The sequence below is a fragment of the Cajanus cajan genome, chromosome 4, assembly GCF_000230855.2.
Source record: "Cajanus cajan strain Asha chromosome 4, NIPB_CcT2T_4, whole genome shotgun sequence".
NCBI classification, from domain to species: Eukaryota; Viridiplantae; Streptophyta; class Magnoliopsida; order Fabales; family Fabaceae; genus Cajanus; species Cajanus cajan.
Genome location: NC_138520.1, coordinates 58,307,534 through 58,378,431, shown reverse-complemented (window position 1 = coordinate 58,378,431; position 70,898 = coordinate 58,307,534). Strand labels below are relative to the sequence as shown.

The window sequence follows — 70,898 nt, the reverse complement described above, 5'->3', positions numbered from 1 at the left end:
CCATGAAATTTGAAATGAAATAATCATTCATCACATTAACTGTCTCCTATTCCAAAATATAAATAAATTTAAATACAAGAGTTAGTATGTCGAAGATAAGAAGTTTGCGCTATTTAAAAGGCATAATAACATTAATGCTTAAATAACTAATTTCTTTTTAGTAATCATGCATTTTTTATCTCTTTATAATATTGAATATACAATTTTAGTTTTTCTATTTTTAAATTCGTAAATTTAATCCTTTTAAGTTTATTAAATCCACAATTTTGCTTCACTAGTTGAATGATTGTTAAAATTGTTAATCTAACATTAAGTAAATGATATGAGAAATAATATTTAGACTAAATTTGAGTATTAATTCTTTTTTTATCTCATAGAAGTTATAAAATGAGTTGAAAAAGTGATAAAAATGAAAATTATAAATTTAAATTAATGCAAATATTATGAAATATTATTGTCATCTATCCAATGTTGGATTATGACCAACGTTTTAATTTTAATAATCAATATATGAACATTTAACAAAAGGACCAAAATTACGAATTTTATAAAATTTGGAGACTAAAATTATGAAATTTGAAATAAAAGGATTAAAATTGTGGATTTGATATTGATGGAGAAGGTGAGGAGGAGTGATAGGTGTTCTTCTCCTAATCTTCTCTCTAGCTCGGATCTTCTTCAAGGAGATGCAAACCGAAGTGGATGAACACTTGCAGGATGATGTTCTCGCATATAGAAGAAGGCTTAAGCCTTGGATGGAAGCATCCAAGCTTAAGGTTCAAGGGAAAACTCACTTCAAAGAGGAGGAAAACCTAGTAGGGTTCCTAAGGTGAAGCTTTCTCTCATGGTGACTCTCAAGAGAAAATTGGGCTGAATAAGCTCTCCAATTTTATGAATCTCAAAAGTGAGTACAAAGAGTAGAAGAAGCACCTAAATAAGCATCCGGTTATGCACACTTTTGGGCGCCTAAGTCAAAGCTTGCATGTGGCGCCCAAAATTTGAATTCAAATTTGAAATTTGAATTCAAATTTTGGCTCCCATGTGTTTGGCCGAAACTTTAGGTACCAAAGGTGCATCTAGGTTTGATTTGAGAGTCATTTAGGGTTAATTTGAGTAGCACATGTTCAGCCACCCATGGTGCAAAACATGTGACTCAAATGTAACTTAAATGACTTCCAAATTAAACCTAAGTTAGTCTATTTTGCCTATTTAAGTAATCCTTGTATAATCCTATTCTAATGACCTAATTACAATGGTCAATCAAATACAATGAAAAGGAAAAATTACAAGAATGAAAATGAGCCCAATATTGGGTACCAAAAGCCCAAAGGCCCATGAAGCCCAAAACTAGGCCCAACAAGCCTAAAACTCAAAAATGTTACTCTAAGTGGTCCAAAATACAAGACCAAAATAATATATGTAAACTATACTTAACAAAACATGAGAAGAATGTTCATAACAAGATAGGCCCATGTGAAACTTGTCTTGGGCCTTCCAAGCCCATAGGGCCCATTGGGCCTTGACTGGCCCAATCCTCCATGTCTAGCCCACTCCTCTTGGATCTTTGAGTGTGTCACCTCTTGCATTCCAAAGTATGATTCCATCAGATATTATAGGAGCAAATAGAAATTTTGACCTATAATTTTTTTGTCTTCTTAATTGCATCTTTATTGTTAGATTCACCATTAAATTTAATGGAGAAAAGTAATATATATATATATATATATATATATATATATATATATATATATATATTGAGAGAGAGAGAGAAGAGGGTTATAATAATACCGGTGAAATTCTTACTAAGTATTACATCGCTCAATAACTCTATATTAAATGTGAATTTTGTAAATCTAACCGTTAGATTGAAATTTCTTTACTCTTAGATCATATATACAAAATTTTATATTAATCCAAGATTATTTGATACTTCATTCTTATAAAATAAAATTGACGTAATATATTCATTTCAAAATATACTAAAATATGAACACTTTGATTACCTTCAAGTTGTTGTTCAATTTTAACAAAATTTGATATACACATATAAAATGACATATAGGATTTTATCTTAATTGTAGTATTTTATAATAATTAATAAAAATTATCTGACTTAGAAAAGGTAAAATTTCAAGTTAATCAAAATATTTCATGTAAGTGATTTCTAAATAATTAAATTAAAATTAATCAAAATAATTAGGAAATGATTAAGGGGTCTATTCTTATGTTCTTGAGGGTGAGGAACTTAATGATGAATTTATTTTCTCCTAACACTAATTAGCTTGTGAGAAATTGAAAAGATTTCTAGAAAATTCTAGAAAACCGCATAAAATACTACAATAATGGTGCATTCTTGGACAAGTAATGTTGGCACACATTTGAAGGCCATTTGGCAGAATTCTCAATAACAAAATAAGTCAAAAATTTTGACTAAACATTTGATGGAAGGAGCAAGTCGGTGAAAGGGTTAAATAAATTGGAAAAATGAACTAAAATCATAAGAAAATCCACACACTAAAACAAAACTCATCTCCACCCAAACCTCAACCCAAGCTCATGGCGAATAGAAGGAAAAGAAGAAAACCATCAAATTTTGAAGAGAAAAAGATAAAAAGAAGGAGAGGAGAAGGAGATAGGAAGAAGAAGAAGTGGGAAGAGAAAGTTAAGAGAAATTAAAGAAGAAAAGCTAGAAAATTTTGAAAGAAAATAGGTATGGGTTAGATGTTTAATTTTATTCATATTTTTATGTTTAAGATAGTTGTAGAGTAAGTTTTCATCATTATTTTCATGATTGGGTAATTGAAACCTTAGGTTAGAAGACTTAGGTTAAAGTTGGATTTATGATGAAATTGTTGCTTTTGAAGTAAATTTGATATGTTTCTTGTTTTTTTTTTATGATAATTGTGCTTGAATTTGATGGTTTGATGTTGAAAATTTGGAAAATGGATGTTGGTAATAATGGGGGAAAGTGCAACTCCAAGGTTGAAGAAAGGGATACAATTGGAGTTTTCTAAAAAGTTCAAGGACAAAATGATCATTTCACATTCTAGGGACATAGATGGAATTTTTTCAAAGGATTAAGGGTATAATGGTTATTTTAATATTTACTTAGGGACATAAATAAAATAATAGAAAATGTTCAAGGGTATAATTAGAATTTTAGAAATAAAATAAGGGTATAATTGAAATTTTTAAAACAAATAAGGATAAAAAATGAAAATTTAGTAAAATCTAAGGATAAAATTAGAATATTATAAAATAGTTAGAAACATAATTAGAATACAGAAAATTAATTAAGAGGAACCATAAAATGGTAGGATTAATAAATGGCATAAATAAAATATTAGAAATTAACCAAGAATAATATTGAAAATAGTAATTAAAATTAGGGGTAGAGTTGAAATATTAGAAAATAATCATAGGTTCAATTAAAATTTTGGAATAACATTAGAAATATATTAAAAATTAAATTTAAAATAACATAAGCTTTTAGTTTATCAATTAGTTGAGAATAAAAAGTTATTTAATTTAGTAAATATATGTAAAGTTGTATGAACTGATTTGACTTGATTTATTATTGAAATGATGAGTTTCTATTAATGCATATTGCGTACTACGTAAGCATAATGCATGAGGTGATCTTTTAGTAAAGAATTTTGGAGAAAAATAAGTTTGTGAAAATTTTGAAAATATTTTTATTTTACTATCAAGGATAGTTGATAGTAAAAGAAATGAGAAATAAAGTTTTGATGAAGAATTTTATTGAAATTCTTTTCTTTAAATTTACTATATATCAAGGGCATTTGGTAGTTTAATGTGACACTGATAGTGATGAAAAACAATGAAAAGAGAATGAGATAGTATGTGGAATACAAAATTGTGACTTAAACTACCAATCTCATTGATAGTAAATGGGGTTGAGTAAAATGGATAAGACAACATCTCAGGTCTAGGGGGATAGATCTTTGGTCTAGGGAGTGTTAGGGCATGGGTAATCCCACAAATGACTAATCTTTATTTGATTATGTGTCGTGGTAGCTTGTTAGGTGTACTAACACTCTAACTACTATCTACTTGTTCGTGTTTAATAGGGCATTGTTGAATCACTGGACAGAATGATGTTAAGCTTTGGCTTCACTAAACACTCAATAGAAAAAACTTTCATAGAGTACTGAGTCAAAAATGATTTTTAGAAAATATTTTGATCATGATTTAAAACTTGCATTTCATAAACATATTGCATATTTTAAACTGATAATTTTGAAGAATTAATAATTTTGTTGTGTGTTTATTAATAAATTGCATGAATTTCTTTGTGGTTGTATGATTTTTTGTTTGACATGAAATTTTTTTTTTAAATGTCTAACCCCATAAATATTTGAAGTACAGATGCTACAGATTTCTTGAAGCAGGAAAATAAGAATCAGAGTTAGATGTTAGATACAAATATCCAAACCTTAGAATGGGGAGCTATTTTGATAAGTTATGATGTGTATAAAAGAAATATTTTGTAATATTTAGAAACTATTTATTAAAACCTTTGTAATAATACTATTATATAATAGAACTTTATTTAGAATAATTATTTATGTATTTTAGTATCTTATCTATTATAGAAAAGTTTATTAACCTTATTAATTAAAGGGGATTAATATTTGTAATCTTGAAGGAGGGTTACACCATTTTCATCATCACATTCTTCTTTGCAGATGTAAAATTAGTTGACAACTTTGCTTCTCCTTCTAACACCAACGCGCATTCTTGTTATTTGAGGAGAGCGAACATTTTCACATGTCATTTATTAAAGTTATTTTTGCCAATAAATTTCTCAATATCAAACTTTGCAAGTACCATGTTTCTCATATCAATTTGTTATTGTGAACTTGTATTTAATGCATAAATATAACTATACAAAAGATAGCAAACACTAAGAAGAATCTTTATTATAAAGAAAAGAACAGAATTACAAGGAAGAAATTTCAGTGAATTCTCTGTTCTCTAAGATTTTTTTCACTCTTCTGCTTGAATGAATGTTATAGTCTTATACACCTATTTATGTTAATATACAAGTAATACAAGTATCTCATTATAAATGATTAACTGAATCATCATTTTGATCAATGACTTATAATTATTTACTATTTATTTATTATATATGTAAATGAATTTAAGTCATACATAACACATTTAGTTCTATCCTTGGTGGAGGAGTTAGAAAGAATGTTGAACTCATTCTAGTGGTGTTTAAAGTCAAGTTACATGTGGAGGAGTATATGGAGCACCCAACATGTGATCCTCATATATCCATGTAGAGAACAGAACCAAAAGGTGGTCAACCAGAACATAAGGGACTGTGCCCAACGTGACCAAGTCCATACCCGACGAGAACACCGCTAAGAGTTCTCCGGAGTATCCATGGCTAGCGTGATTCAATTCACACTTGATGGAAGCATCATAGAGAACCCCTAGAGCTTCCACACCTAGCAAAGGTCAATCCACGTCCGACGTGAGAGACCCTGAGAGCAAAGTTTTCTCTCAACCTCAACGACACCCGACACGCCCCAAGTGGTGTCCAACAACATATCAGAAACATCTTACAAAATAGAAACACAAAATTTTAACTCACGAATCAATTCCCCAAAACATACCATTCAATCGATAAACATATTCTATAACAAGTAAATTAACTTCCAATATCATCCAATTTACACATACAACTAATATATTTACTCAACCAAATTCCCTTAGGGTTTCTTATAGGAATCCACAAAGGCCTCAAATCATACAATTATCATCCAAAACATAAAATTAATCATACATTTAAATAATTTATGTCATTAATTACGTACAAGAAGAATACGTAGTAAGTTGGGGGAAACCCGGCCCCTCACATATTGACACACAACATACACAGAATTGGGGTCAATCCCACTACCTAGCATACAAACCTATACCTAAAGGGAGGTTTCTCACTTTTTCCTTACCTAGATAAACTCTAGACGGTGGGTGCACAACTTTGAGATGATTTCTGTACTATCCATACCGCTATGTCGAGCTCGAGCTCGGCATCACAGCGCGGAGTGACCTAGGACACGCGCTAGGCGACATCGGCTCGCTATCCAATTAGGTCATAAACTGATCTCGGGCCCAAGGCCCAACAAAACCCTAATACACACAAAGGTACGTGCATTACTTATACGAGACTCATACTCATACAAACCCTAATTTTGGCATCGGAGTCTCTTTTGCAGGTACCACCCCCATCTTGGAGCATCAACGTACCCGTGAAGGAGGCTCACCGATCTTACCCAGCGGATCATCCCTACCTTGGATTCCCGGTAAGAACATTTGGCGCCCACCGTGGAGCCGATCAAGACAGCTCTTATCGGCCACTCTTATGGTTTCTACTAGAAGCCATAGCAGACGCACAACAAACGACCTAGATCACACCACTAACATGGATAACGAAGCAGCATTGAGACGACTGATCAAGCAGGTCGAGCAGATGCGGTAGCAGCACGCCGCAGATCTACAAAGTATGCGTGCCAAGCACGAAACTAACCTAGCCGTGATGCGTACCGCTAATGAGGCTGACCTAGCGGCGCTACGCCGAGAACGAGCGTATTCGTGCTCAACTCCCTCGGCGTCCCTCTAATCAAACCCCTCAACAAAGCAACCTGCATGAGGAGGAAGGGCACTCGGTTCCTCAACCGCCAACAGCGGCTATGGCACCAACCCCCAGGCCTGCCACACATCGGTCTCACATACCGACCAACAGGTCGGCACATGACGCTCCTGCCCACGTCACGAGAAATCAGGCGACCTTCCGCCGTCATCCTTTTGTGAACGGCATCATGGAAACACCTCTCCCTTTCGGGTGGAACACTACAAGAAAATGCCAAATTTCCGACGGATAATCCGTTGGAAAAAAAAAATTTCCGACGGACTAAAATCTGTCGGAAAATGTATATTTCCGACGGAATTTTATCCGTCGGAAATTTCCGACAGAAAAATCCATCAAAAATTTCCGATGGAACAAATCCGTCGAAAATTTCCGATGGAATATATTCGTCAGAAATTTCTGACAGAAAAATTCGTCAGAAATTTCTGACAGAACAAATCCGTCAGAAATTTCCGACGGAATATTCTGTCGGAAATTCTGTCGGAAACCTTGAATGCACTATTTAATATTTTCTTTATTATATGGGTGTTTTCAAAATATAAATATATATATTATTTGTAATGAATAACATAAATATAATGAGTGAGTGAGGTATCTCTAATTACCTATATCATTAATTTGTTTTTGAAAACTACTAACAATTTAATTAAGAATAACATATGTTTTCTTTAATTTTTAAAAATCACTCATCTTTCAAAATATCATTATTAATTAAAATAAGAGAGGAAAAAGTTAATTTATGTTAAGCAAATTAATCATATGCGTCTATCATTTGTTTCTAAATTACATCCAATATATACTATGTCATTTTTATGAAAAATTTATTCATCTTTGATTTTGAAAATAAGAATTTTTCAATTCTTTTTTCATAGTTGATATTCTCAAATAAGAATTTATTACTTAAAGTTGATATATATTTTAAATCATAGTGTGCATGATGTTTAATTTAATATATATATATATATATATATATATATATATATATTTTATTTTATTTTCAAAAGTTGAAATGAAATAAGAGATAAAATCTATTGATATTTGTATTAATAATTTATTTTCTCTTAATATATAGTATATAAATAGTATTGTCTTATATAAGTAGTAATTGTATGAATCACATCCTATGAACCCTGGTTTAGAGGATACAATTAGGTCTAAGTGTTGGTCTGATGCAGTTGGTGGCATAACCACTAAGGGGCGACTGTATGGAGCTTGAGACCTTGCTCGTCATTTAAAAGATACACAGAGCAGTCGCGTTGATGTCAATCTTAAAAGGAAAGCATCTTGTAGCAGTTCACATGACACAGAAGATATTGTTCAGTTGAAACAACGACTTGCAGAAAATGAACAACGACTTGCAGAAAATTCACAATGACTTGCAGAAAATGAACAACGACTTGCAGAAAATGATGCGATTATTCGTCAGTTGCAATAGTTTCAATCAATTGTCTTACAATTCTTACCCACAGAAGCACAAACTATCATTCAAAATATTTCTCAACAACAAAATATGAACCTAGATCAACAAAATGGGGAACAACATCAAAACCAACAAGAAGACGACCAAGACAAAAATCAAGAAGACTCTCCTAATTATGAAGATTATTAGTTAGTATCAGAAAAATATTAATTAATGTATTTGAATTAACTATATATGATGTTTGAACTATGAACTGTTTTATTATTATGAACATTACTATTATCTTTTAAATTTATTTTGATGAAGCTTCTGCAATCTATACATATATATTTGTTAAACAGGTAAAAATCATTGTCAGTTACTTATATTAAGAAATTTATTTAAAATTAACATATTAATTTCCGACGGAATTTCTGTCGGAAATTTTGAGTGAAGATTTCCACAGAATTTCCGTCAGAAAGTTTTTCCAGAAATTTTTGATGGAATTTCCGTCGAAAATGTCCCCCACAAATTTTTGACGAAAATTCCGTCAGAAATTTCTAGAGGACATTTTTGACCGAAATTCCGTCAGAAACTTCCGACAGATACTTCTGTCAGAAATTTCCGATGGATGTTTCCGACAGAATTTTCTGTCAAAAATTTCTGACAGAAATTAGTATTTTTGACAGATTTTTTTTTCCGACAACACTTTTTGCGACGGATTTAAATCCGTCAGAAATCCGTCGGAAATACCAAATTCTGTCAGAAATTTACTTGTTTCCGTCGAAAATTGGCATTTTTCTTGTAGTGGAAGCCTCTCCACATCGACCGTTACGACGGCACCATGGATCCGGACGAGCACATCGATCTGTATACCACACAGGTAAATCTTTACACTAATGAGGATGCCATCTTGTGTAGGGTTTTTCCGACCTCGCTCAAAGGGGTTGCGCTCAACTGGTACACCCAGCTATCTACCGAGTCAATTGACAGCTTCGGCACCCTGGTCAGACGGTTCACAGCACAGTATGCGACGAGCCGACCTCATCACATAACATCAACTGCCCTGGCCAGTCTCAGATAGAGTGACGACGAGCCGCTCCGGACGTTCATGGAACGATTCGCCGCCATCTCGGTAAAAATCCAAAATCTGAATCCCGAGGTCGCACTGCACTCCATGCTCATGGCGTTGAAGCCAGGACCTTTCGTCGATAGCCTTTGCCAACGACCTCCTCCCGACATGGACGAGCTCCGAGCTCGCGTTGCTGGGTACATCCAGATGGAGGAGCATGTCGAGTTCCGCAAGGCAATTCGCGACAAACCACAAGGAAAGCAAGACCAAGGTCAGGCCACGAACATTTAAAGTTGGCGACCTTGTTTGGCGATTACGGGGAGAAGTAAGAACAGACCCCTCCAAAGGAAAATTTGGAACTTGGAATTCCACCCACCTCAAATTTTATTTCTCTTAACTTGTAAATTCAAGTGATGTACTCTTTTTTCCTCCTCAGCCTTTTTTCCCACTAAAGAAAAGGGTTTTTGGCCAAGGAAGGTTTTAACGAGGCACACCTCAGAAATAAATCAACAAAGCAACTCCATTCCCATACATTTTCGGTATTGGCACATTAACCATGACGACTTTCCAAGGTTGAGTTCGAACCTTGATGTTAAAGTCGGGTTCGAACCTTGATGCCAAGGTCGGGTTTGAACCTTTCGGGTTGAGATGATTTTTGTACTATCCGTACCGCTATGCCGAGCTCGAGCTCGACATCACAGCGCGGAGTGACCTCAGACACGAGCTAGGTGACATCGGCTCGCTATCCAATTAGGTCATAAACTGATCTCGGGCCCAAGGCCCAACAAAACCCTAATACACACAAAGGTACGTGCATTACTTATACGAGACTCATACTCATACAAACCCTAATTTTGGCATCAGAGTCTCTTTTGCAGGTACCACCCCCATCTTGGAGCATCAACGTACTCGTGAAGGAGGCTCACCGATCTTACCCAGTGGATCATCCCTACCTCGGATTCCCGGTAAGAACAATTTCCTTCTTGATCCTATTCTTCGAGCTCTAAAGCATAAATGTGTGAAAAATAAGAGATGTAAAAACTTATAAAGGAAACACTTCTTTTAAAACCTTAACCTCCCTTTAATCTCGTAGTTAAAAGAATTACCTATAGTCACAAATTTTCGTTCCTCAATTAAAAAAATATTATAATAACCTTTAATAAAATATCATATATTATCATTTAAAATATATTAAATAATTAAATAAATATTTAACAATCCTTATTAATAAAATAAAAATACAAAAATTATTAATAAAATACTTATATTATATTTTATGAAAAACGGGATGTTACAACTTGTCTTCTAGTGCCTTTTTCTCTAACAATTATGACATCTATTATCGTTCTTATTTTTGTTGCGTGATTTTGACCGCCTCCTTTGCAAGTTCTTCTTCCTTTCCTTTGTTCTTCCTCTTACCGGCAAACCTTCACCTGAGTTGGTCCCACTTTATGAATCAATTATACGCCTTTTCAATGCTCAAGATTGCAAAGCTATTTTAACTTCCTCCATTGATAGTGAACTTCTACCAAAAATAATAGTGTCTACAAAATTTTCTTAAGTTCTTGGCAAAAAACTAAGGAAATGAACGACTTGATCATCATCATTAATCGCAACATCAATATTTTTTACACTAAGAACAACTTGATTGAAATTATCAATATGTATGTGAATGGACTCAGCATTCTACATTTGCATGGTATATAACTGTCTCTTCACGCAAAGACGATTATGAAGAGAATTTGTATATATTGGCTTTCAAGCTTTGACCAAAGTTTGTTGGCAGTGTTTTCTCTAGAGACTTCTCCCAAAACTTCATCACCTAGCAATAGCAATATTATACTATGGGCCTTTTTCATTATCACATTCTTTTGTGTAGATGTAAGATTAGCTGACAAATTGCTTCTCTTTCTAACACCAACTCACATTCTTATTATTTGAGGAGAGTGAACATCTTTATCTGCCACATATTGAAGTTATTTTTGCTAGTAAATATCTCAACACCAAACTTTGCAGATGCCATGGCTCTGATACCAATTTGTTATTGTAAAATCGTATTTAATATAGAAATATAACTATAAAAAAGATAACAGACACTAAGAAGAATCTCTATTATTAAAAAAAATTATAAAGAAAAATTCTCGATAAATTCTTTATCTCTCAAAGACCTCTCTAGGATTGTTTTCACTCTTCTACCTGATTGAATTGTAACAATCTTATACACCTATTTATATTAATATACAAGTAAAACAAACCTCTCATTATACACGGTTAACTAAATCATTATTTTGATCAAAGATTTATAACTATTTACTATCTATTTATTATATATCTAAATAAATTTAAGTCATGCATAACACATTCATGGGTCTATCCTTGGTGGATGAGTTAGTGTGTCACCCTCTACCCCAACATACATATACAATAATTATAAACAAATAAAAATTTTCATCAATAAAAATCAAATTTCCAGGGTAAAGAGTTCACATTCATAAACTTAATCCAAATAACATGCCAGTAAAATTACAAAGAAATAAAACTGAATTTTCCAAAATAATTTAATAAGAACATTTTAAACTAATCCTATCTATGTCCCAATGTCACATGTCCTATCAGAGCAAAACCCAACATAGAAGCCTAAGCTTCATCACTAACATCCTCAGCCTCACGCTGATGATCACCTGTATATCAAACAAGAGAAACAACACAAAAGAAGGGAGTGAGAAATATCTCACTCTGGCTCACGGTGTAGGAACGCACACCGGATAGCCAAACACAAACAATACAGTTACCTCACAGATCAATCAACAACAATAGTTTATTCAATTATCCAAGTCATACAAATAGTAATTTATCATCATTTAATAATAAGGATGCACATGAATGGACACGGACTTCACATTATCATGCATGTGGCGCCAGTAAAACATCACATGGCATATTGCCGCTAGCAATACACGAAGAGTAGTCTAGGAGTACATGCCGGGTCACACCCTCTGCGCACTCTCACTAGAAGGATATACTACCAGAGTCTCGTCAGGATAGCTAAGCCGCGCAAGATACATCCCATTCACACAATGGGTGAGACTGGGACTTCCAAACCGAGCTATCTCCAAGGACTAATCCCCAAAGCTTTTACACTAGGGGGCCTTCTCTGGCGGTGTATTCCATATCGTACCCTTAAAATATTTATGCAAATGATGCATGTCAAACAAGACTCTATGCATTAACACATATCACATTTTCATGTCTCATTCCCATATCACATTATCATGTCTCAACATATCTCATCATCACATCTCCTCATTATATTTCATAATCACATCTCATCATTACATTTCATCATCACATTCGCATTATCACATCATATTCACAATTTTCACAGAGCACTTTTATTCATATCAGAACTCATTTATTTGCAAAAGTAAACATATATTCATACATCTCATACAACAATGAATACAACAGAACAACCAGAAGCTAAAACAGAAACTATTAGAAATATGTCTGTTTCTCATAGGGTTCCCACAGGAACCCACAGAGCACTCTAATTCATATCAAAACTTGTTTATTTAATAAATTAAACACATATTTATTCATTATATTCAACAAGAAATACAATAGAGCAATCAGATAGCAAAACAGAAAACATTCATATTTTGCCTGCTGCTCATAGGGTTCTCTCAAGAACCCATAGAGCGTTCCAATTTATGCAATAAACATTTAAAATAAGACAATTCACGTATATAATTATTATCACAATTAATTTACTCATACAAGCATCAATGCACTCCCTTAGGGTTTCCCGTAGGAACCCATAGAAGTACCAAATTCCACAATCATAGTCTAAACAAAGTTTTTATTCATACACGCATATTAATTAAGTAATTGAAACATACAAGACAAATATGACATACAACAAACACAGGATTGAGGGCCAATCCCACTACCCAGCATACAATCCCACACCCAGAGCGAGGTTTCTCACTCCCCCCTTACCTCGATAAGCAGGAGCCGAATCTTGTTGGTCGCCCCTTCTAGGTTCCCCTTCGTCTTCAGAGAGAAAGGAGGAAGAAGATTAGAAAATGAAAAAATGAGTTTTAGAGAGTGCAAAACGCTTTATTTATAGGCATCAGGTCGCGGCCAGAACGGCCCGTTCCGAATCCGGAACGGCCCGTTCTGGGCACACGGAATAGGTACAAAAGCCTCTCCCAGAACGGCCCGTTCCAAAACCAGAACGGCCCGTTTTGGGGTTTCCGGAACGGCCCGTTTCAATGTGGAACGGCCCGTTCTGAGTCAAACTTTGTTCTTTTAAAATCACATCCGGAACGGCCCGTTCTGGGTTAAAATTTTACCCACGAATGCTTGATTTGGAACGGCCCGTTCCCAAAGTGGAACGGCCCGTTCCAGAACTATGAAAATCCAAATTACTGATTATTAAATAAATAAATAAATAACGTATATATATCAAAATAAAATATCAATACAATTTAAAACATGATTTTCTTCAAATAATAATTATAACAAAAATATCATAATTAATAATATTATACAAAATAATTTTCATAAATGATTATTATTAAAAACCTTTAAAAATTCAATCAAACTCATTTAATTAATCAAAATAATTATAAGGAAATAATCTTCATAAATACAAAAATAAATAATAATTATTCGTAGTATTAGTAGAAAAATTCGGGATGTTACAATTCTCCCCTCCTTTTAAAAATTTCGTCCCCGAAATTACTTGAAGCAAATAAAAATGGATATGTCTCCTGCATTTGACTTCTGGAATACTACACACGAGTCCACAACTTTCCCTGTTCCTCTCTTCACCTTAGACCACCACGCTTCCGCTACGTCACTCTCATACATCCTCCTAAGGTCCTAATCCATCTTAATAGCTCCTAAGTGAATACTAAGAGTACTCTTATTGCCTTTTTCAAAGATCATCTTCCTTAATTCGGGATTATTAGGCACATAGATTCTATCCTCAAACCACAAAACACCATCAACTTCCACTCGAAAAGGGTTATCTATAGCCTTACCAATCCTCTATCCACTTGTTTACTAAGAAAGGATCTAACTCTTAGGCTCCTCTAATCTCATCCATTAATTTACTAGTCACTTTCGACATACTCAATTCAATGCTTCTAAGGGTAAGCTCACAAATCAAGCTTAAATCTCTAAACTCTTCAATCAAATTTAACCTTTAAATCATCAAAATGATAGATGAAAGATCATCCTACTCAAGACATCTATCACCACATTGCCTTTACCTAGATAGCAACTGAGATTAAAATCCTAGTCCTTAAGAAATTCCAACTATATCCTTTGGTCAAAAGATATTTAAGGCTCTAACGATCACTAAATACCTCAAGTTTAGAATCATATAGGTAGTGTCTCCAAATCTTAGTGTAAATATCATAACTACTAACTCAAGGTCATGGGTAAGGTAATTCCTCTTATGAATTCTTAATTTCCTAGAAGCATAAGCTACTACCATTCCTTTTTGCATCAACATGCACTCTGCCCAAACTCATCCTAGAAGCACCACTATATACCACAAAAGACTTACTAAATCTAGTAGTATTAACATTAATCAATCTTTCCTTAAGAGTTTGGAAACTACTCTCACACTTACTATCCCACACAAAGACAACACTCTCCCTAGTTGACCTAGTCAAAAGTAATGTTATCTTAGAAATTTCCTCAATAACTCTCCTATAATAATAAGTTTATCTAAGAAAACTCTTAACCTCACTAATTGGCTTAGATATCTCCCCACTTAAACATAACTTCTACCTGAGACAGATCCATGTTTACCTCAACTGGAATTTACAGGAACTAGAAAACTTATCTCATACAATAAAAAAATAATAATAAAATAAAATAAAATAAGATAAAATAAAATAGTAATACTTAGATAACTTAACATACAACCGTCTTGAATATATCTCCACCCTCAACTACAATATGATCATACCGCACCCTAAGGTCAATCTCACTAACCACACGACATTCACCAATTGATCCCTAAGGTCATCTATCCACATATTAACATACATGCATATTAAATCATATTAGAATACCTACTTTAAACCTTCAAATATAGCATCCATAAGCATGTACATGAACAACCCTTACCACATAGCATCATACAATCTTAAACAACCTCTCAATCCACATGAAAACACCTCAAAACATCTTAACAAAATCAATTATTATCCTTGCATTGCCTACTAACCCAAAAACATTATTACAGCCTACTTCTCCTTTCAACAACTATCAAAGAAAATAACACACAGAGAGTTCTACTCATCCAAATGATCTCAAACCTATCTCAAACGAAAGCTAAGAGAATAAGCTACAACTCCTATGAAGACATAAGATTCTAAAAAGATCATCTTCTTAGCTAAACATCTCAAAAACCGAAGCAGATATACTCAGCGCTTACAGCTAGACCTTTGATCACTAAAGTAGCTATAACTAGAGTTCTAGACCTCCGTTTTACCTGATTCCAGTTCCATTGGAAAGATAACGTCCAAGGCTACAACTTTTGTGAAGACCATAAAATCTAAATCTGTCAATACGGTACTCATACTGGCACAACAAAACTGCAGCGAAAATATCCTCTACACCAAGCAACATTAGTGTATCAATATATCTAAGGCCACAAAAATACCTCAACCCTTCCAAACTCACACCTCAACTTCATATCAAAGCTTCCCACTACAAATCTAAACCAAACAACTCACATATTCAGTACAAAAGGCTTAGAAAATAAAATTCACATGCTACCTAAACCATAAAAGGTCAACATGCAACCATCAAACACTAGAAAACATCAACACTTCAATCTCTCCTTAAGAATACCAAAACTCCAATTCTCAACATACATCATCCTTGGATTCAATCACAACAACTATAGCTTTCAAAAATTCTACCAATCGTATACTCTTAATACACTAAAAAAATCATTGTCTTACCCAAATCTATGGCCTCAATAGTTCCTACAATATTAGCACAATATCTCGTCTACCACTACTCGCACATATGCTTGCAACACAAGCGATATCACTCAACCACTACTTCTTACGTAAGCAAGAAGTATCAAACAAATAAGCAATCATAAGAATGAAGAAGAGCGGTCATAATGGTATTAGCTAACACTATCATGACTATCATTCCTCTAATTACAAAATAACTTAACAAGAAGAACATCATCATCATCAAAGCAAAACATCATCAAAGTACACAACAAATAAGACACAATCAGAGTACACAACAGAATCACGATAAGTACATAACTCACGACCGATTGGATCGACCTGCTCTTATACCACTTAATGTGACACCCTCTACCCCAACATACATATACAATAATTATAAACAAATAAAAATTTTCATCAATAAAAATCAAATTTCCAGCCACGTAAGGGTAAAGAGTTCACATTCATAAACTTAATCCAAATAACATGCCAGTAAAATTACAAAGAAATAAAACTGAATTTTCCAAAATAATTTAATAAGAACATTTTAAACTAATCCTATCTATGTCCCGATGTCACATGTCCTATCAGAGCAAAACCCAACATACACTACAAAAAAATTAGGATTTAACGAGGGTTATTTAGCTGGGGTTATCATAACCTCTAGAAATGTATGAAATTATCAAGGGTTTTATTAACCTTAGTTAAGTTTCAGTGGTTTATACTAAAACCCCAAGTAAATAGATGGATTTATTATGAACCCCCGTAACATTTAGATATTTTTTATTTAATTTAATTTATTCATTAAAAATTATGATTCCCACCTTTTTGTTTTTAATTATTTTTCATTTCCCCCCCTTTTTTTTATCAATTCAATCATTTTTCCCAGCCCCTTCAAATCGCGCGTAACCCTATTTTTCCCTTTCTCCCTTTCGTTCTCTTCTCCACTTTCGTTCTCTTCTCCTTCCCTCTCCTCAGCTTCGGCACCGGCACCGCCGCCCGCCTCCTCCTCAATCTTCACCCCGTTGCCGTCCTCCACGTCTGGGAGCTCGACCTCGTCGTCCTCCAGGTCGCCCGCAAGTATTTCAATCGTCGCTGTCCATAAGGAGCGTCTCTTCATCTACGTCGAGAACGCGCTCGACGCCGCTGTTCGCCCAAGCCCATTGTTCAGGCTGCACGACACTCTACTGTTCAGGACAATTGCTTGCACAACCTTTTGCTATTCCAAGAACGTTCTACTATTTGTGTAAGATCCTCTCATTTTTTTATTCTTATAAGATTTTTATATATAGCAATTATCATCATGTATATTCCATCTTAGGGAAATTTTATTTGGTCGTGCAATTGAGAGATTTGTGCGGAAGGGAAAATAGGGGGTTTTGTGGGGTTAGGTAATGATTCCCCTGTTCTTTGTTTGAACACTGAATTCTTGCTTTGTTATGGGATGATTAATAGTGTTGGCATTATGATGAGCATGGAGATCTCTATCGCAAGGTATTAGTAACTATCATTATGATGAGCATAGAAACTTAAAAGAGCTTTTTAGAGTGTCTTTATTAAAAATAAAGAGGTTTTTCCATTATAGAAACTATTAAAAACTCTTTTAAATTAGTATCCGAATAGACTGTTAGTGTGTTTAGTTCGACATGTTGAAACATTTGATTTATGTCAAACCAAAAGCTATTCTGTTACTTCAGTGTTTTTATTTGATTTGACCAGAAAAATTGAGTGTGCATAGGTTAAAAACACTAGTCCAAACACCCTATAAGCAGATATGATAAACTCTTAATTATGCTATGCAAACATTCCACCCCAAGAGATTGTTTCAAATAATTGCTGCATAATTTTAACCAAGCAATCATTTTACATCAATCTCTTCAATTCACTACATTAGCATGATCGTGTTTAAATGAAAAGAACGATTAGGAAATTAAATTTGGCAATTTCATTAATCTTGCTTGCATTTCTGTCACTTCAAGAGGGCCAACAAAGAAACGAAGCTCTTTCTTTTGTATTATACTCGTTGATTTTGCACGTGGATTATTGCCCTTCTAAAATAGGATATTGCAGTGCTGTTGGATTTGTAGACTGCTAAGCCATCCCACACAACAATCTAAAAAGTAATAAAACTATTTTATATGATGAATGTTCTTGTCCACATTACAATTCCGTGTTTAAAATATGAAAGATTAGATTCTGCAATTTGTACTGCTTTGTTATGGGATGATTAATAGTGTTATGGGATCAAAGTTCAATTTCCTCCACATCTTATGCTTTGATTTCCCATCATATATTATAATAATCAAGATAAAAATAACCATCACAGTTAAGCAATTCAAATGTGCATGTTGAAAGTGTCAATTGCTGAAAAAAGTTGGCTGGGATTTTTATGTTTTTCTATTGCAATGACTAGCTAGGAATTAATTTAGAATATTGGTGGCCTCTTGTTTGATGAAATAGTAAAATAGTCATGTACCAATGTACCATGTTAAACAGTTTTGTGGGGGGGAATATCAACCACCACCCCATTTTGGATGGAGGGAAGAAAGACATGAAAAAAAAATTATGATAAATGATGAAATAAAAAAAATGAAAAAAGAATGTAGTAAAAGATGAATGAAAATATATACCCAATTGCTGTACTGGAATCTTACGAAAGGTAAGTGATGATATTTAAACAGCTTTTTGAATTAAATATTCTATTCATATTTATTATTTCCATTTATTAAGTACCGTTATCATTCTTTCAATTTAACTAATAGTTTAATTTTAAATCTTAGATATGTAATTATGTTTAATGTTCACTAGTGCAAAAAAGGGTATTTACGTCACCCAATTTACGTCGGAAACAGTAAACACCGACGTTGTAAAAACGCGGTGGCAGTTTCGTAATTAAGTGGAGACTAATTTACGTCGGACCCCCCCCTAGTCCGACGTAAATGTGGGAATTAACGTCGCAGTCTCATAGTGCGACGTAAATTTACGTCGGACTAGAGGTGGTCCGACGTAAATTTACGTCGGAACCCCTATAGTCCGACGTAAATTTACGTCGAAACAACGAAACCCGAGGTAAATTTACGTCGGAACAACGAAAACTGACGTAAAAAATGGCCCTATATTCCCCACCTTTGTATTTTCCATTCCCGCGCTCACAATTTACAAACAACCCCTCTCATTTTCTCTGAATTTCTGCGTCTCCCACTGCGTTTATTGCTACATTCAACGTATCCAAGTCTCTAAGTGTCTGCACGTTGGTCGTTTGAGGTTAGTTTGTTGTCCCCGTAATTATTTTGTTTTTTTTTTTGCTATTTATTCCTCTGGAACGGCCCGTTCTCCTTGCAGAACGGGCCGTTCTCCTTGTAGAACGGGTCGTTCTCCTTGTAGAACGGGTCGTTCTCCTTGCAGAACGGGCCGTTCTCCTTGCAGAACGGGTTGTTCTGCAAGCAGTACGGGCCGTTCTGCAAAGAGAACGGCCCGTTCTGCTGGAAATTTGTTGTTGTAATTTTTTGATCTGGAACGGCCCGTTCTAGTTTCAGTACGGGCCGTTCCAGATGCATTAAAGAAGAGACTTTTTTAGGCATTGACCTTTAGTTTACCATCGATTTTTTAGGGTTGTAGTTTAGGTTAGAAAATTTATGAATAACTGAGTCAATAGTTAATTTGTGTTAATATATAGATAATGAATCGAAGTTGGATGAATGCAAGTCGCATTAGTCAAGAGTACAGAAATGGAGTTGAAGAGTTCTTACAATTTGCAAGAGAAAATGGGAAACCCATCAAAGGGGCATATTATTGTCCATGAGTTCGATGTTTGAATTAGATACGTCAAGAAGTTGGAGAAATACGTGATCACCTGTTTATATATGGTATTATGAAGAGTTATACAGTATGGACATGGCACGGAGAAATATTAGACATTCCAACAGTGTCAACAACTGAAAATTTTGAAGGGATGGGCGATAACTTAGAAGAGATGATACGTGATGTTGGTGAAGAAAATTTTGAAAGAGCACATGTGTATTTTGAGCAACCATTGTACCCAGGATGCAGTATGTTTACAAGATTATCAGCAACTTTAAAATTGTTTAGTTTAAAAGCAAGAAATGGCTGGACTGATAAAAGTTTCACAGAATTGTTGGAGTTATTGAAGGAGATGCTTCCAAAAGATAACACGTTACCTAATCGCAACTATGAGGCAAAAAAGATACTATGTCCAATGGGTTTGGAGTATAAGAAGATACACGCGTGCCCTAATGATTGCATATTGTATACAAATGATTTTGCTACACTGAAAGTGTGTCCCACATGTGGATTGTCGCGATTCAAAAAGAAAACTGATGGAAGTAATGGTGAGGAAGAAATAGAGGGTCCCCCTGCTAAGGTCTTATGGTATTTGCCAATAATACCTAGGTTTAAAAGATTGTTTGCCATTAAAGAGGATGCAAAAAACCTCACATGGCATGAAAATGGTAGAAAATGTGACAACTTTCTTCGACATCCAGCTGATTCTCCGCAATGGAAGAGGATTGATGAAACATTTCCAGAATTTGGTGCAGAGTCAAGAAACATGAGAATTAGTTTAGCTACAGATGGCATGAATCCTTATGGGAACTTAAGTAGTAAACACAGTTCATGGCCAGTTTTGTTGGTCATTTATAATTTGCCTCCTTGGTTATGCATGAAGAGAAAATATATTATGTTGTCTATGATGATATCAGGTCCCCGACAACCAGGAAATGACATAGATGTGTATCTTAGTCCATTGATTGATGACTTGAAAATGTTATGGGACACAGGAGTGGAGGTGTTTGATGCATATCGTGAAGAAAAATTTACTATGCATGCAATGTTATTTTGCACAATAAATGATTTTCCAGCATATGGTAACTTGAGTGGGTATAGTGTGAAGGGTCATTATGCATGTCCTATATGTGAAGAAAACACAAGTTATACCCAATTGAAACATGGGCAAAAGACTGCGTACACTAGGCATCGTAAGTTTCTTGTTCGTAATCATCCATACCGTAGATTGAAGAAAGCATTCAATGGAAGTCAAGAGGATGAAATTGCCTCCACACCGCGCAATGGTGAAGAAGTATATCAACGGGTGAAGAACATTAACATTGTGTTCGGAAAGACGCAAAAGAAGTCAACTGAGAGAAATATCTGGAAGAAACGATCAATATTCTTTAATCTTCCTTACTGGTGCAAGTTAGATGTTAGACACTGCATAGATGTGATGCATGTGGAGAAAAATGTTTGTGATAGTGTAATTGGGACATTGCTAAACATCAAAGGAAAGACTAAAGATGGAGTGAAAGCACGACAAGATTTGGTGGACATGGGTATACGTTCTGAGTTGCATCCTCAGTCTATTGGAAGACGCACTTACTTGCCTCCAGCTTGTCATACTCTATCAAAGAAAGAAAAAAAAAGCTTTTGTGAGTGCTTAAGCAGTGTGAAAGTTCCACAAGGGTACTCCTCAAATGTGAAGAGTCTGGTGTCTATGCAAGATTTGAAGTTGATTGGTTTAAAGTCTCACGATTGTCATGTGTTAATGCAACAACTTTTGCCTGTGGCTATTCGTAACATTTTACCATCTTTTGTTAGAGTTGCTATTACTCGATTGTGTTTATTCTTCAATGCCATTTGCAACAAAGTAATTAACCCTGTAAAGTTAGATGAGTTAGAAAATGAAGCAATCACAATCTTGTGTCAATTGGAAATGTATTTTCCACCTTCATTTTTTGATATCATGGTGCATTTGATAGTTCATTTGGTTAGGGAGATTCGATTGTGTGGCCCGGTTTATCTTAGATGGATGTATCCTGTTGAAAGATACATGAAGATCTTAAAAGGATATGTCAAGAATCAATACCGCCCAGAAGCCTCTATTGTGGAGAGGTACATTGCAGAAGAAGCCATTGAGTTTTGTTCAGGGTATATGTCAAAATCAGAACCAATAGGAATTCCCAAGACTCGACATGATGGGAAACAATTTGGTAAGGGTACTCGAAGTTTAAAGATTAGAACTGTGAGTCGAACAGAAGTTGACCAAGCCCATTTGTACATATTGAACAACACTGATGAAGTAATTCCTTACATATCTGAACATATAGATGAAATCAAGATAGCACACCCCCGGATGAATGAGAAATGGGTATTGAATGAACATAACAAGAGTTTCTTAGCTTGGTTTAAGAAAAAGGTTTATGGTGAGGTTAATGCTTCTGATACACTTTTGAGACTCGCGCGTGGGCCTAACAACGATGTCATTACATTTGGTGGGTATGACATTAACAAATATTGTTTCTATACAAAGACAGAAGATGACAAAAGTAGAGTACAAAATAGTGGGGTTACAATTCAGGCTGAGGCTGTGCACTTTGCTAGTTCAAAAGATAAAAATCCCATTACAGCATCCATGAGTTATTTCGGAGTCATAGAAGACATATGGGAAATTGATTATGTTACGTTTAGAGTGCCTGTGTTCAAGTGTAAATGGGTTGATGGCAATACGGGTGTGCGGACAGATGATTTAGGATTTACTTTGGTTGATTTGAATAAAGTCGGCTATAAGGATGAACCTTTTATTATGGCATATCAAGCAAGACAGGTTTTTTATGTCAGGGATCCATGTAATGAGAAATGGTCAGTGGTCCTCGAAGGAAGAACCATGCATGGAACTCACGAAGATGAGTCTCTAGATATGCATGAGACACCGTCTTTTTCAAGCAGATCATTTGGTCCTATTGCGGACAATGAAGTGGACGAAATACATGCTATTCGAAGTGATCATGATGAAGGAATATGGGAAAACATTCCAACCTAATAGGTTTCTGTTTATGTATTATTTATTTTTTTATTAGTTATTTTGTTGCTATATTATTATTATCTTTTTTACTTTATTTGTCTATTCAGTTAATTTATTGTTTTAATAATGACAGTTTAATTTTTTCAGGATTCTGGGTCTGGCAGTGGAAGGAGGGAAGGTAGATCTGTCACCCGATTGTCTGGGTTGACAGCTGGGCGCATTGCCAAGGAGAGGACACCGGTTGAGGTGGATCCTCGTTCTGGAAAGGCATCAGGCCCAAATGCTGCCAAGTTTAAGAGCTATTTGGGAGTCCTAGCTCGACGACATGTTTCTATTATCATTCCATCATGGGATGACGTTCAGGAGGTTGACAAGAACCTCATGTGGCAGGATATTCAGGTATATACTTTCACATCCTTTCAATATTATATAACTAAAATACATTATTTATTATTTGTTGTTATTTTCATAGCAAAATTTTGACATTCCCAACACTGAGGGCATGAGGAGGAAGATGTTATCTGCCCTTGCCACCAGGTGGAGAGACTTCAAGACTTTCTTGACACGGGAGTATGTATTTGGAGAGCGCCAAAATGAGACTCCCTGTCTAAAGTACCAGATCACTGATGAGGAGTGGATGCAATTTTGTGCCACTCGATTGGACCCTTCGTGGCAGGTTAGTTATTGATAACTTTTACATTGACACAAATACTTAAGGTACATTTTAATTTATCTCATTTTCTTTTTTGTATTATTGCAGGCTAAAAGAATAGCTGCCCAAGAACGACAGGCCAAGAATGATGCACCCCATCTATTGTCAAGAGGGGGATATGAAAGAAAAAAAAAAGAAAATGAAGAAGGCTAAGGCACAGGCAGCAGGGGTTGAGGATGCTGACCGTGTAGAGTCACCTCCCCGCCATGAGATGTGGATAGCAGCCCGGACAAAACCGGATGGGCAAATGACTTCTGAGTCTGCAAGAGTCGTTGCTAGTAAAATAGTAAGTAAAAATATACAAACTAAGACTCTTCATTTCAACTCATTTAATTCATAAGAATTTTTAATCTTCCTTATTGTTGCAGGAGGGTTTAGTTGAGCAGAGCACCCAGGGCTCATTTGTTTCTGATGGTCGGAATGATATCCTCACAACGGCCATAGGAAAGCCAGAGCACGGAGGTCGTGTGCGTGGTGTTGGTGGTTCTTGGAGCCACCGAGATTTCTTTGGTGGCCGATCATTGAGGAGCACTATCAACTCTTGCAGTCAAGAGGTTATACAGGAATTGGAGCAGAGATTGAAGATGGAGTTTGAAGAGAAACTGAAGAATATTGGAAAACAGTTTGAACAGAAGTTTGAACTTTTGGCTCGTTCTCAGCAACAGACTGCAGTTGCTCATGATGGTGTTCGAGTCAGCATTAAAGGGAGTTGTGCTGCTCCAGATCCCTCACCGGATCAGACTCACACTGATGTACCAAACCAGTGTGAGTTATATGTTGAGGATGACCCCCCACAGTTAGTGGCTATTGGCCGAGTATTTGAGGGTGGCTCAACCATCCATGGTGTCCCTCTACAGCCAGACTGGACACGGGTTGTGGTTGACCAAGTTCAAGATGCTGCTGCTCCAGTGCCTTTGCCCAATACAAAGGTTCAACTAGTGGGGCAGGCAACCGGCACATTCTTAGCTTGGCCAAAACGTTTGGTCATGCCGCTTTTAGCACGGGCAAAGGTAATTATATTATTGCTCTTTTAGATTCTTATAATTCTATTATTGTTTAACTAATTTTGATTATTTCTTTAGGATTTTATCAATCGTGGTAAGGAGGTCATGAGAGAACCTCATGTTCATGATGCCAATATCGCAGAAGCTGAGGATGATCCCATATCTAAGCTTCTAATCAAATTACCACGAATAAAGAAGCATCCAATTCAATTGCAGTGGGACATTAGAGTTTTTGGAGTTGATAGCTCTGATGTTCCACTATACATATCTCTGCCTGATGCATTAGAGATTGTTGGGGGAAACTCCATGTTAAATATATCTGTCATACAGTTGTGGGCCATGTAAGTCATATTTTCTTTTATGAGTCTAAATTTACAATAATTATATTTAACTTATAATAATTATTTGTGTTAGGTACATGGACAAATTGAGTGTGGAGCAAGCACAAGCAGAAGTATATGGATTTATTGAGCCTCAATCCATCCAAAAATCAGGAAACACTCAGGTCCAGATCCAACAATATATGCAAACATGGATGAGTGACTCAAGAAGACATATATACATGGCTCCATACATTGACGGGTTAGTTTTTTAATTGGTTTTTTAATCATGGTAATTTTTTAACTGATTTGTTTGTGATACAATGTAGGTCCCATTGGCAGTTAATGGTAATCATTCCTAAGGAATATACCGTGGTGTGGTTTTGTTCACTTCATCGAAAACCAAGCCATGAAATTAAAAGCCAATTACATGGGTAACTAAAATTTTTTCATTATGTTTTAAAACTAATTATATATATTGGCTAACATTTGTTTTTATTTCAATTAATTAGAATCGTGTCTGGAGCTAATATATTAAGTGGAAGAGCCAGATCATCAAAGTCATTGCATTTCATATACCCTAAGGTTAGCAAATAAATTCATACAATCAATAATATTTAAATTTATTGACTTTGGAATTAATAGTTATTTGTTTCTCATTTTAGTGTAATAAGCAACAAGACTCGTTTGAATGTGGCTATTACATCATGTATTGGATGAAAGCCATAGTTTCTGCGGGTATTATTGATTCTTGGGCGCAGGTAATTCATATCAAAATTTATTTAACTATATTTACCTTTAGAATAATTAACATTGCATATTAATGACACTTAAATTACCCTTTCAGGTCTTTCAAGATCCATCTCCATTTCCCGAAGATGAGTTGCTCAAGATAAGAGAACAATGGGCAAATTTTTTTCTAAGTTTAGTTAGTTAGATATTATGTTTATAGTTTGATAGTTAGTTAGATATTATGTTTATAGTTTGATAGTTAGTTAGTTTAGTTAGTTAGATAGCATTGACAAACATGTTTTATAGCTTTTTTAGGATAATAGGATTTACATTGTCATAATTTATGTTTTTTAAGATTTATATATTATTTTCTTTTTGTCATTCAATTTTGAAATACAATTTGAATTTCTATTCTGGACTGCCTGGTTTAGAGTTGGTATTCTGGATTATATTTATATGCAGGTGTTGGGTATATCAATTTACAAACGTTTTTAAAAAAAAAACTCCCACAATTTACGTCGGACATGGCTTTGTCCGACGTAAATTTACGTCGGTCCATGCAATGACCGACGTAAATTTACGTCAGACGACAAAGCCATGTCCGACGTAAAATTGTGGCATGATTTTACCCCATTTTACGTCGGTTTGGAGAAATCCCCGACGTAAATTTACGTCGCCTCTAAAAGGCGACGTAAATTTACGACTCCTGTATTAACGTCGGACCCTTTTCCGACGTAAAAGGGTCAAAATACACGACGTAAAAGACCCTTTCTGTACTAGTGGTTATGAAAGCTAAAATTTTATATTAGATAATAATTTCAATTCAAATACATAATTATATTTAATTAATAAAAATTGCATGTGATTTTTTTTATAATATATATGTATGATATTTACTCTAAAAACCTCTGAAAGGCAGGGCACAACAGCCAAACCTTGATGCGTACTACTAAAAATGTTAGTTACCAATTGGGAAAAATGATAATGAAAGCACTTTTCTACCCCCAACTAAAAAAACTTGTGATATAAACTTTAAAGATGTGGTGGTGTCTTGTCATCCTTTATTTTCCACTACAAAAAAAAAGGATTTTAGCGACCACAAAAATCGGTCGCTAAATTACTTAAATCGGTCGCTATTTACTTTAGCGACCGAATTAGCGACCGATTTGAAGTAGTTGCAAAAACCCTAGTCGCAAAGTTGTTTAGCGACCGAAATACTAGTGGTCGCTAAGGATTTTAGCGACCACAAAAATCGGTCGCTAAATTACTTAAATCGGTCGCTATTTATTTTAGCGACCGAATTAGCGACCGATTTGAAGTAGTTGCAAAAACCCTAGTCGCAAAGTTGTTTAGCGACCGAAATACTAGTGGTCGCTAACTAGCGACCGAAATTTTCGGTCGCTAATTGGTCACTACGATTATGGTCGCCATAGTATATGGGGACCAAATTAGCGACCGAAAAAAAGGTCGCTAAATCGGTAGCTAAATGTGTTATTTATTTTTAAATTTTTAAATAATGATTTTCCTTTCCGTCGCTAAGTCGGTCGCTAACAATTTTTAAAATAAAAAATTATTTTTAATTTTAGTCGCTAAATCGGTCGCTAAATTTTATTATTTTAAAAAAATAATTTTTATTTCAGTCGCTAAATCGGTCACTAAGTGTATTTTTTTTAAAAAAATAATTTTTGATTCGGTCGCTAGATTTTATTAATTTTAAAAATAATTTTTCGGTCGCTAAATCAGTCGCTAAATTTTATTATAATAAAAAATTAATTTTCTTTTCGGTCGCTAAATTGGTCGCTAAATATAATTTTATTTTAAAAAAAAAACTGATTTTTTTTTGTCGCTAGGCTTACTTTATTTTTAGACATGATCGCTAATTTTATACCTTATACACTATATATTTTATTTTCATTTTTATTTTGAACCTGTTTAACAATGAAACAATAACACTCATACCAAAATAAAAAATAAAACAAGTTCCTTTGCTACAAAAAAAATTGATCCATATTTTACTCCAAACAAAGATAAACGTAAACTAAATTGCAAACCATTAAAAGAAATAATCATCTAGTATGCAAGATGCACTCTTGAATTTAAAAGAAAAATAAAAAGGACAAGTATACAAACCACAATATTTTAACATATAAAAAGATGGTGCTTTACTACATCGAAAACAATATTGATAAGTCTTGGTTTTTCAAGTTACAGATTCTTCCAATTTTAATGGGAAACCTACTCTTCTATATATATCCTCTCATAGATGACTAAATTAATAGCCTTAATTTTCATCTCCAGCATGATTGAATATCAGATTTCAAATATAGCCTCATATGAAAGCAAAGCATGAAACATAATCAATTTAACAATAACTAATTCTAAAATGCAAGTCAAAACCCAACACATTCATCCAGATTTATTTCAATATAAAAGATAACTGCCACCAATCATATACAAATACATGGACATATATGACCTTAAGCGTTACATGAGCACTCAACGCTTTAAACAACTTGGTAACAAAATGAGTAATTAAACATAGAAATAAATATTTAAAATTAATAAAATTGTAATTAAGATTTCTATGGCAATCAATACATTTTTGTTTCACTATGCAAAGCAATAAACCAAGAGCTGTCATTAATTAATAAAATAAATATTTAAATATAACCAAAGGGAAAATTATCAAATTAAGATTGAGTCACCCAAGACAAATAAGAAGGAAGTATAGCTTGGGCCATGAATATCACCATCATCCTCCAATGGCTGCCTACGAATATCACCATCATCCTCCCTGAGTTCAACCCGTATAAACAAATTCCTTTTCCTACGGATCCCTGAAACTTACGCCACGCTCTACGCGCCAATCATCAGTGTCAGGTTTTTCAGGCATTTTAACAACACTTTTTCCTGGAACAACGCAAAGATACAACAAAATTCAAAATCACAGATTCACAAGAGCATGATCAAATTCCAAAATTTATTTGAAACAAAAAAGAAACGATACTCAGGACCAAATGAATCTCAATTTGTTAACTCCATTACAAAGCTGGAAAAGGGTAATAAAGTTTTGACTAAATTACATGCAATAAAAATGAGTCTATAAGTAAAATGAAACGAATTTAAACACTTACCCTCCACTCAAATCCCAAAAAGACTTGAGCTTGATCAATCTCTGTGCTCTTGAGCAGGAAATTTGATTATTTATAGCTATTTTAAAATGTGCAAAAAAAAACAAACAAAGTGATGACAAGTGACTAGCCTTTTTCATTATCAAAATTCAAAAATGTTTTTCTCAAGTATTCTTCCCAATGAAACACACATGCTGAAAAGAAAATTCTTATTTCTCACAAACAATAACCTTAAAGGAAGACGAAGACAAACAAACAAACACAGAAACACACTTTAAAAAGTTAAAGTCAAATTTGAATAGAAACTAGAGATGCTGTGGTGTGAGAAAATAAAGCCATGAACTTCAGAAGAACTTACTTAGTAGTATGGGATGTTCCATGGAGTACTTAAGTGGCTTGGTCTCTCCCACCTTGAAAGGTAGCTATCAAGAGAAAGTTCCCCAAATGCTTGGGTGCTTATTACAACTTATTACAAATACAAAAATTAATATGATTTCTTTTTGTACATGACATAAATCAAGAGGTGAAAATATCAGCTATAGTATGCGTCTAATTGCAGCAACATCGGCTCAAAATTAACAGGTAATGGAGAAAAATACTAGCTAGAAGTAATGCAATGATTGAAGTGCACAACTGAACCATGTTTGCATAGTTAATTTATTCTTAAATATTTACAATTTTGAAATTCTACAGACATGTTTCAAGAGCAAAAGGTCTTCTTCAATATATTCTAAGTGAAACATCTTTGTACAGGACTATAATTGGTTTAAAGCTACATGCATTTCTGTCCTCTTTTCTTAATCATTCAGTTAAAAAATCAAGTACAAGAAAATAAACAAATTGGCTTATGATTGTACCAAGTATATTAAATTGCAAAGAAAAAAGTCAATGATAAAAAAGAATAAGCAAAGACAAAAATAAAATAAACTTTTTTTAATTTTTTCAAAAAGCAAAACGTGCATGCCAGTGGGAGACTTACCAATGAGTGCAAGGAGTTCAAGTGTTCACATTAACATTTGTTCGAAGACTTGTGTGAGTCATACGAGTATGAGTCCAAAACTTAATTCAATATTTTGACCATGACTTTAGATTCACAAATAAGAATAAATAATCAAATTTGATTTGATTATTGAGTAGTCATTTTCAATTGTAGACTTAACTCTGTTCTATTGTTTTGAATAAATATAAATACTTGTTAACAAAGCATTTATTCAATTTAATTTTGATATAATTGAATTACAAGTCAAATTGACAACAGTAATTGACAAAAATTGGTAAGATAAACTGTTTGCTGTAATCGAAAGTGAAACTTAAAAATGCAATTGAAATTAAATGATAAAATGAAAATAAATCATATACTCGTAAATGTAAATGAACTTTGAAAAGTAAATGTAAAAATCTAAAGAAAAGCAATCAAATTTCAGGCAATTACAATGATAAAACCGTAATCAAGTTTGTCAAACTCAAGGTTGAAGTAAACTTTTGGAGGCTAAACTTATCTAAAAAACTTACTGACCTTACCTAATACCCAATTCAATAAATCAATGATAAAAATCATAAAAATCATATCTCTTTAATTTTCACTATTAAATATAATAAATTATTCACTATTAATAATAAAGACATACTCTATTCTCTTTAATTTATTTTTATTTAAAAATACCCATGCAATGCACAGAAAACTTGCTTCTGTAAGTAGAAAGATTTCTTCTCGGTATTGGAAATTTATTCTTTCTCCTAGAACACAGTTTAATAATTAGAACACAGCCAGAGATAGCAGAATGAAGCTTTCATAAAAAATAAATCAAGACTAATATAATCTTTCTAAAGTTAAAAGCTATATCCTCTCTGTAAATATAACAAAGCTTATGACAGATTATAATGCAAATAGAAGGTAGGAAACTAATAATCACCTGACTGCTCTGAATGATCATTAAAATCTGAGCAAAGTAGCATGTTCTACATTTTCACATGGTGCATTAAGTCAAAATAGAGATAAACAACAATTGTATCAGGATTTCAAAACATAAAACTAGAATATGGGCCTGTTTGGAAAAACTTCTCTATAAGCACTTCTAGGAGGAAGAAATAAGAAAAAAAATTGAAATAAGTTTCTCTATAAGCTAAAAGTAACTTACGTGTAAGTAAAAAATAAGATTTTGGAGAATCTAATTGGAGAGAACTTCTACAAATCAAATTATAATTGGGCATATTTTAGCTAATGGAGAAACTTGTTTCATTTTTCCTTCTCATTTTTCACTCCTAGAAGTTCCTTTAAAGAAGTTTACCCAAACAGACTATATATCATGTTGCAAGATTTACAGCACTAGACACAAACCTCTCTAACACCCTGAGACACACTTTGGACCACATCTGCAGGATATGAAAATAATTCAATGTTCAGCACTTTATACCATTAATAAAATGAAGAAAATGAGAGAAGTTTTCAACTGTGAAAGAAGGCCAAGGTGTTACAAAATTTACCTAGAGGAATAATAATTTGAAAGGCTTAAACATTTCAATGAACTATCAATCATTCAGAAAACAGAACATATATTCAACATATCAAACAACCCCCGTCTTTCTCATCATACTCTTAAGCAATTCAATTGCTCTCTAAAAGAAAGAAAACATTAACCTTTTCATTTTTTAACTAAGAAAATAATAACCTGAATAAATGAAATCTTTCCCACTGTAGTTGAATCCTTTACTGACAAGAGTTTCACTGCAAGAGCAAGAAAACTATGAGAATACGGATATAGATAAATCATGGAATGAGTGATATACAACAAGGGACAAACAAGATACCTTATGGTTTCAACCTTGTCAGCATGACCACTTCTTTCCCCAAAAGCACTGCCATAGTGAAACCTGCCACATGAAACCCCTGCTTTCCCTCCAAGAAGCTCTATCAACTGCTTTCCCTCCAGGAAGTGGAGCATGTCAAGGGTCTCCTTGTCGACCTCGATGTGGTCGGTGTTGATGGCAGAAACCTCGGGAACAAAGTCCATGCGGTGCTCGCGCTCCTCCTCCTGGAGCTTGAGGGAGATGCCGTGAACGGGACTTTGTTGCCGTTCATCTCCACCCCCATCCACACCACCGGCGGCGGCACTTTGTTGCCGAAAAACCAAGTCCTCGGGGGGTTTGGGTTCCTCGACCTTCCTGGAGCGCTTGTGGCCGAGGCGGGCTGGAGCGGCTGGTCGGGACGGTTCTTGGTGGCTCGCGTCCGGCCCAAGAAGGCGGCGCAGATCTCGGACTAGGCCTTCATGGCGAAGGAGAACTCATGCTTGAGGCCGCAGCGAACCCTAGAGAGCAAGACGAACTCGTTGGAATAGGTGCCTTTGGCCATTGATTTGACGAAATCACCGGAAGGTTGGAGAAGGGAAAGTCGAGGGTTAGGGTTTGCGGAGGGTGGAAGATTGGAGATTTGGGGAAAAGACGAGTTTGGTTGAAGACGAGAGAAAGGGAAAAGTGTTGAGAGGGCGCTAAAGGCACTGTGTTAGCGCGCGGAGATTATTCATCTCTTCTACATCGGTTAAAATTTTAAAAATTAAGAAAATTAATGAAGTGTATAAATTTTAGATTTTATATCAAATATTCTTAATCATATTTATTTCAAATAGAGTTTTTTTTATTAAAAGAATCAAATAAAGTTTATTTAATTAGATTTGCCTATATTTTAGTAACACAAAATTAAGTATTTTTCTTTTTACCTATTTGTATGTTTAAAGGGAATAAATAATTATGTATAGTAATCCAATATTAAATCAAAAGATAATAAAAATTATAACTAAAATCATAATAAATATTATGATATTAAATTTAGTATATATTAAAATTAATTAAATATTTGTATTTAAAAAATTGTTATAGATTTTAGATATATATTTTAAAGTTTTTATTTTATTAAATTAATTAAAAATTAATTATATTTTATAACTTTTTAATAAAGTAAGTGAATGATAATCAAATATTATAATTATTTTACAATAATTTAAAATGAAAAGATAATAAAATATGTTAACTTATGTTTCAAATAAAATGCTTTAAAATATTATAATCAAAAGAAATCTAATATTAAATCAAAAGATTATAAAAATTATAACTAAAATCATAATAAATATTTTGATATTAAATTTATTATATCTTAAAATTAATTAAATATTTGTATCAAATAAATTGATACAGATTTTAGATTTTATTTACTATGTTTTATAATCAAAAGAAATCCAATATTAAATCAAAAGATTATAAAAAATTATAACTAAAATTATAATAAATATTCTGATACTAGATTTTTAAAATATATTTTAATTAAAAATATATTTTTGGTGAATATGATGGTTAAAAATATTTTTTATAAATAATTATATTAAAAATAAATTTTAAAATCTTATAATGGTGTTTTTTAATGATGTTAACTTAAATATTCCCAAGATTTTAGAATAAATTAAAATGAAAAGATAATAAAATATGTTAATTTGTGTCGGGATTTTATTTCAACATGAAACTTTAAAATAAATGTGCGAATAAAAAAAACTCTGTCAAAACGGTCATATATTCTGTTTGATAGAGAAAAAAGTAAGGAAGCGCATTGTGATATATTAAAAACTAATCAAAAAGAACAAGTAGGTGGTTTGTCCAATTAGTTATGGGGAAGACTTAAGATTTCTCCACGTAAGTATGTGTGTGGAATTGAGTTCTACTGTTAGTAATTTTAACCTTTTTAAACAAAGGAGGTGTAATCGTAATAAAAAGGAGGTGTATATATCATAAGTTAAATACTATGAACGTCTTCGAGTAAATTAAAATCAAAAGATAATAATTTTTTTAAATTACTAAAAAATATTTCATTTTTTAATTGTTTCACAAATTCTTACTAATTTTTGTATAAATCAATTGCTTTTAAACAATGAAACTAACATGATTATATTAATTGAATTGAATGATTAAGTCTAACTTTTAAAATAATAATTGAAATAAAATAAGATTCAAGAAAATAATTTCAAAATATATTAAGTAAATAATTTTTATATATAATAAAATTAAAGACAAGGATTAAAATAATCAATGGAATTAATATAATGTTTATTTATAAATATTTAAATAAATTATAAGTAGCAAGGTATTATTTAATTGATGTTTAAAATAAAATATTTTATAATATCTGAATGAATTGATTTTTAAGATAAACTATTATATACATATTTAATTAATATAATTTTAATATATATATATATATATGTATATTAGATATATTTTAAATATATATTTTTATATTAAAAATTATTTTATCATTAAATAAAATAAAAATATTTCAAAATATGGCTGTTGTTGAATCAGTTTCCTATGGTGGGATCATATTCATATATAATAATAGAATAAAAAAAATTTCGTTAAAACAGTCACGTATTCTATTTAATAGAGAAAAAAGCAAGGAAACACATTGTGATGTATTAAAAACTAATCAAAAAGAACCAGCGGGTGGTTTGCCCAATTAGTTAAGGGGAAAAACTTAAGATTTTCTCCACGTAAGTATGTGTGTGGATTCGAACTCTATTGTCAGCAATTTTAGACTTTTTAAACAAAGCAGATGTAATTGTAACAAAAAGGAAGTGTATATATCATAAGTTAAATACTATGAACATGTATGAGTAAATTAAAATCAAAGGATAATAATTTTTTTAAATTACTAAAAAATATTTCATTTTATAATTGTTTCACAAATTCTTACTAATTTTTGTATAAGTCAATTGCTTTTAAACAATGAAACTAGCACGATTATATCAATTGAATTGAATAATTAAGCCTAACTTTTAAAATAACAATTGAAATAAAATAAGATTCATGAAAATAATTTCAAAATATATTAGGTAAATAATTTTTATATATAATAAAATTAAAGACAAGGATTAAAATAATCAATGGAGTTAATGTAATATTCATTTATAAATATTTAAATAAATTATAAGTAGCAAGGTATTATTTAATTGATGTTTAAAATAAAATATTTTATAATATCTAAATGAATTGATTTTTAAGATAAACTATTATATACATATTTAATTAATATAATTTTAAAATATATATGTATAATTAGGTATATTTTAAATAAATATTTTTATATTAAAAATTAATTTAACATTAAACAAAATAAAAATATTTCAAAATATGGTTGTTGTTGAATCAGTTTCCCATGGTAGGATCATATTCATATATAATAATAAAATCATGTTTCCTCAATGAAGCGATATCTACCCAAAGTAGTACGAGCATAATCAAAGATAGATGGTATAACGTATTTTAAGTAATTGATCTCATGTGTTATTGGAGTATATATTTATATATATAATTTATTTTATAATTTTTATTTATTAAACTAATGGAATATTAATTATATTTTATCAATTTTAGATTTGTTTGATAAATTTTTATTAATCCTTATATAAGCCAATTATTTTTAATTTAATGGAACTAACGTGTTTATATCAGTTGAACTAGATGTTTAAGTTAATTTTGAAAATATTAATGAAAATAAAATAAGATTTATGAAAAGAAGTTTATTTATCTTAACAAAATTGGAAAGCACAATAAATTATGTATTTTCATATTATCTAATAATGTAATAAAATATTAAGCATGATAAAAGAGAAATAAATTTCTCAAGAGAAAAATAAATAAATTTTCTAGATAAATAATTATTTAAATTAGTCTATTTTTTTAAAAAAAGATTCAATTAAAAAGATTATTATTTAATTTTGATTTATAGCATTATGTTTCTCATTTTTTAATACATCATGATATATTAATTATCTATTTTAAATTATATAATTTGTATTATTTTACAAAAAAAATTAATTTTATTGGGAGGGTATTGATTTTTATTTCTTATCATTAATATTTTTATCATTATAAAAATAATATTATATATTTTTATATTTGCTTTCATTTAAAAAAATATATTCTAAATTTTTTAGAAAATTTACATTTAGCGACCGATTTTAATTTGGTAGCTAAAATTATTATAAATATTAATATTTTTTATTTTCTTAGCGACCGAATTAAACTCGGTCGCTAAAAAACATAAAAAAAAATCTAAGTTTTTAACAATTTTAGCGACCGAATTAAAATCGGTCGCTAAATTTATTAAAAAGTTAATTTTTTTTTTTTTAGCGACCGATTTATTTTGGTCGCTACAATTGTTAAAAATTAATTTTTTTTATTTTTTTAGCGACCGATTTTCATTCGGTCGCTAAATTTATTAAAAAAATTAATTTTCTTTTTATTTTTTAGCGACCGATTTTAATTCGGTCGCTAAATTTATTAAAAAAAATATTTTTTTTTATTTTTTTAGCGACCGATTTTAATTCAGTTGCTAAAAATATAAAAAAATTAATTTTTTTTATTTTTTAGCAACCGATTTTAATTCGGTCGCTACAATTATTAAAAAAATTAATTTTTTTTATTTTTTTAGCGACCGATTTTAATTCGGTCGCTACAATTATTTAAAATAGTAAATTTTTTTATTTTGTTAGCGACCGATTTTAATTCGGTCGCTAAAATTATTAAAAATATTAATTTGTTATTTTTTTAGCGACCGATTTTATTTTGGTCGCTAAAATTATTAAAAATATGAATTTTTTTTATTTTTTAGCGACCGAAGTAGTTTCGTCGCTATTTTAATCAACAATTGTTATTTTAGCGACCGATTTAGCGACCGATTATTTGCCACTAACAATTCCGTCGCTAAATTGGTCGCTAAATAAAATTTGCATCCAAAACAGAATCGGTTGCTAATTAAGTCGCTATTAGCGACGGAAAAAAATCGGTCGCTAATTTTGGTGGCTAAATTGACTTTTTTTTGTAGTGTTCATAGACTCTACTCTGTTTTGAATCCAACATTTTGTAAACAAGTTTCTATGATATCCAATATTTTATTATGCTTTTGCAGTAAAACAAAATCTATTTCAATTTGGGTTAATGCTTTTCATCTCGTAGCCACAAATTTAAAGATAACTGCCAATTGTAACTATGAAATAATTAGACCGTTAAAAGGATTTTAATCAAGTACTAAGAATTTAAATTATATAAATCCTTTGGCATATATCCTTCAAGTGAAAAAGATTTCGTAGGTAGTTATAACATTCTCAATTAAACCTCTGACATAGAATTTCATACCCTGTGCCTGTTCTTGAGATATTTATTGAAGCAAGTTAGGTAATACTATTGTCACGGTTTCCACAATAGCCTCAAATTCCACAATAGTTTCCTCTGAGAAAGTTGGAGTTAACATCACAACTAATAGGATTAAAAAAATTAAAAGAAAAAGAGCATTCCTAACTCATTATAAGCTTAAATAATGATCTTTTCAAAATTAAATAGAAAGCTGAGTCACATTGCAAATTATTGTCAACCCAAAGATTAAATACAAGATAATGTCAGGATTGAATCAAGTTTTATTATTTTCCATCATAAACATTGTTACTCATCCCTATATTAAAATGCCAATACTGCAAAATTGAAATTGAAATTCATATCAAATGGCAAACATTTTCTTTTTTCTTTGCTGCAATATTTTACTGGTCATTTTCTTTTTTCTTTACACGTCTCTGAATCCTAACTAGCTTTTTATTGTTTTCACTGTGCCTTCTATTTTGCAGCTGGTGAAAGGACCCAATAGAAGGCTTTTGTCAATTGTGGGTATGATTTCTATTTGGTTTTCTCACTCAGTTTTCACATTTTTTTTATTTCTAAAGTTTGGTTTGTGCTTCTACATATCAAAGTTATTGGGAAAATACATAAATTTTAAATGTCAAAATTGTATTTGTGTCAGGTTTTAACACATCTTTAAATCGCAAGGCAACAAGCTGTTTTTATAATTTATTTTGTTTTTATGTCCATTTTTTAAACTTTCAATAATATTACGATAATTAAATTAATTTATACATATAAGATAATTATAACTTTTTAAATAAAAATAAAAAACTATTAAATAAATATTATAAAAAGATTATAAAAGTTTTTTAATTTATAATAATTACACATTATTTATTGACAAGAGTAATTAAACAGAGATATAAAATATCTTTTCTCTTGTTAGTTGATAATAATATTTATGATAAAAATGTTACGGTAGTTTTAATTCTTACTAATAAAAAAAATTAGTAATGTTTATTACAGCAATTTTAATGAAACATAATTTTATTTTCTTTAAGCAATTTCTTTAATCTTGTGATCTCAATTAAAAAAAGTGTCACTTAAAAAAAAGCATCATTGAAAGTGCAATCACAATTATTTTATTATTGCTCTAGTGAATTGTTATAGTGAATTGTTATAGTGAATTGTCTATTTCTACTGGGAGATATACCATAAAGAAGAATTATTTTATACTATATTTGTAAATAAACATTTATTATATTTTTTGCGAGACTCGAAATTCCTTTTTTTCTCTTTTTCCTACTATTCACTATATTTGTTTAATTATTTTCTTTCCTTTCCGATCACACTCAGAATTAGTTTTAATTTTTTTTGTTATGATTAGATTTTGTTACATATATATTTATGTTGTTGTTGCTTGCAGGGGATTGTGTGCATACCTACTGCCAAGTCATATTGTTGTGTACCTACCTACTACCTAGTTAGGTTGTTGCGTGCTTACTAGGTACCCCAAGCAAAAATATATATTCTTATGCTTCTTAAATTGTTTAAATTATTTCTTTAGCCTTATGTTTTATTTAAATTAGTGTAAGTGTATTTTGGGTAAATATTATAATGCTCAAACAAGTATATGTCAACTTATATGGTTACTTATATTATAGGAAAAAATTAAAGCATATGAATCAGATGCACCATCATTTTCACAAGACATATCAACTCAAGATTCTCTAGCACATGCTCTAGGAAGTCAAGAACATTGTGGACGTGTTCGAGGGATGGGATTGGGACCTTGCCCATCTCGCTTGTTTGGATACACTAGGCATTCTCATAGTGGGATGGCTTCATCTTCTTCTTATAGACAATTGCAAAATGAGGTTAGTATGTGTTTCTTTTTCTTTCATTGCTATTAATTTTTTGGGACTGAATTAATTCCTTATGAATGGGACATAATTGGTGGTGTTATTCCTAATGCATTGTAATTTTTTTTTATTTGGTTTGACTAAGTCAATTAATTTTTTTAAAACAGGTCACTGCCTTGAAATCACAATTGGATGAACAAAATAAAAAATTTGAGACAATGTTTAACTTTTTTGCGCAAAATTATCAAGGTCAATTGCCCCCCAATATGGCAATGTTTCATCCTTCACCGGTAATTTTTAAAAGTGAAATAAATTTTTTAATATATTTCATATAATTTTCTAAGTTTTAAATTATGATTTACATTTATATTTCAGGTTTCTGATCAAGGAAGCGTACCAACTAATGAAACAAATTCTCAACATGGAGATGAACATATTTGATAGTTGATGATGAGCATACTAATTTGCATATGATTTTCTTTTATTTTTGGAAATTTGATAGAACATATTGTACTAGTTTGTTTTGAGGAACATATTGTAAGTTTTTATATTTACTATTTTGTAGGATTAATCACACAATACAAGTTTCATACATTGTGCTTGTTTTGTATGTACTTTGTGTTTTGTAGTGAACTAATATAAATTTGTGTTACTTTTATATTTTATATTTTGCATCTTTATTACTTGGTTTATTTTATATAATTATATAAAAAAAAGGTTATTATGTAATACTTATCTTGTATAATATTATATGTGCAAGTATAAGAAAATATTCTTTTAAAAATATGTATTATCGAAAAGTATAAGCTAGGAAAAATTTAAATTGTATTAATAGGGGTTGTATAACTCCCAACACATTCCTGGGGTTATAACCCCTGCTAACTTACAGGGGTTACACATGTTATTTAATGAGGGTTATAAACACACATTACTTAACAGAGGTTCGTAATCCTGGTTAATTACTAAGGGTTAAAAATCGCAATTATATAGTTGGAGTTACAAACCCTTGTTACTTCTTGGGGTTTCGAAACCGCAACTACATAGTCAGGGCTACAAACCTTTGTTAATTACTGGGGGTTAAGAACCTCAACTAATTAGTTGGGGTTTAAAACCGCCAGGAAATTTGCAATTTCCAGGGGTTTCTAAAAACCGCCGTTAAGATGTTCCTAGGGGTTAAAAACCTCAACTAATTAGTTGGGGTTAAAAACATCAACTAATTAGTTGGGGTTTAAAACCGCCAAGAAATTTGCAATTTCCAGGGGTTTCTAAAAACCGTCGTTAAGACGTTCCCTACGGATGATTTACCGGGGGTTTGTGCAACCCCTGGAAATGAGTTTAGCGGGGGTTATAACCCCGGTTAAATTCAAAATTAACCCCCATTAAATCCTATTTTTTTTGTAGTGATAGAAGCCTAAGCTTCATCACCAACATCCTCAGCCTCACGCTGATGATCACCTGTATATCAAACAAGAGAAACAACACAAAAGAAGGGAGTGAGAAACATCTCACTCTGGCTCACGGTGTAGGAACGCACACCGGATAGCCAAACAAAAACAATACAGTTACCTCATAGATCAATCAACAACAATAGTTTATTCAATCATCCAAGTCATACAAATAGTAATTTATCATCATCTAATAATAAAGATGCACATGCATGGACACGGACTTCACATTATCATGCATGTGGCGCCAGTAAAACATCACATGGCATATTGCCGCTAGCAATACACGAAGAGTAGTCTAGGAGTACATGCCGGGTCACACCCTCTGCGCACTCTCACTAGAAGGATATACTACCAGAGTCTCGTCGGGATAGCTAAGTCGCGCAAGATACATCCCATGCACACAATGGGCGAGACTGGGACTTCCAAACCGAGCTATCCCCAAGGACTAATCCCCAAAGCTTTTACACTAGGGGGCCTTCTCTGGCGGTGTATTCCATATCGTACCCTTAAAATATTTATGCAAATGATGCATGTCAAACAAGACTCTATGCATTAACACATATCACATTTTCATGTCTCATTCCCATATCACATTATCATGTCTCAACATATCTCATCATCACATCTCCTCATTATATTTCATCATCACATCTCATCATTACATTTCATCATCACATTCGCATTATCACATCATATTCACAATTTTCACAGAGCACTTTTATTCATATCAAAACTCATTTATTTGCAAAAGTAAACATATATTCATACATCTCATACAACAATGAATACAACAGAACAACCAGAAGCTAAAACAGAAACTATTAGAAATATGTTTGTTTCTCATAGGGTTCCCACAGGAACCCACAGAGCACTCTAATTCATATCAAAACTTGTTTATTTAATAAATTAAACACATATTTATACATTATATTCAACAAGAAATACAATAGAGTAATCAGATAGCAAAATAGAAAACATTCATATTTTGCCTGCTGCTCATAGGGTTCTCTCAAGAACCCATAGAGCGTTCCAATTTATGCAATAAACATTTAAAATAAGACAATTCACGTATATAATTATTATCACAATTAATTTACTCATACAAGCATCAATGCACTCCCTTAGGGTTTCCCTTAGGAACCCATAGAAGTACCAAATTCCACAATCATAGTCTAAACAAAGTTTTTATTCATACACGCATATTAATTAAGTAATTGAAACATACAAGACAAATATGACATACAACAAACACAGGATTGGGGGCCAATCCCACTACCCAGCATACAATCCCACACCCAGAGCGAGGTTTCTCACTCCCCCCCTTACCTCGATAAGCAGGAGCCGAATCTTGTTGGTCGCCCCCTCTAGGTTCTCCTTCGTCTTCAGAGAGAAAGGAGGAAGAAGATTAGAAAATGAAAAAATGAGTTTTAGAGAGTGCAAAACGCTTTATTTATAGGCATCAGGTCGCGGCCAGAACGGCCCGTTCCGAATCCGGAACGGCCCGTTCTGGGCACACGGAATAGGTACAAAAGCCTCTCCCAGAACGGCCTATTCCAAAACCAGAACGGCCCGTTCTGGGGTTTCCAGAACGGCCCGTTTCAATGTGGAACGGCTCGTTCTGAGTCAAACTTTGTTCTTTTAAAATCACATCCGGAACGGCCCGTTCCTAAAGTGGAACGGCCCGTTCTGGGTTAAAATTTTACCCACGAATGCTTGATTTGGAACAGCCTGTTGCCAAAGTGGAACGGCCCGTTCCAGAACTATGAAAATCCAAATTACTGATTATTAAATAAATAAATAAATAACGTATATATATATATCAAAATAAAATATCAATACAATTTAAAACATGATTTTCTTCAAATAATAATTATAACAAAAATATCATAATTAATAATATTATACAAAATAATTTTTATAAATGATTATTATTAAAAACCTTTAAAAATTCAATCAAACTCATTTAATTAATCAAAATAATTATAAAGAAATAATCTTCATAAATACAAAAATAAATAATAATTATTCGTAGTATTAGTAGAAAAATTCGGGATGTTACAGTTAGAAAGAATGTTGAACTCGTTCTAGTAGAGTTTAAAGTCGAGTTACACGTGGAGGAGAGTATATATTTGGAGCACCCAACAGATAATTAATCCTCATATCCATGCAGAGAACAAAACCAGAAGGTGGTCCCTGCCCAAGCCTGGTGCCCTTAAATGTAATATACACGTTTCATTATTCAAAAACCCAATGTCCTTTTCCTGCGTGATCCTACAGGAACATTCATAACATTCTATTATTACTCTTGAAATGGACTGCCAGAAGGTTGTTCGCAATAGTAGAGCTTCTACAAAAGATGCTACTGAGTTGGTGAGATCATTCAGCAATGTACAGTCAAATTACAGAATCTAATTATCTGTGATGTCAGTTATGTAGCAAGACAAGCAAATTCAGTGGCTTGATTAGCCAAGGCTGCTGAATTTCAAGCACAACATTAAACATTTCATCAGTGATATCAATTAGTTTGGTTTTGTCAAAAAAAAAACAATTGTATATACTATATATAAATTTATAGGTGATAATTATCTTAATTAATAGTAATTATTTTCATTTTTATGATTATAAATAAAAATAAAAAATAAATATTTTTTTGGTATCTATGGAATAAATGAGATGCTGTCATGTAACTATGAGTATCAGACACAACGTAACAAATTATTCTTTTGAAATATAAATAAACTAAGAAAATTTTAATTTAAATATATTTATGTGTTAGCATTATTAATTGATCAAATCTAAAGAGACACTAGAGTTATTAATTCGAATGTTCAAATTAAGAAAATCATGTTGCTTAGCGTCACTTTATTTTTATCAGTTGAAATTACAACCACAAGGTTCGAATTTAGAATATTGTGCATAACTATTTTAATTCTTAAAAATAATGACTTAAAAAATATATTTAAAGTCATTTGTATTTTTAGCAAGAACATATGAAGGATGTACTGTTGCATGACAATTTTATTTATATACATATATAACTGATAATTAATTTTTATATAAATATCATTGGTATAATTAATTACATCCCCAATCTATTTTTTGTAGGCTAATGTTTTAAAAAAATTGCAATATATTTCTAAATTAAATAAGTTATTTTCGTAACAAATTCATTTTATTTATTTAATAATTTTTTTTGTCATTTCATCGTGATCCATGTTGTAATACGTTCGATTGCAAAAAATTTCAATTTTTTGTCTAAAACTTTTGACATAAGCTTCATTATAATAAATTCTTATTTTTGTTAAATAAATAATTTATTCAAATATACATTTCCTAAAAATGGTGAAAAAGATTTGTGATTTTTTAATTAATTGACTCATTAATTACGTGATTCAAATCTAGTTTTCAAAATTATTCGAACGCCCAAGTCAGACTACTTTTTTTTTTTTAACTTTAAATAACATCAATTAAATTGAAATTGTGAACCTTTAACTTTTTTTAAATATGGCAAATATAAACAAATACACAATAAAAAAATTAAAAGAAAAATCATTAAAAAAATCAATAACTTAAATTTTCTTTGCATTTAATATACTTCAGTAAATAATTTACTCTTTATTATATGATATACCAATTTTATAATGCATAATTTTGTTTTGTTTTGAATGCAATGGTATAATGTATCATTATTTGTGTTAAACTTGCAATATCTATAGCTGTAAAACGGGCTGAGCCGCACGGGCCTAATTATGCTTTTGGGCTAACTTGGCCTGACTGGTATATTTTTTTGGCTCGTGATATATACAGTTCCTTCTTTTCGTAAGTATACCTCTTTTATTTTTTTTTTAAATTATAAAATATTTGTAATCTTTTTTATTTTTCTAATATTATATTTTCAACTTTTAATTTACTACTTTCTTTTTCTTTTTCACACATTTTTTTTCCTTTTTTAGTTTTCACATGCACTATTTTGTTTTCCTCTAATTTTTTATCTATTATCGAGAAAGTTACACACACCTATAATATTATTGAAGACTAGTTCTACGTTTTATATGAGTGTGAAAACTAAAACCGAGAAAAGAGAAAATAAGAGTAAGAAAACTGAAAGAGGAAGGGAGAGAGTAATGTAAAATCAAAAGAATTAAAATTACCTATCAAAATAGGTGAGGTGAAAGAAAGGTAAGGGAGTACATCTAAAAATTGAAAAAATGAGAAAAGATGAGTAAACAAAAAGTACTAAATTAAATGTTGTGAGTGTAAAATTAAAAAAAAAATTAAAATATTTTAAAAAAAATTAATTATTTAAAAAAAATGAAGGTTTACTTATAAAAAAAAAAGGAGGTATATATATTATCAACCTATGTTTTTGTTTTACACAACTTGTATTTCTTATGGAATGTTTTCTATTTTGTCGTTAAGGCTATCAAGCCAAATTGATTTAATTAAAATAAATAAATAAAATAAAATAAAATAATTTTATTTTATTCCAAAAATAAAAGCTAAATCTATTTTTTAATAAATAAAATATTGTGTTCAATACAATGTAATACAATCGATGTTAATTCAACTAGTATTGTAGTTAGTATTGAATTTAATAAGAAAAAATGACTTAAAAAAAGAGAGTTTGTTTATGTCAATACAATAATTAAAAAATAACGCAGTGCAACGACCACGTGTAACATAACATACATTAATTATGAAATCTTAAAAAACGTAATTTTCTATAGTAACAAACTAATAATTTTTTTATGGAGTGAAAAAGGGGGAGAGAGAGGTAATCTCTTTAAACAAGGTAGACACGCTTTTACTCTGAATAGTTTACTTTCGGCTTCAATTGCTTTAATTTTAGAGTGTGGTTGGATATGCAGAATTCAAATAGATAATTTATTTATTTAAAGAATTTTAAATTTTTTTAGGTGAAATATTTTGTTTAAATGCAAAATTTAAAATAAAAAAAAGAATAAATTAAGATTTAAATATTTATAAAAAATTTTAAAATAATAAAATTTTAAATTCTTCAAAAAAAAGTAAGAATTTGAATTTATCTTATTTCTTATCTCTTCATTCTTTTAAATTATTAAATATTTAAAAATATTTTTTTAATTATTAAATATCATCTAATATTAATTTTTAAAATTGATTAATATTTATTTTTATAAAATTTAATTAAAAATTTCAACGAATAAATATATTTTTAAAATTAATTTTATCATGGTGAAAGTAAATTATCATATCCAAACTAAAAATTTAAAATTTTAAAAACTTGAAATTTACTTATCCAAATAAAATATTTTTAGAATGATAGAAATTGAAATCAAAATAATTTAAATACAAATTTTTTTAAATTTCTTAAATTTGTGCAATTCCTCATCCAAACACACTCTAAGTAAAAGAAAAACTTATTAATTTTTGTTAGTAAAGAAAAAAAATATTAATGACTCACATCTTATGTAACTGTAAAATATCATTCCTAAAAAAAAATTCTTCTAAAACTGAAGTAATTGACTATTAGTAATAGTTATTAATTTCTTTTTAACTGTTTTTATCAAGCCAGCCTCTTCTAGTTGCATTTGGTCAATTGGGTTGTGTAAGTCGGATTCAAAGCGTTTCTTTTTCATTGTTAATTAACAGTAACAAAAATTAAATAAAATTACATCAATGAATACTACTATGACATGAATTTTTTTCACGCCTACATGAAATTGTTAATATACTACTGTATTTTTTAACTTTGAAATAGGATTCATTTATTAAGTAGTTAATGCATATTGAAATACTAAATATATTTAATGCCAAAATCGTGTATATAATTTAATGATTCTCTTCGATATTTTATATTTAAAATTTTATTAAATGAATAACATAAATAAATCATTATTGATGTAAAAAAAAATATATCAGTAATATAAATTTATTGAATGCATTGACTGGACAATAAAATTATGTAATATATAATATGAGAGTATGGGTTTAGACTTAATTTAATTATACAAAACTAATTTTTAAAATGATGATTGTTCTCCAGTTATTATGAAAATGGGTTAAAAAGTCTTATTCAACCTTACAAAACTAGTTTATAAGGTGGGGGTTATTTTCTACTTATAAACTCACTTGTTTTTTTTTATCTCTAATAGATGTAAGATTTGAATTTTTTTCAATATATTCCTTATGTCTAATACTATTAGATTTAATACATAAATAAAAGACGGACAATCCTTTTTAATGATCTAAAATATGCAATTGTCAATATACATACATACACACACACACACACACACACACACACACACATATATATATATATATATATATATATATATATGTGTGTGTGTGTGTGTGTGTGTGTGTGTGTGTATACATATATATATGATGGGGGATCCATTTACTATAGGGGTAAGTTTACCTAGACTTACTCATTCATTAATTCATGTTTTACATCAAATTTCAACGATTTAACCATTGAATTTAAAGTTCTTAATGTATAGATCAGATTTACAAATTTAAAAAAAAATAAAAAATCATTTTATACTTCGTTTCATTAATTCAAATCAATGTATAAAATGATTTTATGATTATCTGTCAATTTGAATTAATGAAATAAAGTATTAAATAATTTTCAATTTTTAAAAAAATTTACAAACTTAATCCATGCATTAAGAACTTTAAATTCAATGGTTGGATCGTTAAAGTTTGATGTAAAACATGAGTTATTGAATGAAATAAGTCTACCTAGACTTACTCTTAAAATAAACGGATCCCTTATCTCTATATATATATAGAGGGTTGGATGCAAGATATTCATCACACAAGAAAAAATAGATTTCAAAACTAAATTCCTCTTCAATGGCTTCTCGCTTCTATCAACTTTTTTTCTTGGGAGTTTTCTTTGCTGCTTTGGTTCTAACACCAGGTAATTGCAAGAAAGAAATTAGTTTCATTTCGCTTTTTTTTTTTTTTAAATATACTTGGCATGGGAAATTGATATTGTATTTTTATCTCTTAGTCTTGTAATTCAAAAAAGAAGGAAAAACAAAAATTATATAGTTTCATATCAATTTTATGTTGAAATTTCATATAACATGCAAGGAATTTAGTTTATAAAATTGTGAATTTGTTTTTATTATAGAACCAGCAACAGCACTGGGTCCAGGACTTAACTGCATAGGGGAATGCACAAATGTTTCAGATTGCAATACAAATTGCATCCAGAAGAAGTTTAAGAGTGGATTTTGTGCGAAACAAGGGTCTGTTAATGTTTGTTGTTGTTCGTGATTGAGTTATATTGTACTTATGATTATTTAATAAATAATAAAACATGTGCCTGAAATGAGATTTTATTATGATTTAAGTGTGAAATTTGTTAGAAATATATTAATGTTTTTATGTTGAATGTGGCTATGTTATACTTTACCTATGTTTATTTTATAAAACTACAATAAAGTCTATGCTTGAACTGAGATTTTGTTATGATTGAAGTTGGTAACAGAGTGAAATTCGTGTGAAACAAAAGTCAATTAATGTTAGTTGTTGTATGTGATTGAGTTATATTGTACCCATGGTTGTTTTATAAAACTACAATAAAACATGCTCTTGAACTAAAATTTTATTACGATTGAAATTGGTAGGAATTTGTGATATTAATTATAACATGATGAATTAAAAGTTGTTGGTACAAAATGGTTTCACACCGGTGTTTTCTATGAACCAATATTCGACAGTCATCATTAGTATGAAGTCGGGTATCACATTACAATAAGTATAACTCATTTCAAAGTTATTGGTATTTTCTTTTATCGGATATGTTTTTAAGTTTTATGAGTTCATTCTAAAAATGAGCTAAAGAATGAGAAACTGTAAATAATTAAGAAAGATGGCCTAATCAAGAGGGGATGAGTTGATTTTTTGTAGTTATCTTGGTTTTTAAATCTTTCCTATAATTTTTTAAGGAAGTGTGTTTACTTATCTTAATGCAATGAACATGCTTAACAACACATATTAATAAGTATGAAAACAAAAATACAAGAATATGAATTCAAGTGTAAGGAACACTACAACAAATGTGCTAAATAGCGGAGGTTATTTTTATGTTTAGTGGAGCTTTTTACCCTCTGCAAAATAAATTGCAGAGGTTTCCAAAAACCTCCACAATTACATTTACCGCAAGCAATTAGCAACGTTTTTTTAAAAACTTCTGGTATTGTGAATATTTAACGGCAATTTTGTTAAGGAAGTTTTAAACCTACACTAATAGTGGAGGTTTTTTAAAGGAGGTTTCAAAGCTATCCTAACTGTAGAGGTTTTTTAAAGGAGGTTTTAAAGCTACACTAATTGATTGTAGAGGTTTTTTGCTAGAGGCTTTGAAACATGCTAATAGTGGAGGTTATTTAGTGGAGGTTTTATAGTAAATTAACTATAGAAGTCATTAATCAATATATTTTTGTGGAGTTTCTAATCCTCCTTGTTTTCCTTTGTAAAATAGTTTTTATACTCATTTTAATCACATAATCTACATGTATTACAATTTCTCATTTTCACTTGTGATATTTATAAGAAACTTAATATAAAAAATACTCATAAAATGGATGAAGAAATTCCATTACTAATAACCAAAAACACAACATATAGTTCAAAGATTTATAATTCAAACTTCTATTATAAATCCAAGTACAACATAAAATCCATAACATTGTCAAATTAGTCTCATACTAAACTTTAAATCCAAAATACATTATATGCAAACTAAGGGTTGCTAGCACCAGATGATCCTCTAATTGCATCCAAAGGTGTATTAGGAACACTTAAAGCATTATTTGGCTGAAATAAGAAAAGAAAAAACACTCAGTCAAGAAAAATATATATCACAAATATTATATGATAATGACAATTCCAAACACCCATGACTATATTAGCCAAGGATCAAAACAAACCAACCAATTAATGTAACTAGCAACATAACCCATAGTTAAAACTAGAACTACAGACCAACAACTTCATGAAGCCAAAACCATAATAGCAACACTAAACTAGAGATGTGTAGCAGCCAACTAGTTCCCAACCCAATAACCAAGGACTGAGAGTAGTCCATTTAATGCACTATTTTCATCCTTTCCTCGTGTTCCATTAATGTTGACTTTTATCACTAATCACATTCTAGATTTGAGTTTTAGATCCAACCCATTCCCATATTTGGTCCTTCTAATTTAGTCAGTATGCAATTTTGGTCTCCCAAGTTCTTTTGAGTCAATTAAGTTCCTTTATTTATAAAACAAGCACATTAAATTTCCACAAAAATATCCTAAAATTCTCCCTCTTCAAACCCTAATCTCACATATCGTAGAAATCCATCAAATTTTATCAAGTTTCAACTAAATTTCTTACTTCTAAATTTTAAAATTATATCCCGATTCCATCATAAACCCCCAAATATTTGGATAGAAAAATAATAATGAGGGTATTAAGTGACAAAGGGACCAAATTTGTCAGACTTTAAAAAGAGACTTAATTAACTCAAAAAAGATCTTGGTAAACCAAAATCGCACTATGGCCAATGTAGAGGAACCAAAAGTGCATCTAAGCCAAAAACAAAAATTACAACATTAAACTAGTCATAAATTACTGTATATAATAGTAATAATACCCTAAAAAGGATAAACAGATGCCAGATGAGCACATGTACATTATTAACCAAAAAAGCAAGGAGAAATATCTAAAATGCATGAACTATACAATATGAGGTTTGTGCAAGGATAACTCCATGAGTTAATGATATTAATTCTGTATAATAACATCATATTAATTATCTTACATAACATAACATATAGTACAAATGATTGTTAATTGAAATATTGAATAAGAGGTAGGAATTCTTCATCATACACTAGTTGACCAATTGATTTTACATAATGGCATTATTACCTAACATCACTTCCTTTACGAAAGATTCGTATAGATGGATACCCTTGTATGTGATTCCTGGAAAATGATAATGAGATACATATGAATGGCAAAAAAACATAAATGGAGAATAACAAGTTCAATAAGCGTTTTTGTAATGGAGACTGATAGCAAAACCAAAAATTCAAAGGTTTGAACTTTACAAGAATCATTACAAAAATCACAAGGGCTAAGAGTGAAAACTAGAATATTTGCGAGAATGGAAAAGGTTTTTAAGCCCCCTTCTAACTAATTAACAAACAAACTACTCTAACTGGAGCTTACTTGTTTCCCTTCTCTATCCCCCAACTCTGAGTAAAAGAAAAGAACATAAACTAAGAAGAATGCAACATCACAATGATATTTCCACATCTTGGCTTTGATTCCCAAACAATCAATTTTTACTTTTTAACAGAGAGCCATTAACTATCAATTCAATTTATTTACAGAAGTACCTCGCCTTTTTCTTTAATATGTATCAAAAAGTTTAATTGACACAGAAACTAACCTCCAGTTTTGTCAACAAAAAAAAAATCCGTGTTTTGCAGATAGAAGCACAACGTGAATCTCAATTCTCAACTCTTGGTGATAAAAGAAAGAAGAAGGGAAGAAAACAAAACAAATGAAAAATAGAGAAAATATAATTGTTTCCTGATGATGTTTAAATATAACAAAACAGAGGAGAAAGAAAGTAAAGATACTGCAAAAATTTTGAATTTAAGAACCATAATTTAAAAAAGCATCCCAAAAAATTATTAAAAAAGTAGTATAATGTAATATATACATAGCAATTCATTGTCAACTTATTCTTCATATATGTTTGGGTTAATGAAAAGTATAATTTATTACAACATTTTAAAGAATTTGAATACTCTTATTTTCATTATTTTTATACAAAAGTACTCCTGCAATGTTACTAGCATTATATATACATTTAGAAAAATCTACCCAACAGCCTTAATTTCTTGCAAGTAATACCTATTAAGTGATGAACCAGACAAATTGACATAAGGTTCATGCTATTATAAGGGTCAAAACAACAAATCCACTTCTTAACAACCATCATGCATCCTTCTGTAGCACTTTCTGCCTATGATGAGAGAACCAAAATGAGGGGTTCATCCATGCACATTTCTTTATGAGTTTGCCTCCCATGTTCGTTTATACAAACCAAACAGGGTATATGGCAGTTAACCCCATTTTTATTTTCAAGAATGTTCTTTTCCTTATTTTCCTTCTTTTCTACCAAAATTAAAGAACATATCTTCACCACTTTTTCTTTCTCCACTCCAATTTCATCGTAGTATAGCTTTTATAGTTATTATAAGTACTTAATTTCCAGGTATAATTTGGCAACTTTATCTTTACATGATTCAAAAGCAAAAACATAAAAATGATACAAAACCAAATTTCATTTAATAATAGATATAAAAAAATTACTAACAAAAAAAGGAAAATAAGTTAACTGTAGGTAAGAAACAGATTGATTTGGGGGAAAAAGAGTAAAAGTAAATAAACTAGCAATAGTACCTCCTGCATAAATCTCCTTCTTGAGTGCAATCTACCGTTCTTTGAAGTGGGTCGACAACGCAACAAACTTGAACCCTTGAAAAAAAAAATCAATTTCCCCAAAACCCCATCAGAGCCAAAACTTAATAATCACCTCTAATGATGAAACTCCCATGAAACCATGACCTATAAATCACAAATCAAAACCACAATTAATAAAAAAATATAAGCTAAGGAAAAAAGGAGGAAATATGTGTGTACAGAGCGCTGCGACAATGGGAAGCACGTACGACAATTGGTAGAAGCTTGGGACCAAAATCAACGGGTTTAAGCGTTTCCAACGATACGGCGATTGGTAGAAGCGCTTAGGATTGGTGGGGTTTTCTAATTTCTCTATGCTTTGATTCAATTGATGGAGAAACTCGTATGACTTCGTCTTTCAAAGGGACCATGCCCATGAATGGAACGGAAATGCTAATGGCGGTATGGCCTGAGTTATCTACGCAAGAATCGTCTGAGAAAGAAACAAATGTTCTTCACTACAAGGATGGCACTCAAACGTCGAACTGTGTTTAGGGTTTTCTCATTTCTTTGACAAGAGGGAGGCGCGCAGGTAGAAGGGAATTCTAATTTTTTGATAAGAGGGAGGCGCGCGGGTAGTTTAAGTGAAAAAGTATTTTATTTTAGAAAAAAATGAGATTTCAGCATGAAAATATTATTTAATTAGAAGAGGTTATAAACTTCCGTAAATTAAATAAAAAAATTACAGTATTTTTGCCTAATTTAATAATTTCAGGAGGTTTTTAAAACTTCCGCAAAATAACCTCTATTATTTAATATTTTTTTTGTAGTGGAAGGAGAAGAATGCACATCCAACTTTATACTAATTCAACCATATACACTTATGACCTACATCTAGTCCATAATTAACCCAATTGAGACTTTTCACTAATCTTTAATGTCAGAAGTTTTACAATGACAATACTACATACAATACAGTTCTACATTATTAAAGAAACCACTTCTTGAACCCCAAGAAGCATCTACTTGTAGTACTCCTCTATAAGATCATCTCTTCTTAAGAAATCTATTTAAGGTAACTACAAAAATAGAGAATTAATGGAATGAATTCACCTAATTTATAGAACATATCAAAGAAGGTGAATCAACCATGTAGCTTAGCGTTTCACCCTATGAAGATGATGATCAACTCAATTCTTGAAATTTTCTTGAGGTTACCACAAAGGTCAGAGAACCTCTTTCTTGCAAAGAGAAATTATTGAGAATGTTTTTCGTAAAATGATATTTCAAAGATTCAAGTTCTAAGAGTTCTCTACCCAAGGTGTAAAAAATGATATATAAGTTTTTTGACTGAAATAATTGATTGTTTACATGGATAATCAATTATTTTATTCTTAGCAATTATGGAAAGCAACCAAGAATATTTTAATCGATTATTTTGAGCAATAATTTATTATTCCAAAGACATGTTTCAAATTTTGGCTTGCAATTGGCATCACTATTTGCAACCACGAAATTAGGTTGGATTTGGATGACATTTGGCGTAGATCAAGTGCAACCCAATTTAGGCTAGCACATGTGCACTAAATACATCACAAATTAAACCTAAATGTGACCTAATTTTAACTAACTAGCCTATTTGACCTTTTCTCCTCAAAACCTAATCTAATGGCCTAAATACAATGGCCTACATATTCTAAACATCAAGAAATAATAAAAGAAGAAAAATAAGCCCAATACTAGGTACCAAAAGAACTAAGGCCCCATTATGCCCAAAATAGGCTCAATAAGACCTATGGCCCAAAATCCTTATTCTCCTAGGCCAAAAATATGACACCTAATATATGATAAAAGACTATATACAAGCATATGTATGGGAATTATTAGGCTTTTAGTTAGTGACCAATAGCCCAAGATGAGCCAAGGCCCATTAACCCAAAAATGGGCCTAATCCTCTTAGGGTCTTCATGACTAGCTCATTCATCTTGGATCCTTCAATATATCACCTCTTGTCCTCCTTGGCATGATACCAAAAATGATGGTAAATCCTTGAAGAAAGGTTGGGGAATTTCTCCAAGAGCTTGCTCCTTGCATCTTGATCTTTCTTTGAGTTGATTCCACCGTTCAAATGGAATGAAAATAGAGGAATAGACTTTAGATCCTCTAGATTTGGAAGCACCCTTACCGAGGAAGCAAATGATTGCTCACAAAGTTGCCTAACCTAGAAGAATTCTAGGAATCCTTAGAAGCTAGACTAATATGACTTCAAGTAGGATAGAATTTGCATAAAAGGCTAAATGCTCTGTATGATATACTCAAAGTAATCACAAATGAGAGAGGAAAGCTTGATTTATAACCAAGAGAATGATGAATGTGGAGTCACAAAATGACTAGGTGTATTGATGCAAAATTTGAATTCAAATTTTGGTTTTCCAATGGCATCACCATGTGCAACCATGAAATTTGGTTGCATTTAGGTTGGATTTGGATGTCATTTGGTGTGGATCAAGTACAACCTACCTTAGGCTAGCACAAGTGCACTAAATACATCACAAATTAAACCTAAATGTGACCTAATTTTAACTAACTTGCCTATTTAACCTTTTCTCCTCAAAACCTAATCTAATGACCTAAATACAATGGCCTACATATTCTAAACATCAAAAAATAATAAAAGAAGCATAACGAGCCCAATATTAGGTACCAAAAGACGTAAAGCCCATTAAGTTCAAAATAGGTCCAATAAGACCTATGACCCGAAAATCCTATTCTATTAGGCCCAAAATATAAGGCCAAAAATATAAAACCTAATATATGATAAAAGACTATATACAAGCATATGTATGGGAGTTATTGGGCTTTTAGTTAGTGACCCATTGCCCAAAACGAGCCAAGGCCCACTAACCCAAAAACGGGCCCAATCCTCCTAGGTCTTGTAGACACCCAATTTCGTCCGGGGGGCATACAAATAACAAGATAGGACATCAGAGGGCCCAAAGGCCCAAACCAATTTTTTAGTGGCCCGGAACGGGCCGTTCCAAAATCGGAACGGGCCGTTCCCAAGTCCGGAACGGGCCGTTCTCAATCAGAACGGGCCGTTCTGGGCTTCTAAAAAGCCTAAAAAATATAGGTTGGAACGGGCCGTTCTGGACCAGAACGGGTCGTTCCGAACCAATCAAGGGGGCTTAAAATCTGTACCCCAGAACGGCCGTTCTGAAATCAGAACCGGCCGTTTTGGTTCCCTGGAACGGGCCGTTCTGGTTTCAGAACGGGCCGTTCTAGGGTGCAAATGTACTGCATAACGTTCAGATCCGGAACAGGCCGTTCCGAATCCAGAACGGGCCGTTCCGGCCCACATTTGATGCCTATAAATAGAGAATCTCGGCCAGCAGTTTGGGGGGACTCCAAAATTTCGTCCAGAGCTCGAAATTTCTCTCTTCTTCTCTCTCTTTCTCTCTCTTGTATTTCTTGAGAGTTTGTGAGGCATTGTTGTGTGAAAAGGTCGCCACAAAGCACCTAGAATCACCATTAACAAAGCTTGATACGAGGTATTTCAGTCAATCTTCTTCTCTCTCCTTTATTTTTATCTTTGTTTCTTATTTCTGATAAACATCATTATAATAAAAATAATCATGTAGATATTTTAGAGTCAATTGTTTAATTTAAATTTCAAGCATGTAAATAGTCATCAATAAAAGGGTATTTAATATTTATATTATTATTATTTATAATGTTAACTTCGTCATAGGGTACCGATTAAGGGCGTTGTAGGGGTGCTTAATACCTTCCCTACACGTAACCGACTCCCGAACCCAATTCTGGTTATCAAGGCCATTATTGGACTTTTAAAAACCTTTCTTTTTCCAATGTTTTGAGTAAAATATTGGTGGCGACTCCATGAACCTATTTTCAAAACCATTAATTAAGGATTAGTCTGGTGTCCGGGCATTCCTTAATTGATGAGATCTTTAAAAGGATGTCTAAATCATAGGTCGCAAGATCGAAAATTTTCGGGTTGCGACAGATGGCGACTCCACTGGGGAAGTTTAAAGAGGGTCAGACCCATTTAATTGATGAAGTTAATAAAATAAAAATAATAATTTAAATATTTTTTCCCCTTTACCTTGTCTATTTTCTTTGTTTGACTTTAATATTTGTTTGCCTGTTTAAATTCAGCATTTGTTTGAAATAAAAATTGTACACAAACCTTTGCACACAACAGTTCCCCCTACACCCGGGGGCATGATGGTAATAAACATAGGGAGTGGTTGACGTACGACCGGCCCAAGTTTGGCCTTGGAGCCTGCGAGCCTTGTCGGAAATCACACTCAAGGTGATAACCGGTTACTCTAGCCCGAAATACTGCGACAAACCTTAGAGTTTGCCAGGTGACGGCGACAGAGATACTGGGTCCCTATAATGGGGGCACCTTGGGGGCCTTAAGACCAGTGAGATTAGAACTGTCCTATACAATGCACTTTTCTTGCAGGGACCACAGACCAAGGATTTAAATGTGACTGTTCGCGGGTGTACATTTGTTTGAGCATATGCGTGTTGCATTTGTTTGTGTTTATTTATTTCAAATAGATAAAAATTACAAACAAACAGATATCAATAAAAAAACTAAAACTAACGCTCTTATGTATACCCTAACTCTAAAGCATCATATAGGGTAGTTTATTTTAAAAAAAATATATAGCAAAAATCATGCATCATTCCCCTTTAGTAACAAAAAAAATGATAAAATTTAGGCAAAAACAAATATCATGCATTTTTTAGTTTAGCATATGCATTCATTAGAAATGGAAGGCACATATTCATTGAATCTCTCAAGTGCCCTTGTATCCTATTCTAGGTTTCATATAGATAACACGCCTTCTTTGTAAATAATAAATAAGAATAAAAAGGGAAATCTAATTTGTGCGTGTTAGTCGGATAATGGAAATTACTGTAATCAAATGTGAGCCTGACACATCAAATCGGGGAACACTTATCAGTAATTGGGGGCATCACACGCCCAAATTGACGATTCAAACATGAGACTTTCTCATACAGAAACAACAATTGTCGGGATAAGAGGAATGGTCAAGAATGGACGAATCCTTGCTTTTTAGGGAATTACATGACAAAACCCAATTGAAGAATAAAGACATTGCATACAAAAAACCCGTTAGGATGAAAACCCGTAAATGGCGTCCTAGGCAAAAATTAGGGTGAAAAAAAAAATCAAAATCCCGATAGGATACGTCCTATGCAAAAGTAGGAATATATAAAAATAAGAAATGTCTATCTGAGTTGGAATTGAAAGGTGGCTCGAGTATTCCCTTCGAAAGCAAGAATTCACAAAGGTTTCACTCCAAATACAAAACACCGACGTTCAAACAAGTGGAAAGGTTTTCTTTTGGAAATTATCAAATCATTCATGACTCTCTAGGGGGCAACTTCTGTCTATCTCTCTATGTATGAATCACGAACTCGGGGCATGCCCGGGCCTTCGAGCTTTGCTAAAGGGCCACGTGTAAATTGGAAGTACTATTTTAAATGCCATAACATTCTTTCATTTCTCTTCTCCCTACAAATATTCACTTTAGACCTCATCCATCAACCCTTAATAAACAAGTTGTATTTGCGACAAAGATGTTACTCGATAATAGCATGGAAAAGATAACAAAGTAATCACATGAATCCAGACATGACTAGGGTTTGATAAAATAAAGACATCCCATACCTCACAAACGCTGCAAAAATGAAAGCCTGGCAGGAAACCCACCAAGGGGGCTGCGCAAAACTTAGGGCAAGATCTGCTAGGCAACCCACAATCAAAAAAGGGTAACCTAGGCAAAAGTAATGATAAAAAAAATGTCCGCTAGGGAACGCATCTCAAGTAACCTAGGCAAAAGTTAGGACATCAAAGCAGTGACCTGAGTTTGAAAACTGAAAGGCAGCTCAGGGGATCATCTAAACAAAGCACAAACCCAAGTCATCACTCCACTTTCCAAAAAGGCTAAAACACAATAATACCTTCCTTGCAGCAAATACGTTTGTTTAATAACCCTAAACACCAAAGCCTACCTTGGCCAGCCCTTCTTCTAAAAACCCCTTTTTTGAAAAATCCTTTCTAACAACCCTTTTGAAAAAAGATAAATAAATACAAACATCCCTTCTTTTTCTCTTAACCCTTATGGCATTAAAATGGTACCGAAAAGATACACGGAAAATGCACAGTGAATACTCACGGAGGAAAGGCCGAGATGTCCTCAAATAGAGGTTAGAGACGCTTGACCACACATCGACTGGATAGTCAAGGAGCCATTGAAGCTTGGGCTCAAAAGAACATATCCCGACGATAATCACAAACGACATGGATAAAAAGGAATCGTCACCATTAACCTTAACACGTACAGGTTAATTTCCCGACAAAAATAAATTGCATCTTTAGGAACAAACACATGAGCATAAACTGCATCGCATGCATATAAGTTAGGGGCATATGGAAGAGCGTTACACAAAAAATAAAAGAATCATTCCTGTCTTGCATTTTCATTGCATCCATGCATCCATGCATTCTACTTGTTATGGGTCAGAAGGAGCCATCAGGACAAAACACTCGTCAAAGTAAAATAGTCGAGCATGAGCCAAGCAGTGGCAAACGACAACATGAAGTGATTCTATGTGCCCACTAAGCAAAGACATATCAATAGTGGAATAGAATCAACCAAATAAGCAGACTCATAAGCATGAAGAGGCCATCGCGCCCTACTCCTCAACCGAATAATGGAAGATTCATGAAAGTGCCAAGACCAGGAATGTTTTCCTACCAAAGCCAGGAGTGGCTTCCAAAATAATACTCATCAATAAAGATTCAGCATATAACAACATCATAGGAATAGATTCCTCCATCAATGATGACAATAAAAAAAAAAAGAAGCAACATGAGAAAAAGGCAAGCTTCGAAAATGTCAAAAAAGCCGAAGCATTCAAAATATGATAGCAAAAAAGGCAAGCTTCAAACACGAAAGAGCCGAAGCTAAATAAAAATGAAATTCAGAAAAAACCCTACCACAAGCAGACGCCTGGAGAGGCATCACAATACTCACCTTGACAAGAACAACACCAAAAACTTACCAGCCATCCCACAATAAAGGCGCCTGGAGAGGCATCACAATACTCATGTGGCAGGGGCAACACTGGAATCCCTACTAGCCATCCACTTCTCTGCCCATCAACACAGAGGCATCACGACACACCTCCTGCCCAACATCCTTGGGGCAATATCTACCAAAATTCAAGCAAGCCAATGAGGGCACCGACAGTTTCCTCAAAATACAACAAAGGTCTGGAGAGACTGTACTCGCATCCCAATACGGTATACGACAAAGCCGTCAGGGAAAGGTCTGGAGAGACTGTACTCGCATCCCAATCCGGTATACGACAAAGCCGTGAGGGAAAGGTCTGGAGAGACTGTACTCGCCTCCCAATTCGGTATACGACAAAGCTGTGAGGGAAAGGTCTGGAGAGACTGTACTCGCATCCCAATCCGGTATATGACAAAGCCGTGAGGGAAAGATCTGGAGGGACTGTACTCGCATCCCAATCCGGTACACGACAAAGCCGTGAGGGAAAGGTCTGGAGAGACTGTACTCACGTCCCAATCCGGTATACGACAAAGCCGTGAGGGAAAGGTCTGGAGAGACTGTACTCGCATCCCAATCCGGTATACGACAAGGCCATGAGGGAACGGCCTACAGAGGCTACGAAAATACTACGGCCTGCAGAGGCTACGAAAATACTACGGCCTGGAGAGGCTACAAAAATACTACGGCCTGGAGAGGCTACGAAAATACTACGGCCTGGAGAGGCTACGAAAATACTACGGCCTGAAGAGGCTACGAAAATACTATGGCCTGAAGAGGCTACGAAAATACTACGGCCTGAAGAGGCTACGAAAATACTACCACAACAACAAGGGTACCGCCGAGTTCCTCGAAATTGAAACCGGGATGCCGCCGAGCTCCCACCATAGGTTGGTTGAAGCCTTAAAATCAGCCAAGCTTGATCGAGAGCCGCCGTTGAGCCTCTCAAATCAGTGAATGACAATGAGGGTACCGCCGAGTTCTTCAAAGTCAAAATCGGGATTGCCATCGAGCTCCCACCTGTGGGCCGGCTGAAGCCCTAAATATCAGTCCAGCCTGGAGAGGCTGAGCTCATAATATACTCCCTCTTCAACAAGCAACAAATAAAGGCACACATTATCACAAGAGAAACAATGGAGCTTCTACTCGAAGACTGAAGATCAGGTGTACAGTTTATCAACCTTGAGTATGCAATCAATGCTCAACTACTGTAAAGGGTGAGGATACGAGCAAATACACCTGTCCAAGGGAAGCAACGCAGAAGCACCAACACAGAGACGGGAAGAAAACCCGGACGAAATGTCTACGTCTTTACTTGCCTTTGGAAAAGCAACACAGCTATTCCAAAGGACAAGTAAAGAGGGGTAGCTGTAGACACCCAATTTCATCCGGGGGGCATACAAATAACAAGATAGGACATCAGAGGGCCCAAAGGCCCAAACCAATTTTTTAGTGGCCCGGAACGGGCCGTTCCAAAATCGGAACGGGCCGTTCCCAAGTCCGGAACGGGCCGTTCTCAATCAGAACGGGCCGTTCTGGGCTTCTAAAAAGCCTAAAAAATATAGGTTGGAACGGGCCGTTCTGGACTAGAACGGGCCGTTCCGAACCAATCAAGGGAGCTTAAAATCTGTACCCCAGAACGGCCGTTCTGGTTTCAGAACGGGCCGTTCTAGGGTGCAAATGTACTGCATAACGTTCGGATCCGGAACGGGCCGTTCCGAATCCAGAACGGGCCGTTCCGGCCCACATTTGATGCCTATAAATAGAGAATCTCGGCAAGCAGTTTGGGGGGACTCCAAAATTTCGTCCAGAGCTCGAAATTTCTTTCTTCTTCTCTCTCTTTCTCTCTCTTGTATTTCTTGAGAGTTTGTGAGGTATTGTAGTGTGAAAAGGTCGCCACAAAGCACCTAGAATCACCATTAACAAAGCTTGATACGAGGTATTTCAGTCAATCTTCTTCTCTCTCCTTTATTTTTATCTTTGTTTCTTATTTCTGAAAAACATCATTATAATAAAAATAATCATGTAGATATTTTAGAGTCAATTGTTTAATTTAAATTTCAAGCATGTAAATAGTCATCAATAAAAGGGGATTTAATATTTATATTATTATTATTTATAATGTTAACTTCGTCATAGGGTACCGATTAAGGGCGTTGTAGGGGTGCTTAATACCTTCCCTACACGTAACCGACTCCCGAACCCAATTCTGGTTATCAAGGCCATTATTGGACTTTTAAAAACCTTTCTTTTTCCAATGTTTTGAGTAAAATATTGGTGGCGACTCCATGAACCTATTTTCAAAACCATTAATTAAGGATTAGTCTGGTGTCCGGGCATTCCTTAATTGATGAGATCTTTAAAAGGATGTCTAAATCATAGGTCGCAAGATCGGAAATTTTCGGGTTGCGACAGGTCTTCGTGACTAGCCCATTTTTCTCTAGTCCTTCAATGTGTCACCTCTTGTCCTCCTTGACATGATTTCATCAATCAGTTGGTTAACTTCACATATGACGTGGTAATGCATGCCAAGGTCATGATATGTCTATACCTAATTGTACCATTCTTAACAGTGAAACCAAACTTTTGTAGTGTAAGCGATAAAACTCGAGAAACCAAAGGAGGGATTGTTATCCCATTTTGTTATTGTGGAGAAAATATAAACACTAGAAGGGGTTGAATAGTATGTATCAAAAACTCGCATGTTTTTTATAGTGAAGTAGTAACACTAGTCAGATGGAGTGCAAGGAGAAATCAAATGGAATACTAGATATTTTTATACTAGCTAGTTTGTTTTAACCACTGACACTATGTCTAGTTCTCAATCCAATCAAATTGATTTCCATTTTCTTTCAACTAATAACAAGTATTCTTTCAACAAGCCATATTTGGCTCAACCCTAAATATTCTTTTGTAGTCAAGCCTCTTTAAGCTTAAACTAAGTATTCTTTTACAAAAAAAAACCTCTCCAAGCTCAAGGTTATAATACAATGGTTATAAAAGTTACACAAATATTGTGTTCATCTCAACTAGGCATTATACAACCAATATAAAGTAGTGAGCTTTTATAAGAAAGAATAAGGATTATACACAAGTATAATTTACAGAGTGTATGTTTATATACAAGTCTTTTCTGTATGTTATGTCTCGTATCCTTCTTGAGCTTTGATTCTTGTTATATAGTAGCTTAGAAAAAATGATTGTTGCAACATTTTGACTTCATCTCACAAGTTTACTTTATTTGTCTTCATCGCCTTTTATTGTGATTATAAGTAACCGTTGACTCATTTAATAAAAGAATTAAATGCATTTCACCAAATGGTACCTCTTATCTATTCAAAGAAGCTACTTATCATCTTTCCATACCAAATGGAGCTTGTAGAAGCAATTTTAGCGCAATGTAGTTACAATAGTGACTTTATCTATTTTTCCTCATGATTTTGGGGATCTTCATCCTTGGTCTTGATGGAGACCCTGTCCTTTTCACTTTAACAGATTTGTGAGTTTCGAGATGACTTTCTAGTTTGATCTGTTAAGGAATAAAACATTCAAAAAAATGTTTTTTTATTAGTTTCAATAAATAATGAACATGAAACATATTGTATACTTTTCTGATTTACATTGTCTTATAGATGATCTACGTCTTACACTTTGTCTTATAAGTATTTTCAAAGATATTTTTGTAGATGCTTTTGAAGATTTTTTCTCTTATAAATATGTTTCATTTGTTAGCATTAAAACCCTAAAGTTTGAGGGATCTAAGATTGTCTTTTGACTTAATAGTTGTGATTAAGCCGAAGCTTTGGGTGTGAAAACAATTGAGTTGGTTCACTAGGATGGAGTCACTTAGACTGCTCATGTTTTTAGGAGATCTCCATGGGTGAATGTGTGACGACACATTGTAACGACCTGCCATGGTCCTTACACTTAGTGAAATCGTACTACTACTAGTGAACTAAGAGAATATTAAAATTGAATGACTCATACATACAGGTATATAAATATAAATATAATAACAATAACTAAGTTTATATGTATAAAATATAAATCCATATATGTATAGTCATCCCAAAAATAATAATCTCCTAGTGCTGATCAAGCACAAATAACAGTTACCCAAGGGGGGTAACTCTGACACTAGGACAAACTCCTCATCACGCAGTGGTTACCTTAACTCCAAGCTAGCCCTGACCTGCTCTCATACCAAGTATGATCATTGCAGTCCATCCACATGGAAATAGAAGGGTAAGCTAGAGTTCAATAAACAACCATACAAGGATATAACAATAATCTATCCTACACAACTATCAAATCATCCAATCATGAAGTCAAACACCACAAACTTCATCATATAAACAATCATGCAGTAAATGCATCTTATGACAGATATCAATGCATATCAATCATCTAATGCATCGTCATGCATACACCTAGAAGATCTCCCTAACAGCAGAGTAGTATAAGTGACATCCCAATCTTACCAAAACCACCCCAACCATTTTCATGCCCAATGCACCCACTCGGTCACAGCTAAACAGGATATAAATCCTCACTCGGGTTTACTCGGATGATGTCATTTACACAATTGGAAGTCCAATTCAACCATCAGGTATAGCACAGTTGGGTACAGGCTTACCATGACTTTGGCATGCATTACTAAGTCACTAGTGAAGTTCGCCCACCGACTATCTGCAAGGAACCAAGCACCTTCCCCAGTACTTGGTTAAGGGAATAACCCTCGACCTTATACTCTGCTCCAAAAATAGCTAAGGACTTAGAGGAGACTCACCCAAACTAGTGGCCTACCTGAGCACCACTCTCACCCAAAACCAGTGGCCTATCTAAGCACCACTCTCATTTATATCAGTGGCCTATCCAAGCACCACTCTCAAGAGACTCTATGTGAGCTCTTCTAGTTCAAAAATATTTTCCCTCTCCTCAAGTCCTAGGCTAGACACATGTCATAAGGCATCACATGCAATAATGCATTGTCGCCACCCGCCGAAACGGACCTTGGCATTCGCGACGATGGTCGGACTCTTTTTATGTTTTGAAAGATGATGGATTGTTAGAACGACTTATTCTCAAACTGAGACCTCATCGAACTAACAATTTTATTAAATGATTCACCAATCCATGTTAATCCCAAGCGGGACCCTCCATGGATTAGTGGTTTTCGCAAAAAGAAGGGTTCTTGGGTCGTCACCAATGTTTTACTCAAAACATTGGAAAAAGATATAAGGCAATTGATTTCATAAATCAACTTTGGCCATTACAACCAGAGTCGGGTAAGGGAGTCGGTTACGTGCGGGGAAGGTGTTAGCACCCCACAACGCCCCTTTCGGGTTCCCTATGACGGATTATTTCATAAATAACAGTGTAAAATTACTAAATTACCCCTATTTATTATAAACGGCTATGAATAAGATATCTACATGATGAATAAATTAAACATGCGATGCAACAATCAGAAAGTAGTAAAAGGAAGGATTTTGAAGAAGAAACCTTTGAAGCGTGCTTTTATATATTCAAATGTTAGGAGGCTGTTTGGCGCTCCCTCCCACTACACGCTCGCTCGCTCCTTCCCTAAAAATTAATCTTTACTATGGAAATCAAAAAGATTTCCCTTCGACTAGTTCGAATTCTCAAGCTAAATGCTCAGAACTCAAGAACTTCGTCGGATCGGCTCTCGGAGAGAATTCTAGGGCAGAACACTGCTCAAAAACCCCAGAATACCGGCAAGAGGGTCCAGAAGTCTGGAAAAAGTGTGGAATGACGTCCAAATGACGTCCTATATATAGGAGTGAGGCGCAGTACGGCCTCTGACATCAATACGGCCCGTACTGAAGATTTGAACTACAGTACGGCCGTATTGAATTCAGTACGGCCTACTGAAGTTTCAAAAACTTCAGTACGGCCGTATTGGTTTCAGTACGGCCGTACTGAAGTTCAAAAACTTCAGTATGGCCGTATTGGGTTCAGTACGGCCGTATTGTAGTTCAAATTGTTCAGTACGGCCGTACTGAACTTCTAGGAGGCCGTATTGAGCTTCAATTCTCCCACATCCTTATTTTAAGCTACTCTAAGACCTCTAAACCTACAGATAATCATCCTAGGGTCTTCCAGGAGTCCTTCTGGCTGACTTTCCTTCGGTCTTTGAGAGTCTTCGAGTCTTATTTCCGACCTGGACAATTTTAGGGGTCTACAGCTGCCCCCCCCTTTACTTAGTCAAACGGATTTTTGGTGTACCGGTTGACAAGTAAAGGAGTTGACTCAATTGTCCGGGGAGTAGGCCATCCTTCTGACTTGTAGTGTCTTCCGGTGGAAAATTGTTGAGTAGCCTCTCCAAGTTGAGTATTAGTCGTCGCCTCTCCAGGCTCGTGCATACCTCGGTGCTTCTGACAACCTCGGTAGCTGAGTACCGCCTCTCCAGGCTTAGCTTCACTCGACACCCGAGCCGGAAGCTGCATACCTCCGTGTTTGTGACGACGGGGTAGTGTGAGTTTCGCCTCTCCAGGCTTAGCTTCACTCGACACCCGAGCCGGAAGCTGCATACCTCCGTGTTTATGACGACGGGGTAGCGTGAGTTTTGCCTCTCCAGGCTTAGCTTCACTCGACACCCGAGCCGGAAGCTGCATACCTCCGTGTTTATGACGACGGGGGTAGCGTGAGTTTTGCCTCTCCAGGCTTAGCTTCACTCGACACCCGAGCCGGAAGCTGCATACCTCCGTGTTTATGACGACGGGGGTAGCGTGAGTTTTGCCTCTCCAGGCTTAGCTTCACTCGACACCCGAGCCGGAAGCTGCATACCTCCGTGTTTATGATGACGGGGTAGCGTGAGTTTTGCCTCTCCAAGCTTAGCTTCACTCGACACCCGAGCCGGAAGCTGCATACCTCCGTGTTTATGACGACGGGGTAGCGTGAGTTTGCCCTCTCCAGGGTCTGCGGTTTGCCCTCCCCAGGGTTGCATACCTCCGTGCTTCTGATCACTTTGGTAGCGTGAGTTTGCCCTCTCCAGGGTCTGCGGTTTGCCCTCCCCAGGGTTGCGTACCTCCGTGCTTCTAGTCACTTTGGTAGCGTGAGTTTGCCCTCTCCAGGGTCTGCGGTTTGCCCTCCCCAGGGTTGCATACCTTCGTGCTTCTGATCACTTTGGTAGCGTGAGTTTGCCCTCTCCAGGGTCTGCGGTTTGCCCTCCCCAGGGTTGCATACCTCCGTGCTTCTGATCACTTTGGTAGCGTGAGTTTGCCCTCTCCAGGGATTTGTGATGATTTTGTCTCCACAGTCCACGATGCTGCTTCGACGGTTGTTTTTTTATTTTGATGCCGCTGAGGGCTGGATAACGCAGGGATCCGTCTAGGGGATGTGCAGTTACTCATAGGTTCTTGTGTCCCAACTTTCCATTGCGTAGTTGGTGCCCACTGGGAAATTCTGATTCCGTGGGGATGCAGACACGAAGATGCTCTCTTTGAGGTGAGCGGTGCCTTATGATTGGCTGACGTCCTTTTGACGTTGGTGGAGTATCCCGGTTATCCTTATTCGGGTGACTCTTTTGATTTTCCGATTTTGTTGCCTCTGCGTAGGCTGTTATCCACTGGGGATTCTGTCGTTGATTTTGATTGGCCTCTTCTGTTAGGCAGATCATCTTGATGTTTAATGATTGGCTCGATGCCGAATTCCGCTTGGGGAATGATTATTGATTTTTTCGATTTTTCCTCTTTTTGAAGGAGTGCCTCTGAGTAGGCGAATGATCTTGATGTTCTGAGTGCCGGATTCCGCTTGGGGAATGATTATTAATCTTTTTGATTTTTCCTCTTTTTGAAGGAGTGCCTCTGAGTAGGCAAATGTGGATTGAGGATTTGACGTATCCCAGAGTATTATTTAGGAAGCCTCTGCAGGCTTAGCTTCACTCATCGCTTGAGTTGGAAAGCTACCTTCCACTGAGGAAGTCTGAGTCCTTTGGCTCGGATATTTCGTGTTTGGGCGACCATGCTTCCATTGGGGAATTTTACTGGTCTTGCTTTGATAGCTCTTACTGGGGATTTTGATCCATGAGAGTGAGCTGAGAAGTCTCTGGGGAGTATTATTTCGGCAAGCCTCTCCAGGCTCAATTATTCTGTGGGAGTATTATTTCGGCAAGCCTCTCCAGGCTCAATTATTCTGTGTGATGAGGGAGTATTATTTCGGCAAGCCTCTCCAGGCTCAGTTATTCTGTACGTTTTTTGTTCAGCCCAAGAGTGCAAGCGGAAATGTCTCTTGGGGAGTATTATTTCGGCAAGCCTCTCCAGGCTCAGTTATTCTGTACGAGTATTATTTTGGCAAGCCTCTCCAGGCTCAGTTATTCTGTACGATGCGGTTGATTTTCTAAATCTTTTGCTTTTTTTGTCGAATTTTGACTTTTTCTGTATTTTTGCCTTTTTTGTCGTTTTTTGGCTTTTTCTGTTGACCGCTGCCATACACAAGCAATTTTTCCTATTTTTCTATTTTATGCAACTACCTCATGATAAGGTCTTTGAATGTGCAACTAACGTGTGTGTAATGCACAAATGCAAGTTTTATCATTTTTATTAATGTTTTTTAGAAAAATGAATGGCTCTCCCTATCCTCCTCTTCTTGGAGAGAATTTCTGTCGTCGACGTGAGGGAAGATTTTTGTGAGCCTTTTTCGCAGGAGATTACGGATTTTATAGGAACCCCTCCAACTTTCTTTATTGACCGATTATTAAAGGAATTTCATACAATTTTTAAGAAACACCAATTTAGAGGCATAATCACATGGTCAAGAGAGAAGAGAAATGAATAGATATTTTATTGATATTCACAAATGTTTTTACAGAAAGATATACAAAAGGAATTTCTGAAGAAAGGGTGGCCAGGGTAGGCTATATACATCAGGCTTAACAATTATATCTGTAATTGTTGCTCTTACGTTCCCCTAATTGCTTCGGGTGAGATGCCTGAGCCAGGAGTGTAGATACTGCAAGACGCTTGCTTCTAGAAGATAATCACTTGAACCGCCTTTCGGTTTTCGATTCAAGTGATCGTTGCTTGCTTTGTTTTTGTGTCTTATTCTTTTGCCCCTAATTTTTGCCTAGGACGTATCCTAGCGGGGATAAATTTGCCTTTGTTTTGCCTAGTACCCTTGTACTGGCGGGCTTTTTATTTTGCCCTAACTTTTGCCTAGGACGCCCTTTTCGGGTTTTCATCCTAGCGGGCTTATGCAAGCAACGTCTTCAAGCATAACACTTCTTTACCACGTCAGCGTTGACTGGGTATCGAAGTTCTTCTCCATCCATGTCTGTGAGGATCAATGCTCCTCCTGAGAAGGCTCGCTTCACCACGTATGGTCCTTCGTAATTCGGGGCCCACTTTTAGATTTTGTCCTTTTGAACTGGTAGCAACTTCTTCATTACCAACTCTCCCTCATGGTAGACTCGAGGGTGGACTTTCTTGTCAAAAGCCTTTTTTGATCTTCCTCTGATAGGCTTGACCATGGCATATGGCGTTCATCCATTTCTCTTTGATAAGGTTCAACTGGTCGTATCGGCTTTGAACCCATTCTGCCTCGGAAAGTTTTGCTTCCATGATTACCCTTAGAGAAGGTATTTCGACTTCGACGGGTAGAACTGCCTCCATCCCATAGACGAGGGAGAATGGAGTAGCTCCTGTAGATGTGCGTACTGAAGTCCTATAACCATGAAGAGCGAAGGGTAACATCTCGTGCCAGTCTTTAAATGAGACAACCATCTTTTGCACTATTTTCTTGATGTTCTTATTGGTTGCCTCGACTGCCCCATTTATCTTCGGCCGATATGGGGAAGAGTTGTGGTGTTGGATCTTGAATTCTTGGCACAGTTCTTCCACCATTTTATTATTCAGATTAGATCCATTTTCAGTGATGATTTATTTCTCCATGCTTCCACCAGATTATTCTAAAATCGTTTGGGACAAGAGAGAAAAGAAAGGAAAGATATTTTTGTTCTGAAGTTTGTGTTTTAGAGGGGATTTATTTTTCAAAAATGGTTTTTGTAAGAATGGTTGGCCAAGGTAGGCTTATGTGTTTAGGCTTGTTTGATTAAACACTTATGAAGTTAAGAAAATCTTTGTTTATTGACGTTGTGATTTGACAACTTAGATAGCTCCCTTGAACCTTTCTTGAATTCGGCTCGTGGTACCATCATGGATTTTGTTTTTTTTTTTCATTTTTGCAACCCTAACTTTTGCCTAGGTCACCCTTTTGTGGGATTCCTAGCGGGTCTTTTGCTCTTATTTTTGCGCAGCCCCTTTTTTGGGTTTCCCGCCGAGCTTCTTTTATTTTAAAGGATTTCTTTTTATCCATGATGGCACTTGTCGAGGCCAAGGGAAGGTGCTCCAAGTTGTCACACACACTTCCACATAAAAATGATGCGGGTTTATTATTATTAAGATGATTTTAACCTCATTCATGTTTATTCAAACAGGGTTAAAAATAATGTGGTTTAGAATTTTATTATAAGCAAGAAAAGAAGCAATGAGAAAGAATAAAGAATGATTTTATTATAATCATAGCGGAAACATGTGTCCTTATTTCATCACTGATATGGGTCCCAATGTTGACCTCTTTTATCTCTCGGCCCTGCCCCAAATTCACAGTCTCCAATTTCTCTTGACATGGTTGGAGTAGACGAGCTTCTTGATCTAGCAGTCTTTGCAGATCCGGAGAGATGGCCTCCTCATCACTGTCCAGCTCAACCCATTCATCCTCAACTTTCGGATCCCGGTCAGAGCGAACAATTACAGACATAATTGTTTTATTGGTTCTGTTTTGGTTTAGAATTATTAATATTAATAAGAGAAAGAGAGAAAAGAACAAAAGAGAGAATGATATGTGAAAAATGCCTCTTTATTGATATGTATTAAAACTGTACAAAAAACCCTTATTTACATGAAAAGGATCTCATGATCTCGGGTACTGATCATGAGTCCCAGAAAGAAAAGAAAAATGTGGAGGGGCCCTATCGTGGCTTGCTCTTCTCTCTACTCCTGCTTCGGCAGAGGATTTTTGCTCACGTCGGGCGCTGTCGAATCAAAAGTGATCCACCCAGCATCGATAAGGTCTTGGACCTTATTTTTGAGAGCTCTACAGTTCTCCGTTGAATGCCCCGATGCCCCCGAATGGTATAGACATTTGTCTTGCGGTTTGTACCAATCGGGATGAGGTGGATCAATCTTCCTTGGTGGAATGTAAGCTAGAAGACGTGCTTCTACTAGCTTCGGCAGGAGGTTGCTATATGTGGTCGGAAGTTTATCAAACTTCTTCACAGGGTTGTATTGCAACTTTCCCGACTTCGAAGTGGAAGAAGATAAAGAAACATTTACGGTATTGACTCCTCCCTCCTTCTTCTTCCCGAAGGTCTTCTTAGCTTCAAATGATTGGGAAGGCCCAGCTAGCTTCCCACTTTTCAGCCCTTGTTCCACTCTTTCTCCAATGGTGATGATGTCCGAGAAGAGCGTTCTCGTGTTCCCTATCATCTTGTCATAATAGGGACCGGTCAACGAGTTTATGAATAGGGACACCGTCTCCTTATCCGACAGCGGGGGCTCTATCTGTGCCGCCAACTCCCTCCATCGTTGGGCGTACGCCTTGAAGGATTCATCATTTTTCTTACTCAAGGCTTGGAGATCGGACCTATCGGGTGTTAGGTCGATGTTATACTTATAGCGCTTGAGAAAGGCGTCGGCCAACTGCCTCCATATACACACCTGATTTCCATCCAGCTGCATATACCAGTTGAGTGCGGTGTCAGCCAAGCTCTCTTGGAAGCAATGAATTAAGAGCTTTTCGTTAGTGGCATATGCAGCCATCTTTCGGCAATACATGGTGAGATGACTTTTGGGGCAAGTCGATCCCACATACTTTGGGAAATCTGGCACTTTGAATTTGGGAGGGAATTGAATGTCCCTCACCAAGCACATGTCGGCGGCATCTTTGATATCGAAATCAT

The 70,898-nt window shown here is 33.9% G+C and overlaps 2 protein-coding genes and 3 long non-coding RNA genes across 12 annotated transcripts; 3 read left to right on the top strand and 2 right to left on the bottom strand.

Moving 5' to 3' along the window:
* Positions 1-20,001: 20,001 nt before the first annotated feature.
* On the top strand, positions 20,002-26,121 carry LOC145956874 (uncharacterized). Of its 2 annotated transcripts, XM_083072669.1 has the most exons (10): positions 23,123-23,358; positions 23,432-23,635; positions 23,720-23,957; positions 24,040-24,681; positions 24,754-25,016; positions 25,090-25,257; positions 25,325-25,429; positions 25,508-25,580; positions 25,661-25,756; positions 25,843-26,121. In XM_083072669.1, exons 3-10 carry the CDS (start codon positions 23,757-23,759, stop codon positions 25,930-25,932), a joined length of 1,638 nt encoding a protein of 545 aa, XP_082928795.1. In that variant the 5' UTR covers positions 23,123-23,358; positions 23,432-23,635; positions 23,720-23,756; the 3' UTR covers positions 25,933-26,121. The 2 variants fall into 2 exon arrangements, 1 of the variants encoding a protein (XP_082928795.1); XR_014433202.1 differs by lacking the exons at positions 24,040-24,681; positions 24,754-25,016; positions 25,090-25,257; ... (2 more) ...; positions 25,661-25,756; positions 25,843-26,121 and having other exon boundaries at positions 20,002-23,358; positions 23,720-23,920.
* A 2,229-nt stretch (positions 26,122-28,350) lies between these two features.
* On the bottom strand, positions 28,351-32,379 carry LOC145956873 (uncharacterized). Of its 7 annotated transcripts, none has more exons than XR_014433199.1 (7): positions 31,667-32,379; positions 31,528-31,583; positions 31,197-31,231; positions 30,772-30,817; positions 29,217-29,323; positions 28,862-28,937; positions 28,351-28,637 (listed from the first exon to the last, which is right to left on the bottom strand). XR_014433199.1 is itself a non-coding variant. In XM_083072666.1 (7 exons), exons 1-5 carry the CDS (start codon positions 31,867-31,869, stop codon positions 29,217-29,219), a joined length of 447 nt encoding a protein of 148 aa, XP_082928792.1. In that variant the 5' UTR covers positions 31,870-32,379; the 3' UTR covers positions 28,351-28,637; positions 28,862-28,909. The 7 variants fall into 7 exon arrangements, 4 of the variants coding, with proteins under 4 accessions (XP_082928792.1, XP_082928793.1, XP_082928791.1 ...); XR_014433200.1 differs by having other exon boundaries at positions 29,217-29,280; positions 31,667-32,377; XR_014433201.1 differs by having other exon boundaries at positions 28,862-28,909; positions 29,217-29,280; positions 31,667-32,377.
* Positions 32,380-36,789: 4,410 nt separating this feature from the next.
* On the top strand, positions 36,790-39,341 carry LOC145957073 (uncharacterized). The gene is made up of 3 exons (XR_014433494.1): positions 36,790-38,889; positions 39,042-39,164; positions 39,250-39,341. It is a non-coding gene; the product is annotated as an uncharacterized LOC145957073 (long non-coding RNA).
* Positions 39,342-46,830: 7,489 nt separating this feature from the next.
* Positions 46,831-47,662, top strand: LOC109807585 (uncharacterized). Its single transcript, XR_002240476.3, has 2 exons — positions 46,831-47,232; positions 47,449-47,662. It is a non-coding gene; the product is annotated as an uncharacterized LOC109807585 (long non-coding RNA).
* A 1,260-nt stretch (positions 47,663-48,922) lies between these two features.
* On the bottom strand, positions 48,923-52,425 carry LOC114916563 (uncharacterized). The gene is made up of 4 exons (XR_003805109.2): positions 52,055-52,425; positions 51,786-51,950; positions 50,238-50,294; positions 48,923-49,136 (listed from the first exon to the last, which is right to left on the bottom strand). It is a non-coding gene; the product is annotated as an uncharacterized LOC114916563 (long non-coding RNA).
* Between the last annotated feature and the right edge of the window lie 18,473 nt (positions 52,426-70,898).

Coding starts and splice junctions, on each gene's coding strand:
- LOC145956874 (XM_083072669.1), top strand. CDS start 23,757: ATGATGCACCCCATCTATTGTCAAGAGGGGGATATGAAAGAAAAAAAA. Junction 25,258..25,324: donor ATGGCTCCATACATTGACGG/GTTAGTTTTTTA, acceptor GATACAATGTAG/GTCCCATTGGCAGTTAATGG. Junction 25,581..25,660: donor TGCATTTCATATACCCTAAG/GTTAGCAAATAA, acceptor TTCTCATTTTAG/TGTAATAAGCAACAAGACTC.
- LOC145956873 (XM_083072666.1), bottom strand. CDS start 31,869: ATGGACTTTGTTCCCGAGGTTTCTGCCATCAACACCGACCACATCGAG. Junction 31,584..31,666: donor GACAAGGTTGAAACCATAAG/GTATCTTGTTTG, acceptor TTGCTCTTGCAG/TGAAACTCTTGTCAGTAAAG. Junction 31,232..31,527: donor GAAAGATTTCATTTATTCAG/GTTATTATTTTC, acceptor CATATCCTGCAG/ATGTGGTCCAAAGTGTGTCT.